This window comes from Aptenodytes forsteri, unplaced genomic scaffold, assembly GCF_000699145.1.
Source record: "Aptenodytes forsteri isolate BGI_AS27 unplaced genomic scaffold, ASM69914v1 Scaffold122, whole genome shotgun sequence".
NCBI classification, from domain to species: domain Eukaryota; kingdom Metazoa; phylum Chordata; class Aves; order Sphenisciformes; family Spheniscidae; genus Aptenodytes; species Aptenodytes forsteri.
This window is the reverse complement of record NW_008794009.1, coordinates 298,241-369,478: the sequence shown is the minus strand read 5'-3', so window position 1 is coordinate 369,478 and position 71,238 is coordinate 298,241. Positions and strand designations below refer to the sequence as shown.

The 71,238-nt window shown below is 44.3% G+C and overlaps 2 protein-coding genes across 2 annotated transcripts in view; one reads left to right on the top strand and one right to left on the bottom strand.

The window, feature by feature from the left end:
- PLG (plasminogen) overlaps nucleotides 1-18,794 on the top strand; it is a 25,779-nt gene extending 6,985 nt beyond the window's left edge. The window contains exons 4-19 of the mRNA XM_009289989.2: nucleotides 4,185-4,299; nucleotides 5,150-5,289; nucleotides 5,880-6,000; nucleotides 6,123-6,241; nucleotides 7,136-7,298; nucleotides 7,896-8,026; nucleotides 8,792-8,957; nucleotides 9,707-9,873; nucleotides 10,783-10,931; nucleotides 12,402-12,495; nucleotides 14,044-14,164; nucleotides 14,910-14,984; nucleotides 15,352-15,492; nucleotides 16,337-16,443; nucleotides 17,278-17,423; nucleotides 18,633-18,794. Of these exons, the coding sequence (XP_009288264.1) occupies nucleotides 4,185-4,299; nucleotides 5,150-5,289; nucleotides 5,880-6,000; nucleotides 6,123-6,241; nucleotides 7,136-7,298; nucleotides 7,896-8,026; nucleotides 8,792-8,957; nucleotides 9,707-9,873; nucleotides 10,783-10,931; nucleotides 12,402-12,495; nucleotides 14,044-14,164; nucleotides 14,910-14,984; nucleotides 15,352-15,492; nucleotides 16,337-16,443; nucleotides 17,278-17,423; nucleotides 18,633-18,794 (2,117 nt within the window). The remainder of the gene's footprint in view (nucleotides 1-4,184; nucleotides 4,300-5,149; nucleotides 5,290-5,879; nucleotides 6,001-6,122; nucleotides 6,242-7,135; nucleotides 7,299-7,895; nucleotides 8,027-8,791; nucleotides 8,958-9,706; nucleotides 9,874-10,782; nucleotides 10,932-12,401; nucleotides 12,496-14,043; nucleotides 14,165-14,909; nucleotides 14,985-15,351; nucleotides 15,493-16,336; nucleotides 16,444-17,277; nucleotides 17,424-18,632) is intronic.
- Nucleotides 18,795-23,574: 4,780 nt separating this feature from the next.
- Nucleotides 23,575-55,378, bottom strand: SLC22A3 (solute carrier family 22 member 3). Its single transcript, XM_009289976.2, has 11 exons — nucleotides 54,890-55,378; nucleotides 41,750-41,853; nucleotides 39,639-39,793; nucleotides 36,527-36,692; nucleotides 35,361-35,478; nucleotides 29,976-30,073; nucleotides 29,621-29,835; nucleotides 26,425-26,533; nucleotides 26,068-26,180; nucleotides 24,596-24,695; nucleotides 23,575-23,828 (listed from the first exon to the last, which is right to left on the bottom strand). Exons 1-11 carry the CDS (start codon nucleotides 55,301-55,303, stop codon nucleotides 23,771-23,773), a joined length of 1,650 nt encoding a protein of 549 aa, XP_009288251.1. The 5' UTR covers nucleotides 55,304-55,378; the 3' UTR covers nucleotides 23,575-23,770.
- Between the last annotated feature and the right edge of the window lie 15,860 nt (nucleotides 55,379-71,238).

Here is a 71,238-nt window from a genome sequence, read left to right as displayed (position 1 = left end):
ACTACCAAATAATTTCATTTGTATCACTAAAGAAAATTCATAGTTTACTTGGGTGGGACTCAAATCAACTTTCTTTTAGTTGCACACGTTGTCAGAAGTATGAGAGTATTAACTACGCTTCAGATAAAAATGAACTATTTTTATAGTATTTGTATATCGTTATACGATGTTTGTACTCTTCAATTAATGAATTCGGTGAAACTTTTACCCTAATCTATATATTTATGATATAATTAATTGACGTGGTGAATTTTTGTACTCTCCTTTTGTACATGTTTTATTTCTGATCAGTTTTGTCATAGATGAGGATTATGTGACTTAAGTGTATTTGATCTATTCTTTCTGAAAATAGGAAGTCTGTCTTTAAGAAATGGCAACTATCCAATTTTTTTATCATCTCTTTTAAAAATCTATCACCTTATGCCATATGCAGACAAACGACTGGGTTTTAAGACTATTTTTGAATTACATAATGAAGCACTGAGCTCTTTCTATATACAGGGAAGAAGGAATGTGTTTTATTTTTTAAGACTATTTTTGAATTACATAATGAAGCACTGAGCTCTTTCTATATATATACAGGGAAGAAGGAATTTTATTTTTAATGTAACATAAGTTCCATTGTGTTGTTCTCTGACTTTAGTAATACACAAGGGGAAAACAATCTTTCTATATACAGGGAAGAAGGAATGTGTTTTATTTTTAATGTAACATAAGTTCCATTGTGTTGTTCTCTGACTTTAGTAATACACAAGGGAGAAAACAATCTCCTTTCCGATCATTCAGACATGTAAGATAAAGTGGTAAACTTTGAATAGAATTACTACTGTTCTGTGTTAAATGACTTCTGAACATTACCTTTCACCATTTGCTGATTTGTAACTTTTTAAAAAACATAAATGCGTTTGAGAATACTCAGAAATTGGAAACTCTAGCAGCTACCAAGAAGTTGGTCTCCTTCAACAAAGAAAGGTGCATGAAGAGGAAAAATGAACCAGGTTCTCAGCTGCTGCAAATCATGCAGTGGTTTCAATAGGCCAGTTTCTAACCAAAAGTCAAGAATCACAATAACTAGACTGTAAATGTCAATGACCTCCAGAAAACTGCATCCTTACTCCTCTGTTGACCTACAAAGACTTGTAGGATAAGATAATGCTATGTGTATAGCATCTGCAAGAAGATTTTATGTAGTAGTTCAATAGCTTTAGCTGGATTGCAGCTGAGCATCCAAATGAGATTCAGACATTGTAGATATAAGGAAAATAATTTTTCACGGGGAGGGTGGGTAAGCACTAGACCACATTGCCCAGGGAGGCTGTGGAGCCTTCACCCTTGCAGATATTGACTTGACAAAGCACTGAGTGGCCCCATCCAGCTCAGAAGCTGTCCGTGCTTTTTAGGGGGATTTGGACCAAAGACAACTTAGAGTCCTTTTCAGGCTGATATTTTCTGAAGCCTACAGCCAGCTGCCTTTTTTTATATATACAACTGATAGGTAATTTAATGTATTGTACATAAGATATTTTTATTATATCCAGAAGCTGGTGGGAATTTCCCTGAATCATGATTAAGCAATGCTAAGAAATCTTCTGCAGTTCCTATTGTAGAAGGAAAACTGGATGGATCAATTGGCAAGTAATAAATTTTAAAGACTGAACAAATAACTTACATGTAAATAATCCGTACTGATTTTGCTTCAGTACTGTGATCAGGAGCTAGACTGTGATTCTTATTTATTTTTGAGACATGCCTGGGATTTGCTGAGGTTAGAACCTGGATGAGAGCCCTGCAATATTCAGTGAGGATTTGTTACGGCATCCTTTTAAGCCTTTTGAGGTCATAGGCATGGAGTTTAGTTTCTTGAAAACCAGAACCCCAGCAGCAAAGGTGTGAAAAACTAGTTTTACATAACTGAAATGGCCAAAAATTGCACATCTACCTACAGAAAACAAAAGATGGACCTAGGTATCGTGAACGTGAAAAACGCAGCCTATTGTGTACGGGTCAGATGGTTTCCCTTTGCTCATATCTTCATTTGCAAAGGGTCTCAAATAATTATGTGTCCATTCTAATGATAATGTCAATGTAATCTATTGTTATAGAACAGAAGGGAAAAAGTAGCTTTTATCCAGGCAGATCACATCACTGTCTCCAGCAGTTGCTGCTGTCCTGATACTTCAAGGAAATTCCTTTCATATGCCCAGACACTTCTGCAATACTATTGCTGAAACCAAAGTTATTTTTTTCAGTTGAAGCAATTACTTGATGAAGCCTCTTTATCATTGCATTCAAAGAAAAGGATGACAATTGGTGTAAAATTCACGGTTTTAAAAATTATTTTTTTCTATGGTATGTGCTATGAAAGAGAAAGTTAACATTCTCTGGCTTATAGAAAAAGTAATAAGAATTAAAGCTAGCATTTGGGAATTGTTATCCACATAGCTGTTTGTAAATAGTTAACCCAAGGGACATGGGTTGAGTTTGGGGATCAAAGTTAGTTATTTGTCATCAGACAGAAAAAAACCTAAAGGTTATATAAACGGTCAAAAGTTTATGCAAACAAAAAGAGTCAGCACTTGACTGATTCCATGTTCAGTTATTGAGGTTTTTAATGTTAATTTATTGCAAAATTGTTTGAGGAATCCAAATGGCTTCCAGCTAAGTTTCTAGAGTAAACTTGCCATATATATACATTGAAATAAAGGCATGCCTAAAAGTACATCTATAAATCCAATTCTAAACTACCTATCGGCCCACAGAAGAGCTGAACCTTATTTCAGATTCAAATATTAGTTCTTTTCACTTTTGACAAGACAGATCTATGTAAAATGGCATTATTTCTCCAGATTTATGTTAATCTTCTGCTTGTATGTCAGCTTTGGTATAACTTTGATGCTGAGAAAAGCTGATGCAAAATTTGGACACTACTTAAAGACATTGAGACAAGCCAGGTCACAACTTAAAAGACAGATTGCTTCATTGCAGCTAGAAAGGAGGAACTGTCTGATGAAATATGCCCTGTGCATAGAGAAATGTTAAATGAGTTTCCTGCTTAGTTTTCCAAGCCAGAGGACATGTTACCTGACAGTGACTATCCTTAAACTACAGATGTAGAAGCTCTGAGGGAACGTGCGAAGATCTGAGTTCCTTCAGAACTCAGAAGCCGTGAACTTGGCAGAGCTGCCCCTTGCAAGCCTACTCTCCCCTGGCAGTGACCAGCCTTTTGCTGGGAAAGGTGACTGTTCAGTCCTCCCAGGAAGATCTTAAAGGCTGCAATGGGGTTATGGTTGCTCCTTCCTCCTGGGAAAAAAATGACAAAATTGAGCTTTCCGTTCTCATTTAATTTAATGATTAATATTTAAAATAATTTAATGTTTTCAAGGCTACCAATACAAACCCCAGGCTTATTCAGCATTAAAATTCCCCTTGACTTATATAAAGACAGGATTTCATTGCTAATTCTTTCACTCTTTCTTTTTCTTTTTTTCATGAAGGTACTATGAAGTTCCAAAATCTAAGAATACAAAAGCATATATAATATGCACCTTCAACCAATAATCCATTTTATCTTGTAGAACAGAGAGTCAATGTTTTAACATATCATGAATTAATTAAATCTCATTCATGACATGGTGAACTTTAATAAAACAATGTCATCTGCATTTATATGAACTTTAAAAAAATTGCTTATTTAAACTGGTAAAATGCTATGTGTATTCATCTGTGATTCTGTCCTGTTATCTTCTTCAGCTGAATTCAGGTGGCTCTCTTTTAAGGTTTCATTTTAATTACTGTGCATAACTACGATAACACCATAGGACGCAGTGAAAAAAGAATGTTTCTATTTTGTTATAGTGCATATTTAAATGTTAAAAGCATATTTTATTATTTAAATCTACTATAGTATGTTCTTAAAAGAACCGGGTTGTGTTACACTTCTTTCTCTGGAATTCTGGTTTGGAAGTTTTTGGCTTTCACATAAATTTTTCAATGCTAATTAATTCAACTTAGACATCAGATAATTAGTAGGTTTTTACAATGTGAGTTGTCTATTTTTGATGGCATAAGAAAGTAAAAATATGACCAAATGTATTTAAAAGTATTAGCATGAAAATGGATTTTGTGTATGCTAAAATCCAATGAACATGTCACGATACTGATTAATTAAGCACATACCATTTCAGTTTATCTTCTAGAATGCAAGAAGGGAAAAGGGGTGGATTACAGAGGAACAGAAGCCAAAACTCAGAAAGGTGTGCCATGCCAGAATTGGGCTGATAATGCCCCCCATAAACCAAAGTAAGGCATTTTCGTATATGTTTATGTTTTTCTGAAATTTTGCTAAGCTATTTATATGTGCTAAGTAGTCTTACAAGCAATTTGTTCGGTGTTCAAAGTCATCTTATAAAATATTTTTCTACACTTATCTAGAATAAGATAATTCTCTAATCTGAGTTTTAACTCAAAGACCTGCAATTAGGGCTACATCATCAATAGGGACATTGTCAGTCTTGGCAGTTGCGTTTAAATTTCGTCGTCCTTACATGAGCAAAACACTTGACAGGGAAGCACTTGGTTCTGCTGAAATAAGGATTTTCCATTAATCTCACCAGGGCAAGAACTTCTCTTGGCTAAAGGTATAACATGTGGCAGATGAGACAGAGGTACATCATTTTATCAGTGAATCCATAGACAATTAACAGGGCAGTATTTCTTGTATTTAATGAAAAACACCCAACTGAGTTTATTTGGTAACCTCCTATTGAGATGGCATAGCATTCAGGTTACAGAGAACTCTCCCGTTTCAGCAAATATCTTCTCACTGCGTCTCCCAGGGAACATGTCCCAGAGGAGACTTTTCTCTACACACTGAAAAGTGTCTCAGCTGAGTAAAAATTACTGGAAACTGAACAGCTGGAGTAAATGCAAGTATTAAAGACATGACTGGCCTTAGAGGCAGCATATTTCCTGAAGTCTGTAGCTATGGCACTTCTAACTCTTCAGCAATGGCACACAGTAGCAATTAGGAGACTTCTAACGAACGACATCTACAAAATGGTCCTCAGATAAAGATTTCATTTTTAGAGTCCTCAGCTGAACAATTGGGACATTTTCCTTATTCTCTAATCCCATTTAAATTCTGTTCCAGCTACACACCTGAAAAATACCCTGATGCGGGACTGGAGGAAAACTACTGCAGAAATCCTGATAATGATGGAAAGGGACCCTGGTGTTACACAACAGATCCTGCTACCAGATTTGATTACTGTAACATCCCAGAGTGTGAAGGTCAGGATACATATACAGATTTCTTTCCCTTTTTGGAAGATGCGTTCAAGAATGTGAAGTTATTCAAATATTTTTATTTTTAATTGAGTATTCCAAACTTGAGTTTAGTTCAACCTGAAACTTTCCAAAGACATTTTCAACACCAACAAGGAAGGTATCAAAAGACCCCCAAAACAGCTGTAAAAAGTCTTGTTTTTTTCCCTAGATAAAAAAATGGTTTATGAGTGTATTCACGTATCATAATCCTAGAATTGAACCAAATGACAGTTGCTAGTGCAAAAGTCAATAAAACGTGACAGCAGCAAGGCACAGATTTTCAATTATAGCTTAGTAGTTTTAATTTAGCTCTTTTAAAAACTATGGTCTATAATGTTGGGGTTTTTTTAAATGGAATGCTATACATGTAATCAACTAGTTGAAGTCATCTTACCAAGAAAATTAAGCTTTTACTTTGCCAAAAAAAGACTGTCCTTCAGCCTTGTGCTCTGATCAGGCTCTTGAGCTTCATGTGACATGAGTGTGAGTGTTTACGGACCAGTTCCTCAGGGACTTTCTGTCTCTCTTGTCCTCATTCTGCCTTGCTCCTACAGTGGAGTGCATGCACTGCAGTGGAGAAAACTACCATGGAGTAGTTGCGACAACGGTGTCTGGGCTTAAGTGCCAGCACTGGGACTCCCAGGAACCTCACTCTCATGGATATCTCCCAGAAAAGTGAGTCAGACTCTGTGATGGGTGGTTTATCATCAAGGGTGGCCTGAAGATGACCCTATCCCAGACAGGATAATTGTTACAGCCATTAGTGACATTTTTTAAAAAATATTTTTCCTGTCCAGTTTTCCAGAGAAGGATCTGAAGATGAATTATTGCCGTAATCCCGATGGTGAACCTCGGCCCTGGTGTTTCACTACCAGCCCGACTAAACGCTGGGAATATTGCAACATTCCTCGTTGCAGTGAGTCTGATTTCTAGACTTCTAGACACAAAGACATCTAGACAGCTTCCATTCAGGGTGGTGCAAGGAGCTAGAACAAATAGAAGAGGCCCCAAAGATAAAAGAAAGAATAAAAGACTGCTGACTTTTATCTCAAAGAAAAAAATAACCTTGAAATGAACCTGTGATAGCTCTTTTGAGGCTAGACTTTTCTGTCATAGGCATTTCTAATGGTTTTGCCTAGAGCACATCTCCCTTCCTTGATGTGTTTTTCCATCACGAGGCATTTCAGTGGTTCTGCTGTTTCTTCTGATGTTCCTCTTTTGATGTCAAACAGTTTCACTCTTCCTGAAAATCTTTTGGCTTTTGTTTTGCTCTTCCAATTTGGTTCTCCACCTTTTCAATTTCCTTTTCCCCTAAAGGCCTCTTTGCCACGATACTTTTCCTTGGGGCTTCTCACCAAACCTCATCCTTGCTATCTCTAACTCTCACCAGTTAGAGTACATCTCTTTTATATCTGCATCTATACCTGTACCTATCAATGATGGGCCTGCCACTTTCACCCCAGTTTTCTTCACAGTATTACCAATTGCTCACTTTCCAGCTTTGTTCCGATGGGGCTGCTAGCGCTTGGTTGCATTGTATCCTGGCTGCTGTAAAGAGGCAGATGCAAATGCCTTTCTGACAGTCTGATTGCTTGTGAAGATGTTAAAATGGAAGAAAGAAAAGTTAAGACATTTCTAGATCTTTTCTCTAACTTTTGGACTTTCCAAACATTTTTGTCTTTAAAACTTACCTGCAAAGAAAGCTAAAAAGCCTGCTTAATTATAAGGCTCAAAGTGGTTTTCATTTTGGTTTTGTTTCTTAATATGTCTAGAAGGCACTGCTAAATTTCAGTTCCATTTTCTGCAATAGCAACACCCCCACCAGTTCCTGCACCAGGGCGTCAGTGTCTATCAGGAAGAGGAGAAGACTATCGAGGCACAATATCTGTTACTGAATCGGGAAATACCTGTCAGCACTGGAGTTCTCAATCTCCTCACAGACATGCTCGCACTCCTGAAAACTATCCCTGCAAGTAAGTGAAACCTCTCCATTATTCAGTGTCCATGAGAAGTACCACACAGAATTACTTCGTTTTTCTTCAACCATGTGGCAAAGTTCTTTGGTTACACCAGCATTCATCACCTGCTGGATTCCATCTTTTCAAATTTTTTCACATTTCTTTTTATTCACTTCTTTGTTCTTGGATACTAGTGTCTCCTCTTCTGACTTTCAAGCTCTGCTTGATTGACTTTTTCCCTCTTCAGTTCATCCTTTTACTGTATTGTTGCTCAGGTGAAGCAATGTGGAGTAAGAAAGTTGCAATTATGATATTTGCTTGGGGCTGGATTCTTTCATCCTGTGTTTCTGCTGTGCTGCTCTTGGCCTCAAAGTGCTACATGAAATACAATCTCTTAGTTCATCCATCGATCTAGCAGATGTCTGGTTTAGCACATCCAAAACACCAGTGCATTGCAATTATTCACCTAGTAAATGGCATCAGTAAATGATAGCAGAGTTACCCACCAGTAAATACAACAGTAAACTAGGCAGCAAGGTACATTCCCCTGTTGTTCATAACCTTTACTAGGTTTCCATGAGAGGCTTTTCTTAGCCACGTGTTCTGTTTCAGGAGCCTAGAGGAAAACTACTGTAGAAATCCTGATGGTGAGAAGATGCCATGGTGTTACACCACCAACAGAACCGCCCGGTGGGAATATTGCACCATCCCCTCCTGTGATGGGACAGAGCCAGAGGCCCCTGGTAAGACCAACAGGAGACATCTGGAAGTGAAGGGTCATCGTCGTTTATTTTGAAAAATCTTGGGTGACTCTGATCAGTTCTATTATTGTTGTCACTCTCAGTGTTGCTATGCATCAGTTGAACTCCTGAGCCTGGTGTGGAGCCCAGGCTGGTATGTTCAGCCTGGTGGATAAGTGCAGAAGGTTTTAAGTCACCTACTGACCCAGCTCAGGAATTACTGCAGTAACAGAGTTCTTTTCCTTTTGCCAAGTGGTGGTTCCCTCCACCTCTAAATTTTTAAATGCACCATGGAAAAGTTAATTAGCTTTACATGCCAGCTCCTGAAAAACTGAATCCAAAGCAAAACCTAAGATAATTTAAGAGCACTGAACCAAGACTCCATAAAAAGCTATCAAAAGAAAATTCTCCTTACACAAGGCAGGCTTGTTCTACTCATGCATCTGTGGCAAAGCCACAGATATTCCCCCACCATGGAGAAGTTTTGATCCATATGTGAACTATTTGGATCATTAGCTGAAATAAATCCCCATGCATGACAGTAAAATTGATGTACAAGCGCTTTAATCTAGCGTATCATGAAACTTTTACAAATATTTTTTGAAAGCTTCCTTTTGATCTACAGTCTGAGAAGGATTCTGTTACAGAGAGCGTGCTGTGGCGGTCAGTGAAATACTCTGGCGTGCTGTTTTCTGTTGGCTTTCTATGCTCATGTATAAATATCAAAGTATTATGATGCAAGGGACTGGTTTCTGTTATTCACTACAGCTGTTGATGTGCCTGAGCAGGCTCAAATTACTGAGGAGTGCTATCAAGGCAATGGTGTGACTTACCGTGGCACAGCTTCTTTTACTCTCACGGGAAAGAAATGTCAAGCCTGGAGCTCAATGTCACCACACCGACACAATAAAACGGCAGACCAGTTCCCAAATGCGTATGTGTATTTCCCTTTTCTGTGTTTCACTGGACAATGACCATTCATGAATTCGTTTTGATTTGCATGATCTTTACACAACAATGGTTTTAAAGCTGGGAAGGGAGTGTACTTGATAAAAATAATCCCTTCCTTTTTTTCTTTTTTTAATGTGGAAACATTTTCTATTAACCTCATCTTGAAACAAACCACAGTTGTCACTATTATGCTTTAGACTAATTAACTCTGTGTTTCTACATTGCTTCTAAAGGAATTAAGAGTTATCATAAATTTTCCCTTATACTGAAATGAACTGTTTCTATACATGAGCTTATTCATGAGTTTAAGTCTTTGCTTCCTAGTCTGCAGTACATTAGAGCTTTGAGGAAGGGATGGGTTATTTTCTTATTCCTAATATTTGCTATGTATTTATTCCAAAATGCAAAAAACTTATTTCTTCTTAAAAGCTATTAGTGTATTTGAAAAAGTAAAAAGAATTATATCTTTAACATACATATGTGCATTTACTTATCTGGATTTGTAAACGGTATTCTACTATAAGCATTAATCAGTGAATAAGTATTTTGCGTATTTGAATATTCTGCATACGTTTCTCAATTTCTTTATGCTGCAAAAAGGATTTCTGTCACACACAGTACATGATAAATGATATATGCTAACTCTGTAGCAGACCTGCTTTCTAAAATGTTCTTTCAAGTTCTCCTCAGAGCAGTAGCATGGATGGGAATATAATATGCTTACCTTTGTAGGGACCTGAAGCAGAATTATTGCAGAAACCCAGATGCTGATAGCCGCCCATGGTGCTACACCACTGACCCCAGTGTGAGATGGGAGTATTGCAACCTGAAGAGGTGTGATGACCATGTACCAGTGACTTTACCAAAACCTCCCCAGACAACACTAGAACTAGATCCTGGTGAGAATACTTTCTGCTTCCCCCAGAAATGCTCATAACCAGCAAGGTCTTTTTTACAGAAACGACATCAAGAATTTAATGAGGATGAAATACAGGAAACTCTAGATAATTACAGAATTTAATATAATACTGTATCCACTCTCTTAATTTTCTGAACTTTCTTGCGGAATTTTATAGCAGGATTTCTGTATTTGATTTTATATTAATATCATATCTTTTATTTACTACATCTGACAATATTGGAAACACAAGGAAACAGATGGCTAGTAGTCTCCACACTACTGCGGGAGGGCTACTATCAATGACAGCAGATACAGAGGTGCTGGCATTTTGCTGGCAAGTGTTCCAGAAAAGTCTTTTCCTGTGCCATGCAATTCACGTTTCCAGGGCTCCATTTCCCACCAGAGGACAGCTGGATTTTTTAATTCATTTCAGATGCAACTTTGTTATGCAGTAGATGGTTAGAGTGCTGCAGCTTTCATTTTTTTAATATGACATGTTCTTCTGGTTAAAAGGCTAATAGTTTTAGCTGAACACGTATTACTGCTTTTTACCTACTGTAAAATGTGGCAGTGGACAAATATCAGTGTCCATAAGGAAAGACTTTATGAGTGCATGGTCTTTGTGGTCCTGACTTCTGGAGTCATGAGGGGTCAACTGAATCTAAGCTTCTTTGATTCATGACTTTAATGATCATGAAGAAAACATTTAAAATGCAAGGAAGTTAAAATGTGATTGTTAGCCATCATTGACACTACGTTGTCCTTCTTTCCTTGTATACATATTATGTAGGATGTATAAGTCCTAGTAATATTTCCTCAAATTTATTTCTGCTTCATCACCACCGAGTATGGACGTGGCCCAATAGCTCACAGCTAACAATCATTTCCTTTTCCTCTTTCTTCACAGACTGCATTAACGGTAATGGTAAAGACTATCGCGGCACAGTAGCAAAAACTGGAAGGGGCAGGACTTGTCAAGAGTGGAGTTCTCAGAGACCTCATAGCCATGACTATTTCACTCCCATGACTCATCCAGAAGCAGGCCTGGATAAAAATGTAAGCAGCTGTTAATTTAATACTTGCTGTCATTGAGCTTTGCCCGTCTTCTTCATGGTCCCTCAGCAAGCATTTCATGCCAGGTCTTTGTAAATTAATTTATTTTCCTTGGTTCAATCCAAGAACCTGATCATGCTAATTCTTGTTGTCATGAGCAGTCTGTACTTCTGTGGGACACACAGATGCCCAGAAGCTCTATTGAAAGCTTCTGCAGCACAGCCAAGGGGCTTCAGATGGGCATTTGCTTCTCCTCACTGCTGAGGACTAACTGGAGTTGGTCTGTGGGCAGCATCTCTACGTCCTCTGCCAGAAAGAGCACCTGGGGTCATAGGTTTCAGTAGTAACAGTGATGGGTGAGATGGCGAAGGATCCAATGTTCAGTGCAAGTTCCTTGAGGTATATAGCTGATAGATTGCAGCTCCCATCTGCTACTAATTCCCCCTCCAGCCCTCCAACTTCTGCCGCAGCCCATCATACAAGGATATACATGTATCTGACCCATCCTGTAAGTCATTCCCCATCTCTAACCTCCACCTCCCTAGTCCTAACACATCACTAGTTCTCTAGACTTGTAACATTCCATATACAATACTTGCCTGGTTTGTGACAAGCTCTGTATGTGATATAAAGAGCTGGTTTGATGTTGCCAGCTTGAACTATTCTTTCTACAGGTACATGATTTTAGAGCTTGCTTTAGCCAATCCTCTGATGGCATCACATACCCTGTATTGAATTCCAGCTCAGACTGGGGAAACTCCCTCCGAAAAGCTGCCTGCCATAATTTTTTTGTTCTTGCATTTGGCAGGGACTCTCAGGGAAGGGAAGCAAACATTTTCTCCTTTTTCCTAAGACATGGATACATTTCAGAGTAGGGAAGTAGAAAAGTACCTGGTAGCATGCAGTTGTGTGAGGTGTCTGTGCTGAGCAGAGATCAGTTGGTACAGCCAGTAAGACCTACAGAGTGATTCAGCTAACCAGGCACCCCACGTCAGGGTGAACACTGCACCCCTGCCCCTGGGACTCATAGGCATCACCAAGTTGTGCAAGAGCAGCTTACAAAATGCCCACTTGCCCCGGAGTCGTGCAACCAGAGTGGGTGCGAAAAGACCCCAGGGCTGACCTTACTGCTCCTGCTAACTGCAGTGGAAGCAGGAGTAGACAGTTTGGTGCTTTAGAAAATCCCATCCTAGGTCAAGATCTACTTTTTGAGAGCTCAGAGGTCCAGGCTTGCACTAGTGAAGCTTACTGGCTGAAGACAGTTGAAGAGGTTTCATTTTTATTATCTTCTTCTAAACTCACAGAGCAAATAGAAAAATGAAACAAATTTTGACAAAAGGAATTGGAAATCACTTATCAGTAAGGAAGCAGAAAAAATATTTCCCAAATTTAATTTGATTTTATTTTGAAACATGCATTGATAGGTTTTTTTGTCCCTTGGCTAATATCTGTTGTCTTTATTCTTTGTTACAGTATTGCAGGAATCCTGATGGAGATGTGAATGGACCTTGGTGCTACACAACAGACCCAAGAAAAGCCTGGGAGTACTGTGACATTCCCAAGTGCCGTAATTATTCCTTTAAAGACTAGTGTCTCCCTTTCCTGTAACCTTTTATGACAACTGGAGGACATTCAGTGATTAATTGGAAAGACTGAACTAAGACAGTGCAATAGCTTTAGATTGGAAATTAAGGCTGTGGGGAAGTGATGCTCAAAATCTGCATCTGAAGTCTTAAGAATGGTGCTTATTACTTGGAAGCCCCAAACCCAGCACAAGATATACCTGGAGTCCACTGAAGCTCATGGGGGTTTTGCCATGTGTTTCAAAATAAGGCTGTTCCTGTGGAAATTTCCCCTGCTCCTGCCTAGTCACCTGGCATAACTGTGTGTGTGGCCAGGCTGAACAAGGGATGGTCTTATCCCAGCGAAATTTTTGCACCCCCTGCTCATGTGGCTCTGTTCTGTCCTGGATGTAAAACAGATTTTCCCTCCTCTGATATTGTACCGTATCAGATGTCTGGAAAGTGCATCTGGCCCTAAATATTTAATCAAATTCCCTTGTCTTTGTTACTAGTAATCAAGCCATTCAGTACTCTGAATGAGGTGTTGTTGGTGGTGTACAATGATAAAATTTTACAACATTTTGGTTTTAAGCCCTTTCATGTCCATCAACAACAAAAGCTATGCCAGGAAGAGAGGTAGTTCCCACTCAAAAGAAGGGTGACTTTCTTGCTGCTCTATCCTCTCAGCTGTGAGAAGCAGAAAATGTGCTCTGATCAAAACCCCAAAATGGAGTAAACAAGAAAAAGAAAGATGTTTTATAACATGCACATACTGTAACTGTAAAAATACTACTGTATTGAAAGTGTTGGGCTGGCACTCTTAGGGGGAAAAATGGCATTTTCACATGGTTATCGTATTTATTTTGAAGATCCAATTTCTTTTTAATTTTTTTTTTGTTCAGTTGTTCAGCTAAAAAACAGAGAAAACATGGCTTTTGCCTTTAATTTCATTAGGTAGTTCCTTTTGCTGACAACAAATTCTGAATTCTGTGTTGACAAGAGTCAGTTTCCCATGGCTAAATAAGAACTACATAATACATTATTTAATAACTCAGAGATATCTGAAGTACCAAAAGATCCTGAGATAAGAGTGGACAAAATTTTGTTCCGCAGAGACAGTGATTGAATTTCATGTGCTGTACCACCAAGATTAGTTTGAAAACAGCTGCCAGCACAGCTTTTGCATTGCTGGCATCTGTAAGAGTACATTTAAAGATGTTGGGGGAATTTATTTTTTTCTTGCTCTCTGTTTCCTTCTCCTTCACCTTCTGTTTTTTTCTATCTGACTGTAGATCTATTCATGTGTAATTTGCTGACCACTGAGAAGTGTATGTGAAAAAAATTTGCCAGGCATTTTTAAGTGTTCCAGATGAAGGTAACCTAACAAAATATAGTTGTGCATATACCATGGTGCATGGTATATAATTGCCTGCAGAGAATCAAAAGCTGAAGTGATAAATGTAACCGGTTCCCCTTCTAGTTTTCTGAGTGCATAGTGAATGTATAGCAAATACGTTGAAGTTCTTTATAGTGCCTTTTTTTTTTCTCTGTAGCTCCTGCTCAGTATGAGTGTGGAAAACCCAAGTTCAGACCAAAGTTGTGTGCTCAAAGGATTGTTGCTGGGTGTATTTCGCATCCACACTCCTGGCCCTGGCAAATCAGTCTCCGGACAAGGTATGGCCGTGCCCCATTACATTACACTTTACATTCAAGGAACCTTTGCCTCTCATGGGATGCTACAGTATGTGGTTGCAGCATTCTAAACTTGATTTTAATTTAAAAATAGCTCAAGGCTATACTTTATGTGTGCTAGTCAGTGAAGGTCATTTAGACAACCAAGAATGCTCTGTTTTGTGATAAATACCTATAGAATCAATACAACCACTAATTTCAAAACTACTTTAACTAAAAGGCAGAATGACTTTAAATCTGTCACTATATCCTATGGTAGAATCAGTATCCTATGAGTAGAAGCAACAGTTTGAAGTATGGCTAGTACAGATCTTGATCGGTCCTTCCATGTAAGCGTTTGATGCTACTGGCAAAGTTACTAGCAAAACTAGGAATCAAGGCCAGTTGCAGAGCTGTCTGACTGTGATCAGAGCTAGATAAAAGCCAGAATCTCTGAACAGGTATACATCACTGCACATAATGTTTTCCAGTAATAGAAATACTGGTTAGGAACAAAGATCTAGGTGTTTTCATACAAGTCCTTATGAAAATGTCCACACAACACTACTGTCATTGTACAAAATATTGTTCAAGGAAAGTAAAATATTTGATTCTTAATGCAAATGCAGAATAAGGTCTTTAGTTTGTAAAGGCATACATGTTAGAAAGATTACCTGATGAACTGCAGTAGAATTAACTTCCCCACCTTAAACCAATGCCCTTTTCATGCCTTTCTGCTCTGTTACAGTTTTGGTGAACATTTCTGTGGGGGAACTCTCATAGACCCGCAGTGGGTTCTTACTGCCGCTCACTGTTTAGAGAGGTAAGTATGTTATAACCTCCACCAGCATTTTTTTACACTAGATGATAGAAAATCAGAGGAGAAATAAAATGGGCCCAATAGCCAACATGAGCTGTCTCTCGACTCAGCTTGCAAACACTTGAGAATTGAGCCAAGTCTATTCATCATTCATTAAAGCAGAGTTTTGACTGAAGAAACAAAGAGTGAGAGTGATAACTTTTGCCAACTTGATTTCACGTGCCAAAATAAGGGATTAAGAAATTAAGTTTACGCCAAAGCTGGCTTTATTTTTCTGGCTTTGACAGAACAAGGTGCCCAACAAGATCATAAGTGGTTTACGTTCTGGGTGCGTGTTTGTCAGCTCACCATGTGCAATCATTTCCAATAGGTCCTCACGGCCATCTGCGTATAAAGTATACCTTGGAATACACAGAAAAAGAGCATTAGAGGCATCAGTGCAAAAACGAGATGTTGAGAAATTGTTCAAGGAGCCACACAGGGTGGATATTGCTCTGATAAAGCTGAGCAGGTACCCTTTCACCTGAAGCGTTCCTTCATTCTGATGGGACAAGTTTGGTTTGTCTGTATTTTAACTAAATAGTAGTTGCTGGTGTTGTGGAAATGTGTTTCTATACATGCTCTGTTCAATCAGCGATTTAAGACCCTCTCTTTCTTCCCTTTCTGCAGAAGCTCCAGTGGAAACCAAGGTGATTCAGCTGCAGGGCTTCAGAAAGGGAAAGGGCTGCTTTGGGAGGGGAGGAGGGCTAGGGGCAGTGACCCAGACTGGCAATGTGCTGGGTGACAGCTGCTGGGAGGTGAGGCAGTGGCAGCAGAGTAGGAGGAGGTAATGCCTAGAGGAGCTTTCACTCTGTGTTTCTGCCTACATGCTTCTACCTTGATAAGGTAATGAGGATTGAAAGCTCATCATTAGCATGATGTCACCCCATGCTTTTTCCATGCTGTGGTGGGGAGATATCTTCTTCCAGCAGGTCTGTCCAGTGTGCGGGCAAACAGTATGCATGTGTGATGCAATACCCAGTATGGCCCTTCTTGCATCTGTTTCCATTCACCTGAAACTCTCGCCAAGGCACTGTGCAATCAAAAGGAGTATGTCCATACAGCTGCAAGCAGATGTGAACATATAGTGCTTGTGCTTTGATTTCCATGGCTGCAATGCAGGTCCAAAACAGACGCAGGGTCAATACAACTAATGTGGCTTCCTAATTGAGCCTAGTCTTAGCTGCACCCAAAGGCAAGTCAGACTGACTTGGGCTCTGAATGTATATAAAATCTTTTTAGAAACCTGAAGGTGGTATTAAGGATAAATGTGCTAATGATTGTTCCTGTATGAGCCTTTTGTTTGTTTCTTTCAGCCCAGCAACCATCAATAATCATGTAATCCCAGTTTGTTTGCCAAAAGAAAATGCTGTGTTGGGAGGAAGAGAGGAGTGCTATGTGACGGGCTGGGGGGATACAAAAGGTGAGACAGCGTTAACACATCTGAAAGCTCTGTGTTTGGAGATTGGTATGTACTTGTATTCAAAGTGTATTTTCTCTTTGCCAAAAACACCCCACACAAGCTTGCATGCATACCTATTTCATCAAAATTCATCAGGTACTGCCATTCTTTCCACTGTCTCCCTCTGATTTAGATTCTCCTTAATCACTCAGAGCCATGTAAACTGAAACCCCCTAAACCTCTTCTGTCTCAGCCCACTCTGCTTTTCTCCAAAGTGGGCTTTTACGCAGTCAGTGGGAAAGTTTTTCTAGATTTAGGCTATTTCTTAATCACCTGAAGGTGGGTTTGCTCCTTCTTTTCAGTGATTTTACTCCCAACCAGCCTGGTTCAGATCTCACTCAGATATAAACATACTTTCATTTTTAAAACCTCCCACTCTGCCTTGGTTGAGAAGAGCATCAGTACCTTCTCTGCCTCCTTGCTTCTGCCCATCATGCCATTTTCAACTGTCTGTTTACTTCCTACCTCCTTTCTTCCACAGAGAAAACTCAGATACAGAGAAATACAATGGCTTGGGAATGACTCCCACAAATATCAGTGGGTACTGGATCCATATGGATGTACTGTGGGAGCAGGAAAGTCAATCAGCGCAGTGTGGATTTTGATGGGTGGTAGAGGGTGATAAGTACCATGATACTGATAATGCTTACTGATTTTGGTATCACTTCATATTATGCACGGAAAGTATATGCATAGTGCATAAAGACTATGCTTATTTTACTGCTTATCCATACCTCAATGTTTTCATTTACCTTTGTCATTTAGTGTGTTTTGTTTTTGGTTTTATTTGCAAAGGAACTGGTGGTGATGGCTACTTAAAGGAAACTGGTTTCCCTGTAATTGAGAATAAGATATGCAACCGCCCTGAATTTTTGAATGGTAGAGTCAAAAACCACGAGCTGTGTGCTGGGAATATTCATGGTGGCACAGATAGCTGCCAGGTAAGAAGGTCTGTGAGCATCAGAGTGGGTTGTAAGCACATTCAAATCAAATAGTGCTTTTCTTTCTGGGCTTTAGAGGCTCAGAATTAGCCTTGGGATGTTGCCACACCACGTGGCATACAAGCTGAGAAATGCACATGGATTCTGCTCTTCCCTTGCTCCCTTGTCAGCTGCTAGGAAGTGGGGCAGGTAATTTTTCAGGTAAGCCTGAACTACAGAACACATGGTAATACACGGCTGCCTGAGCCAGGTGTATGGAAGCCAGCTTAGAATGACTAACGGTCTGATTTTTTTTTCCCAGACCACTTTGCTTGCCCCGGCTAGAGTAGTGCCAATGTCCAACCTAGCTCAGTTAACAACCTGAGACATCTCAGTTAGCAGGCAAGGAACAATGCAGTGGAGTCTGCCATGCAGCCATACCAACAGCCAAAGGAACTACTAATTTCTAAATATCAGTGCCAGTGCCTGTGAAAATCACACCGGGTGAGGCAAAATGCATGCTGGACTTCCCTTTTGCTGAAAAGGAAGAATATGGTTGGCATAGCTCATCTCACAAGTGTGGTATGAAGGCTTTCTTCAGAAGTCTAGGTTTTGAAATTGAGTTCTTCAGTTTCTTTAAACACATGAAAGGGCTTAGAAAAGCTTAACATACTGAATCAAGATGGAAACTTTCCTCCCTGAAAAGCTAGAGATGACTCTGTAAAGAAGTGTGAAAACAGCAGACTGACTGCCCCAGCTGGCAGGTCAACGCCATTGCCAACACAGCACAGCTACCCTATGCACAAGCACTGTGATGGGCAAGCAGGCCATTGAGGGACGTGCACTCCTATCTTAAGATACATGGCTTGACTGCATGCATTCACTTGGTCTTGGATCATCTAGTAATAACAGGAAGCCGTGAAGACCTCAGAGAAGAGACTGAGGGAAGAAGCGCAGTTTAAGTTACTAAGGGCAATCAGATTCCTTCTCACCAAATCCCCTTACTTCAAAAATAAATGTAATACCTTACCTACGGGAAGAGATGACTGTACAAAAGTGTTCAACAACATGCACAGAGAACTCTTCTCTGGCTAGAGCTCCAGTGTTTTCTTATAGCTTATGCAGCCCTCACACGTGAGAAGTACTTCAGTTTCTGTGCCTCCTGTGAGAAGGCCACTCTTGCTCATAGGGCTGTCTGTGAAGGAATCATCCTGTTCTTTCTCTGTTTAGGGGGACAGTGGAGGACCTCTAGTCTGTCTGGACCAAGATAAATTTGTCCATCATGGAGTCACCTCTTGGGGCCTTGGCTGTGCCCGACCCATGAAACCTGGTGTTTACGTTCGAGTTTCCAATTATATTCCTTGGATTAAGAGTATAATGGAAAACAACTGATCCTGAGTGTGGACTGCTCTCTCCTGGAAAGCTGTATGCACATTAGAAATACAAGATTCCAAGTGCAATATTAAAGCTACAATCATTCATAAGAACGCAAAATAAATATGATCATCCAATTTAAATTGCTATAAATTAACAGTTATTGCCAAGAAACCCAACTGACAGTGTGTTACCTTCTTTCTATACGTTCTATGGTTTGCTATGTTTGACAATAGACTTACCCACCTCTGAAATACGTGCCAAAAATCCCAACCTCAATTGTAACTGGACTTCTGCATTTCAATCTTATATTAGGCTCTACAATGACTTTTTCTTATGAGGTTGACTTTCCCAAGATGTTGTGCTTCCAACAAATGAAGAAAGGAGAATACTTCTCATTTTCTATGAGTTGTCTGAGCCTCTTACCAATTTGATGATACAAAGCAAAGAATAATCTCACTGTACATATCTTGTATGCATGTGAAGTTTCATTAGATATATCCGATAGCATTAAATACGTGGGATGGAAAAAAAAAAGAAGCAAACACATTTGGTTTGTATTTTCGTATTTTTTATTGACATGGAAATCTGTGTGTCAGCAAAAGTACAAATGTTGCATCAAAGATATAAAACAGTGAATAAAAAATAGCCTCACCCTAAAGTTAGTCTATAGTGAAGACAGAGAAATAACTGTCAATCATTGCCGCAAGTAATGACAGTGCATTTAACGTATTATAAAATTTTGTTGTCCATAACGCCTATTTGTTTCACTATATAACTTTATCTCACTATATAACCGTTACATGTACATTTTTCTTCTCTAAAAGAAAATTATGTACACATGCCTGTGGTTATAGGAAGTGAAAGCTTAGACCTTCAGAAATGCTTCCCAGGGAAAGCTTGGCTCACACTTGCCAAAGTTAAACACTTGCTAACTATGAACCCCAGCTCCCACCCTGCACCCCTTGCATATCAGCCAGGGAGCACCCCACAGGCGCCGGGGGACCCCCGGCTCTGCATGGCATCCTTCCTGCATCCCCAGGGTGTGCTGAGTGTACTTGAAGTACCACAGCTACTTCCTGGGCTGGGGTTTGTCTAGTCCACTTTCTGCAGTGCAGAGGTCCACTCCCAGGCATTGCAAGCTGCGCATCATTTAATTTAGATTGTCTTTTTATTTTTTGTATGCATGCACATACAAAAGGGATGGGTTGCATCCTAGGAGTTCTTTTTTTCTCCCATAGACTTAAAGGGAGATGAGAGCTATAAAACAGAGTTAGGTGGCAGGGTGATTTTTAAGGCTTCTACACCTGGAGTCTGATTCTGGGAGAAGCAATGATCTCAGGGCATTGCCTTCCTGAGCAGGAACAGCTCTGATAAAGCATTCTGCACCCACCTCTCTGGTTGGGGGGATTCACTGGGCCCAAATACCCTTCTGCATATTTTCTGTATCTATTACTTTGGATCATTAAGTCAGCCAAGAAATCCGCACAGTACTTCCCTAACAACAGACATTCTGTGTTGCAGCTTGGTCTTTGATTTGTAAAGCTCTTCAAATGTGAACTCTTGCAGGCATGGTTAATACCTGGCTTGTAGGCAGCCAAACCCACTCCTGTTGTCCTTGCCAAACCCACCAGAAATACCTAGACACACCTGAGCGGCTACAGAAGTCCCACTTCATAACCTCTTAAAGCATGTAAATTGAGATCTTTTCCTTCTGTGAGAGTGTCAATGGCAATAAAAATTGTCAATTATCACTAACCACTCACACAGAAGGGATGAAGTAACGAGGCAAATTTGGTGGCAGTGGCACATTTGGACCAAACAGCACATTCAGCCATTTGTTGGTCTAGGGAACCTCTTTGCAGGCAGGAAGAACACAGCTCCTGGGTTTCTGTGGTCATTTTGAACATGTGTCTTTGGCGGCGGTAAGGTGATCCTTTGTCTGCTATGCACATCACATCTCTCACTGAGCCTCTGAAGTATAACACATGCGAGACTACTAAAGTTGGCAGTTTGGCCCCTCCTGAAGAGGTGCCTCTCACTGAGGTGCATCACAACAGCCCTTTTAGTGTCAACCCATGCAGTTTAGGAGAACACTGCTTTGCTGCCTGGGAAGTTTGTAGGACTTTCCCATAAGGCTCAATGTATTAAGTGGTTTGAGGCACATATGAATTTATAGTAACTCTTTTCAAACAAGCAGCCTGTCCAGTGGTCTGCACGACCCTAGCTGGTTTCCTCCGGGGTCCTCCCTCACTGAAGCTCTCCCTCTGCTTCCACCACCTCATCTGTCCTCTCTCACCCACAACAGTGTAACCCCACAGTCACCAAACCGCTGGTCGTACAACACGTTACTGCCCACTTCACAACCTTCATGAGGCAACCCAAAGTCTCACAGAGACAGGAGGATTTTCATCTTACAAAATCCCCCTGTTAGGGGAAAGAGCTAGCACAGAAGCCATTATCAAATACAAACTCTACCTGAAGTTGTTAAGTACTATCATATTAGAATTCAGAACACATACACAGGCTTTTTCCTGCTGTCCTCTACATAATGAATTTTTAGAAAATAAATACATTCAAACGTCAAACACTGCTCCTAGCCATTTTACATACTGAAATATTTCACTTATATTCTCTTCTGAGCAACATATGATGCTATGCAAAACAAAGAACAGTCTGAAAGGCCAGAAAAAAGTCTTCATGTCTCTCACTTCTCAGCAAATTTTAGTTGTCCACAAGCAGCAGCAGCTGGCAAATAATATTGATATTTCTTTGGCAAGATGTAGCTTTAAACAATCTCCGCAGTCCTTCTCAGACTGCTGTAGTGTTTAAGAAACTGATTTAAAAAATTTAAAATTCACAAAGAAGAAACATTAAAAGGAAGAGGGAGGCTCAGTTCACACAGCATCGCATCTGATTGCCTCACCCTGGCTCTGCGAGGGCCGTGCCTGTGGTGCAAGCTGGCTGGGTGCGAGGAAGGCTGGGCTGATCTCTGCGGCCAAGCGCCTGCACTCCCATCCTGCTCTGAGACATGGCACCCGGCCAGTGCAAGCCCACAGCTTCCAGCTCAGGGCTGGTCTCTGCCAGCCAGCCCCAGGGAGTCTACAGCTATCTGCAGAAGACCATATTGGTGTAAGAGGAGTTTTCTCCCTGCAGCAGTAGCTCCAGTTTTGCGTTGTCTTCTAGATATTGCCAATTAGCCAGCTATATTATGAGATGTTAATTTAGTTTCATATCTTTCAATCAGTACTGACTTTTGCTAAGCGTCCCATTGACTTTTAACTGTGCCTCAGAGGAAGTTAGAAACAGCCCTGAAAGACAGCCCTTCATCACTAACTGCTCAAAGCATGCAAACATTAGAGCGAGATACTAGTAAAGGTCCTGTTTTCCTCCAGCAGGGTTGGTGGTATGGGCAGTTGCTGGGAAAAGGCAGGGGGAGCTGGGAACTGTTAAAATGCACAGTATACTCCTCACCATAGGAAATCCCCCTGTGCAGGCACCTGCCCATATGCGCTCTTAAGATGGTGAGACTGGAGCAGTAGTCATTCAGCTGCACTGACTGTAATGTTAGCACTACTCATTTGTGGTATGAACCTTCAAAACTCAGTCTTATATTTGCTTATGCCAAATACGTTATTTTCTGAGCTTATAAGGCCATTACAAGAGCTCATTGGCTTTCTTTTGTTCATTTAACTCTCTGTTGGTAACAGGATGCCTTTTGAACACCACATCTTCTCGAGTCCTTCACTGTAAGGAGTGTATTGCTTACCTGTCAGTGGCCAGGACCCAATGCTTGATGAAGAAGGTCATACAGCTGAAAGGGAAGGCAGGCCGTCCCTGCTATCTGCTTGCAGAGCCACAGATTCAAGCCATTCTGCTACATGTCAGCTTGAAACAAGGACCAGTTAACACTTCCCTCCATAACAAAAGCTCTTGTCTCATCCCTCCTCATCTTCCCAAGACAACTTAACATCCCTGTCAACAACCCAAATAATTTAGCCCCAGGACAGAAAGATGACAAATAATAATAACGGACAGAAGACAGAAATTGGGGGTCACCTTGGCAGTGGTCAGGGAGAGGGAATTTTGTTTGTAGGGATGGGCAGAGAGCATGTTTTAGAAAGGAAAAGATCAGCTCTTGAAAGAGAGGGTTGGAAAAGCACCTGACAGGGGAGAGCAGACAGAGGCCCTTCCCTCAGGAGACATGGGGGTCCCTGGCCAAGGGACAGGACAATGGGGTGGCACATGAACCCCAGCTGGGTCTGGGGGGAGGTACCGATGGGCAGCAGGACGATCTGACCTGCAGAGCTAATGCCCTGTGCAGGATGTGACACCTACATAAAGCCCTGGGAAGGAGAGGAGGAGGGCTGCTGCCACATTTCAGGAAGTCCTTGAACAGGGAGGGAAGCAGGGCTTTTGTGGCAGAGGCTCGCTGGGGGAGACGAGCAGACCAGGGTGAGGGTCTCCTCATGCATGCTTCTGATTCCCTTCCCTTCTGACCAGAAAAAGGACCACCCCAATCAGCATCTTCATTCCTGAGCCATCAGATCTTCTGTTTGTCCAGATTCCCCAGAGGTAAAGGAGAACGGGTTGAAATACTCATCCTCTCTTCTCCAAAGTCATCCAAATCTTAAACAAGCAGTACTGTTTCCAACCCTCCACACCCAAAGGTATATGCTAGCACTAGAAATAAACAAATGGCTCAAATACATAAAGAAATAAATAAGACCTCACTGAGCTGGATAGTGCATCTTTTTTAAGCTGTTCTGTTCTCTACCAAGAACCACGGAGTGCTCCCTTCCTGCAAACAGCATACTCAGAAAAAATGAATTTATTCCATATTTATAGAAAAATACACTCCTTGTTTTAAACATCTTTATGCTTAGAAGAAGAACATGGAGTTTAATCCATACTCTGCAGCAAATTTTGAAGCAATGGCAGGTGGACAACAAATATGGGAACAGGGTTCTTTGTTCAGTGCCGTCCTTCAAAGGTCAAATATAAGAGTTGGTGTCCTGGTGTTTCCGTTTCTTGCCACATTTACCAAAATGACTGAAGAAGCAGAAGGGGAGAGGGGTATAAGGGTGAAGGAAACAGGAAAAGATGTAGTCCAAGTTGTAGTCCAAGCTGCAATACTGAAACATTTACTTTTTGCATAGAAAATTTTCTCTTTCTTTAGTTCATACATTGAAGCGGGCAAAAGTTATTGATGTAATATCCAAAGCCACTGTTTGAAACATTAATGTATAGCACTAGCTCCTCAAGAAATTTACTACTAAGCAAGCCAAGGCATAAATGTTCCCTGCATGCCCGCAATGCAGTGAAGAGTCTGGCTTGCCATGTGCCAGCAGTGGAAAAGCTGTGCCTGTAACTCTTCAGCTACAAATTCATCTTGTATGTGACTTTTCAATGACTTCACAAATTGTGGAAATGTTCCCATGATCAAGGGTCCTTCCTCACAGGATGCTTTGATTGAGGTAATGGCTGGTCCTCTTGAGCAGAGAGCTGCAGGCTATACTTCGCAGTCTCTCTCTTGCACACTATTACTTTCTGCTTCTAGAGGTGCACAAGATAACTTTGTGTCTCTATGAGAAAAATACAGGTTCTGTCCCCTGTTTTTTTTTAACAACCTGCCTTAGTGGTATTGAAAAGTTTACATTTCTATTGAGGAAAATACCACCTGCTCATAACATCAACCTGACTAGGAAATTTACTTTGACACTTGGAAAACATCAATAATTGATGACAGCTGACAAGGTTGGAGGAGAGCACCCTCAGGAAACCTCATCCAAGTAAACGTAAGAAAATACATATCATACCTTGAAAGCTGCTCCACATCCTCCACTGTCTCTGGTAAGGAAATTCCCTTTGTCTCTGGTAAAAGCAATACTAGGAGCCCGCAGATAACTGCAAGAATACCTACAATGGACATTGAAGAAATACAAAAGTAATAAGAAAATTGTTACTTTTCTTATTTTGGGGGTTTATCCACTGAGGAAAGTTTATTCAGATTAAGGTTAAAGTGAGATTTTTAAAGTGCAACAGCTATTTCTGATTACCTTACTCTTATCAAACACCTTTATGCTACATTAATTTAACCTTTTACAAAAAAACTTGAGGGCTACCGGTTCATTTGCAGCCTGAATTGCCCCAAAAGGGAGATCTCAGAAGTCAAAAACCTGAGATAAGTGCACATGGGCAAGCACATACAAACTTTACTGGAACCAGGATGGTATTTCTCACATAAGAAAAATCTGCCTTTGTTCAAGGGGCTCTATCACATAGATGCATCTGTGTTTTTTGAGACCACTGAGATTCTCCTGAAATACTCTCTTCGTGTATCCGTGGCCAAAGTAGATTATGTGATTCAGAATAAAAAATCATCCTTGGGAAAGAGCATTCAGATAGAGCCAATCTGAAATATTTCATCAAGAATGGTTATTTTGGAATAATTTCCTGCATAGATATAAAGAACGTAATAAGTCAAAAATAGAAGGACTGGAGCAAAAAGTAAAAGCCCTGACTGTTGCATAGTTCTCTCTGTTCCTCTCTGATTCTGTAGCTGTTTATTCAATTCAGCAGCAGCAGAATTTCAGCATTAGATAATGTGAACAGTACTTCTATATACGTCTATTCTTGGAATAATGGTAATTTTTTAAAATGTCTTTTGTCTTTCCGTTTTTGTTTTCAAGCTAAAATTTTAATTAGCACCAGTTTCCCTTCTTATTCTATCCTATCCCTTTTGCTTTTTTCCCAGTCACATGTATCTCCTGAAAGTCTGTTTTAGCCACAGACTCCCGCTTCCTTGCTAGCAGTAACTAATTTTTTCCCACAGAGTTAATCCACAGGGCTCATTTTTTCCAAAATGCAACTGAGGAAAAGTGTTTGACAGGCATAAGTAGTTACGGTTAATACCACATCCATAGTCATAATTGTATATACCAAAAAATGCAAACCAAATATTTTTTAAAGGACATTAACCTCTACTGTTGGGAGATTAAGCTTATTTCTCTGCAATTACAGAACTTAGCTGTAAGGTTTCTCAGTCTTAAAGCACCTCACATAGTTTCTTTTATGCTTCACCCAAGCAGACCGGAGGTCTTCCATAACGTGCAGTGAAAACACCCACATTTCACCCATTTGCCATTCAGCCTCTTGCTCTAGGCATGAAGGTTGAGCGGGGCTGGTCTGAGGGAGAGATGAGGCCATACAGTACACTTTTGCCCCAAAAGAAAAGCTCTGTTAGGAGGAGGATATTTAAACTAAAAGTACATTTTAAATCAAATCTTACTGAAAATAATTAGAGGTAGCTCCAACCAAATGGCTGCTAATCGGAAAAGCAGGAATGGGGCTATGATCCCACCTAGGTCACACAAACTCGAGCACAGGGAAACACCAAAGTTTCTGCAAAAGAAAAATAGTGCCAGATATTTGAGAGGCGCTAACAAACAGTTGAAACAGCAGTTTAAGGAGCAGAACGTAGACTTAGCTCCAAAATTATCTCATCAGAAAATGCCATCCACATTGAGCAGTGGCTATTCAGTTAGGAAACTCTGGAGAAAACCGCGTTTTACTAAAAAGTGGTGAAATAGGGAATGGGGAAAAGCAGAGGGAAAAGTTGAAAGATTCCTGGGAGCTTTCGATGTACCTCAGCGTCGTAGGGTACAGTTCAATGTTCACAAGATAGACGATTTCAAAAGCCATCGTGATGCCCAGTCTTCCCAGTGTGGCGACCGTCGTTTTGAGCCATGGGATATCTGTTCATTCAAAAAGAAACCCGGGTGAAGTGTCCTTTGCTGCACCAGCAGAGCGTTTCTGAGAGCCCCAGGCCCTGTCAGCAGAAGCTACGTCACAGAAACACTGGATCAGTGCAAATCAGACTGAAAGGCCACTGCTGTAGATACCAATCTATACTGGCATTTATTGCTTTCCAGCATCCTGCGAGGCTGCTTTGGAGAATCAGAAATCACTTCCAATTGATTGATTCAAGATTCCAGTGGGGCATAACAGCATGGGTGGGGGAATGAACGTTAGAAGCTCCCATGACCATGTCCAAATTGTGCTCTGGAAAGGAGTATTTATTTATATAGGGATGTTATGCTGTAAGAAACACCATTGAGTCACCTCCCAACGCCTTCTGACCACAAAGAAGCTACCTCTAAAGGTGCATCTGCAGCAACAGTAAAATAATTCTCCCTAGAGCAGGCCAAGTACATGTCATAATTTGTCTGGCCATTGCACATTAGACACGCTCCTAATAATGCTCCTGGCCATCCTCCCCCTCCCCTTCCCTGGTGCTTGTCTTTGTACCTGGCACGACCGGCCCAGGGGCCTTACGCTGCCCTGGTGGCTCTGCCTGGTTCTCCCAGCTCTGCTCAAGCTCTGGTGCCCAGCCACTGCCCTGTATATGTCAGCAGGGAGCCTTTATACATCAGCAGGGGGTGCGACGGTCACATCCGCACTGCAGGGCAGACCCATCCCATCTTGCTGTGTGTGACCCCTCAGCACTCCGACTGCCCTCTCTGGAGAGCCAGTGGCCTCTGGAGAAGCGTCACAAGGAATGCAATAAGCACTTCTGCAATGCTCTTGGAAGACGACGGTTGCCACGACCAGGCAGACGGGGAGGCAAGTGAAATAACAAGCCTGAACCTGGCACGAAGGGGAACTCTGCCACTGGAGAGGGCTCCGGCAGTGATTGTGTTTTCTCAAAACTTCAATAGGAAGAACAAGAAAACATTTCACTTTGCTCTGAACCAAAAAATGAGATGCTTGGAGTTATTTCCCTTCCAAAACAACTAAACAAACCCCCATTGAATTTCATCCCATGTTGCAAGACACTGCTTTTGCCCTGAAAAGTTATGTTTTCAAACACTTGTAAGAAAAGCAAAGGCTGGAAAGAACAAAACAAATCCACGTTGTCTCCCTGGTACCTCTTCAGTCCATCAGACCCCCGAGGTGAGGGTGACGTCTGTGTGCCTCCTCCCTCTGCCAAGGGACTCAAACTATGTGAGCACCCCAGCGTGACTGAGCGTTCACAAGCTGCTGCTGCAGCTTTTCCCATCTGTATAAACATATAAGCAGGACACGGACCTCAGGTGTCCCATCTGCAAGTATCTAATCCCCAGGCTGTCCTCTCCTCACCTGGGCAAGGTCCCCTCAGCACTTCACCACTACTGAGAGCAGGCTGGTGGCAGCATCCTGCTGGTCCCAGGCCACCGCTTTCTCCCCTCACTCAAGCCATACCAGCCCCACACGATGCTCCTGCTCTAACCCCAGACCTGCTGCACCATGCTCAGCATATGGTGTGGCCCAAAATACATGAAGGTGCTAGAGGCAGGTGTCCTGCAGGAGTAACTCCCCAGTGCCGGTCTTTGTTTCCGCCTCCTGCAACAGCCCTAACTCCAGGCGATCAATAGTCCCCAGTCCCTGCTGTCCCAGCAGGTCCTTTGTACTTTTTTAACAGGTGGAGAATGATGCTGGCAAAGTCAGCAGATGACACGGTGACCAGGCCCTCTGAGCCTGAATTGCCGTGCCCTGAATGAGGGGAGCTGCCACAGGAGCACGGGGCGGCCAGCATCTGCTCGACATGTGGCGGCTCTTCTGAGAGGCACACAGCAGTGGGGACCTGGGGGAAATCCACCAGGACAGCAGAGTTAGTCCTCACGGACTTCAGTGGGTCAAACTGATGAATGCAAACAAGTGACGACAACGTGACATCCCAGGGCATGGTGACACAGCCACCAGTGCCAGCACCAGGAACAGATCATTGATCTTCTCTCTCCATTTCCCTCTCCCGTCATTTCTGCTTCTATTAAAGCAGTGAAGCTCCTCAAGCATACGGTATTAATTTTAAGTACTTTTGGAGGAATCCCTATAAAGGGAGCTTAACTGAGACAGAGGTGAATCAACACACCTCTTTGAAGGATTTCATTTTGCACTCACCACAAACCTGCCTGTTTTCATGGGCACATCATACTCTTGAAGTGGCTTCTCATGGCTCTTCTCTAGGAAAATGATTGCCCCACAATATAACTTCGGGAACTAAAACCTCTAAGGCTGGCCAGGACTGTCCCTTACTTTGACAGGAACATCCCTGGGGAGGAATAAGCCTCTCTAACGCCAGTTCAACTGCTGGTCCCCAGCTACGCTAAGGCAAAGCATGCTGGTGTGGTAACATTTGCTTCAGAGCACCTCCAAATGCTTCCCTGGGGATAAAAAAAAATTACACAGGAGGGAAAACAATTTAAAGAAAAGATAGCAATGCTGGGAAGCCTGTGTGCAATATCAGACCTTTTACTTGTCCTTGAAACCAGATAAGAATGACTCAATCAAAAGCCATACCTTTCCTCCAACCCTTAACATTGTCCAAACCCCTGGGAGGGTGAGTGCAGGGCAACAATCTCCATGTTGTCTGCCGCAGCCCCTACATCATGTTGTGGTTTGCGTTGTTTTATTTACAAATGAGAAGACCACCAAGCTGCCTCAGCTAAATTACTGATTTCTTACACCATTAAATGTCTTCCAAGTCAGGGAATGTATTTTCTCTCTATGTTTGTGTACTTTTCCCTTGCATTTGCCTTCAAAAACAGTACAGGACCTTTATACACTTTTTTCCTAAGACTACACCCAGCTGTTACTCACCACCCATCAAAGATACAACCATTACATGTCCCAGGGCAATCTATAAGCAAATAAGATATGTTGTTCCATGACTGCAGTGCTGCTTGCATCACCAGACACTTTTTTACTTTTATCTACAGTTTTGTGTGGCTTGCTGTCCTTGCTTAAGGAGTGTCAGAGAGAAGTTGTTGACCTAAAGAGCCTGACTTCGGGAAGGAAATTACCTTCTGGCAAGAAGGCAGTAATAAGGCATGCAATTCCTGCCACAATGTTGCTTATTCCAAAGGGAAGGCGCCGGCCAATGCGATCAATTGTCACTAAAATTAGGAAAGCGGCAGGCAGCTCCACAGCTCCTGAGATGAAGAAGTCTAGGTAGAGGTTTCCTCCGACAATTCCTAGGCGCATGACAAGCCCCTGGTAGATCAGGGCACTTGTGAACCTATACAGCAAAGGGGAAAAAAAGTTGAGAGGCGAACAAATGACTACAAGCAGCTGGAAAGACCCTAAAAAGTCACAAGGGATTTTTTTTCTTCAAAACCCCCTGCCCTGGCAACAAGCTGGACTGACATGAGCACTCACCAGGCGTACATCAGGATGAGCGTGTTCCTCCTCATCCGGGGAGTCCTCACCAGGTCGAGAAAGGAGGGGTTGCTGACCTCCTCATTGCTAACAGTGATCTGAGGAGAAAAGTAAGCAGTAGAGTCAGCTGTCGGGAGTCAGGCAGGTGCTGGGGCAGAGTTTCTATGTAAACATGGTGCTCAGCAATATTCCAGTCCAGCGAGCAAAGGTGCTGATGAGCCAGCTTGCTGCTTTTAGCACTCCAGAGCAGTGTGCAGATATGGGAAATAGCTTATAACCGGACACAGCTGTGGGTTTTCCTTAATGATGATCGTGCAAAAATCAGAAAAAAAAATCCCCAATCTTGACTTGAGAGTGGAAAAATTATTTCCTCATTGTAAACTGAGAGAGGTTGACCTGGAATTTCTCGGAAGGCAATAAACAGTTGTTGTCATGTCAGGGTCACTGGGAGCAGAGCTGCCTTCTGCCAGAGGTGACAGAGAGGAGGAGACCATGGCAGGAAGGGCAAAGCGGTGGGCTGTGGGAAGCAGGGAAAGGGGGTGAGCAGCAAGCAGTGGGCTTGGAAACACGGCTGGTGGCACAGCTGGGCAGCAGGAAGAAAAAAGGAGTGAGAGAAAGAGTAGATCTGCGAAGGTGCTTGGGTGCTACAAAACATTCAACTGGTGAAATTCAGAGGGTCTTAAAATACACAAGCACTGTGCTGAACATGGATTTTACCCTGGAAGAAGAAAATCCTGCAAAGTATGAATTAATGGTCCTCGTACTGCCTACAAAGTATAGTAAATCTGTTCACAGCTTCCTCCAATACAGTCACAATGAGGCACTCAATGAAATCGTTAGTTAGAAGGTTTAACAATAACATAAAAAGGCACGATTTCACGCAGCCTGTGTTTATGTGTTGGAGCTCATTGCCATAGGATATCGCGGAGCCAGAATATTAGCAGGGCCAAAAAGGGATTACGCACCTTGATGGAGACTGTTTTTAACTGTAGCCAGCAGTTTTTAACTGTCATGTCCAAGCCAGGTGGCAGCCCTTTTGTTTGTATATTCATTTAGCAGGTGAGGAAGACAAGGAAGAGAAGGCAGAGGTGGTTTTAGGCAGGGACAAACCATGAGACCGCCCAAGAACTGGCAGCCTTGGCTGGGATTGCCATCAGCTCTCAAAGCAGCTGTGGGAAACATGGGGTTAAACCTGCTGGGCCCTTTTTAGGAGGATTTCAGGCAGTCTGGTTGCTTTGACTCTCAGTTATTGTCCCCCTCCTGAGAGGAGGCCTAAGAGAGCAAAGAGAGGAGTAAACCCCTCTCTACAACTGCAGCATCCGCTGCCCACGCGAGTGCAGGAGCCCAAGAAAATGATCCCGGCTGGCGGGGAGACGTGGGTGAAAGGATGGAGAAGCACGTGGGAACATGCAGATCCATGAGAACACAGGTAAAGCCAAAGTCATTGCCCGAGGGTCTTGTCGAATCAGCCAGGGCTATGCGCAAAGTTTTCACCCTGTATTTGTTTTTCGTATCATAAGGTAGCACAGATGTTTTTCAGTGAGATTTGGCTGGATGTATTTACACATGGCTTTTTCATAACTGAGCAACACAAAACTTTGTAAGTGGACAGAGAAACTTCACATTTGTTTGAACTTCCTTTCTACTCCCCCTTGCTTTTCTTCTGTAACCAGAGCCAGAAGTTTTCTTTAAAGCGCTGCCACTTCTGTTGCGTGCCAGAGCCCTTTGTGGGGCAGGCGAAGGTTGCTGCGTTTCTGCACTCGTCTTGGACTCTCATATTATGGTTATAAAGCTGCCGTGACTTTGTTTATAAGAGCAGGCTGCCAGTCATCCGTTGTGACTTTGTGCAAATATGGGTTTAGTTTTCCAAAGGACTAAAGATAAATTCAGCACGGCTGCTACCATATATTTTTATGTCTTAATAAAGTCATAATAACCCCAAACATGACTGAGCATTTTTTTAATGGATGTAGAAAAAAAATCACTGTGGAAAGTCAATTCTGTGGGGAAAATACTCCTCTTTTTGTTCTTTGAAGTAAGGAGAGCTTTGCTATTCACAGCAGTGCAGTCAGGAATTCAATGACAGGGCCCAAGTTTCCAAAGATACACTATCTGAAAACTGTGGAGGAAGTTTTATAAACAACTTCCCTGGCACTTTTATATCCCACCAAATTACATATCAGTTTTTCTGCAATAATTTTTAAAGATTCCTCATAGAACGGACATATAGTTTTGCATGTGCTTAATTCTGCAAGGGACAGTACACCCATGTATGTCTACAATACATGTGTATGTAAGTTAATATATACTAGAAATATGTATGTCTTCACATGTCTATATTGTAGAAATATATATATAAAGGGAGAGGGGTTTTTGATACACGATTCTCTCAAGAAGCAGCTCTTACTCAGCTGGTTGCAGTCCATTCTGCTTTTGGACAGAGACCAAGAATAAAAAAATTAGCTTGAAAAAAAAACATGCTAGGATAATTACGAGCAACTGGAAAAAGAGAATTTATAATTTACAATTAATTTAATGAGTTCTGGATGCAGCTGAACTGTGCCAGTGTCGTAACTCTCAGAGAAAAAGAAGCAAATGTTTATCTGTTTTCATACAAAGGTCATCTGTGGTTTCTGCATGCCAATAAAAATGCAAGGCTGCTACATCCAGAGCCATGTGAGGGACTTGGCCAATGAAATTATTACAGACATATCGGCAAATCTTAGCCAAAATGCATTGATGGATAATGCCTCTCTCTTCTCCCTGTCCCTCCACACCTGCACCACTTTGCCTGAAATTCTGGAGTTGCTATGTGAAAGCGAATTCTGACATGAGTTAATGTAAGAAATACACTTGATCCGCGACTAATACGCTTCCTGGAGACGCTCTCTCTCCCTTCTGGGCACAGCACCAAGGATGACAGACATTGTATATTAAAAAGGTCCCAGGAACAGATCCAGCACGAATCTGGATGTGTGGAGGTTAATCTGCTGCAGCTGTGAGTGGTTTAGGGTCATGAACAGGGACACTTAAGAAAAAAAATTAATATAACTTAAAACAAGAAGCAGGGAAAGACATACATCTCCATTCTGACATGATGCTTTGAAAATGCTGATGTTTAGAGAGGGGAAGTGGGTGTAGGAACACAGGGCTGAACGTGGAGGGGCAGCTGCAGCAGCACAACCTTCCTGCTATGTGTCTCAGGCCGCACTAGGCACTGGGTAATGCTGACCAGGACAGGGGAATCTCACCTGTGTATATGCCCCAGCCAAGAACAATAAATGGATTTACCCTTTTCTCTCTCCTTACTCAGTCTTTTCAGTTTGTTTCTCTCCCACTGGTTTCAGTCTGCAGTCCTCCAGTTGTGTAAGATGCTACTCCAACGTGACTAGCAAAGCTCATTCTGCATTGTGGGACAGCTGAGGGTGATTTCCTGACCTTGGCTGGTATCACAGAGATGCCTTGGCTTCCATCGGAAAAATGGTTCACTAATTGCTGGTCTAGCTTGTTACTGCTCATCAAAACTCCTTCTGTCATGTTGCTTCACTAATGTACAACAGTCTTATCCAGTATATCCCGTTTCTTGGCCAAGGAAGTTATATATAACTTTTTCCCCTGACAAACCTCCCTCCCCATCACTAACCTTTGTGTGCTCCCCTGAGCAACAGAACATCCATAGAAATGCTATTATAGCAATGTTATGGCACTTGAACAAGTTGCTTATGAATAAAGCAGCTGGCTGTGGAAATGTATGTTTCAGCATACGCATCTCTGCTGCTAGTTTTGACTAGTCATTAGTCCAGAGTCATATATCCTAAGGGCACGGTATATGTTAGGGCCCAGCTTCTCTGTGGAACCTGTTGTGTGAACTTTACCTTGCCAGAACTGTCATTAACGTGCACTTAACCAAGTGGAAAGATAATGGAATATTGGTATAAATCAGCTGGCCATTTCTATACTCCTTCTGTTGCCACATACCTCTTCCTGTGCGCACTTCATGCAAGGTCTATATTTATAGCAGGAATGGCCCTGAATAAGCAGAGCTGCTTAGGCTGGCTGGATGATTTATGAAGCCTGTTTCCCACTGGGTAAATAAAATCCTATGGATTTGGGAACAGCTGGTGTTTCAGAAGAGTGCCAATAATTATAGCTTGGGTTTCATTTAGAATTATACTCTAAGAGTTTGGTGAAGCAACCCCACTTTTTTGGATAAACTGGGCTAAATTCTCAGGTTCTCCCTTGTTTAAGAAGAGCGACAAGAAGACCTAGGTAAGATACCAAGCTGTGGGAACCCAAGTTGCCAACTACCTGTTACAAAGCACACACATCATGATGTCCCTTCCTTACAGGATGGGACACATCAGTCCCCTCCAAACACTGCCATCCCAAAGTCTTTGCCTTTAGTCTCAGCGAAAATTTAGTTAAAAGTCACACGTGATAATTTTGTATACGTATATGTATAAAAATGAATGTATAAGCATATGCATGTATGTAGGCATAAAGGATACTACTGTGTAGTGTCTGAAATACTTGTAGTGTATTCAGCATGCCACCTCTGGGCTGCTGCGTGCTAACAATTTGCAGGTTTTCTCCTTAGTTCAAATAACGATTTCTAACATTACAATAGCTAGCATTTAGGCTCCAGACCTGGTTTGTTAGAGAACAGGAAACTTGTCCACATCTGTTGTCGTCACTGAACCATAAGGCCAATGCCACGGTAAACATGGTCAGAGATCCAGGCAATGCTACCCAGCACAGAACAAGGCAAATGCTGCAATGACACAATAGTGTAATTTGAAATGCATCAGTCCTTTCAGTTCCATCAAGACCACTTGTCAAAGGACTGTAATTCTAACATATATTGTCCTATTTTGTAAATAGTGATCTCAGACAGTGCTTCCCCTATTTTGAATTTTGGGGCATATTTTCCCCCTATTGGGATGGAAGCAAATTTATACTTAAATTCCAATTTTCTACATCATCTTCTCTTTGAGTTGTAAAAGGAAGTTCTAGCAAAGGAGCCAGGCAAGTGGATCCTGCTGTCTCCACTCACTCTGTCAGCTAAAATGGCAGCTGCTGTGAAATACCATTGGCCCTCAGGCTAGTTTCTGATATTTCCCACAAGTTTTTAAAGTAGGAGTGTTGCAGATGAATGACCTGATTCATTGTCTTGCAAACTATTTTCAGCCCATGTCTTTCCAGCCAGTTCACTTTTAACCTCTTGCAATTAACAAAGTAGATATGGGATTGACAATCTTGTTCTGGTGTGACACTTCAAGAGTGTTGCCCATCACATAAAGCGAATGCATTTTAGCACAACTGAACCTTCAAAAGATTAAGAAAGTTTAGAAAAAAAAACCCTCTAGCTCAAACAGATGACAGTACCTCTGAGTAATGTGGTGAGAGATATTTCCCATTGTGTTTTGCAATGTTGTGCATGATTTTTAATGCCTTCTCTCCCTTTCTGCGTGTCAGGAGCCAACGTGGAGATTCAGGAACCACCCTGTAAGAACACAGAAGTCATAAATAGGGGTTTTGCCCTTTAACATCGTAAGTAAACCAAAGTCGTTTGCCTTTTGCCTGTGTTAATACACAACACACTGATTTTTCAGTCTTTGGGATACAGAACCTCTTTTGTAGAGTGCTCTTCCAATCAGTCTCCTGTAAAATATCTGATCCTTGCGGGTAAGAAGGAAGAAAATAGACTATATCAATTCTCTGCAAAGCTGAAAAATAAGAAACCTAACTATTGTATTTGCACAATAGATGTCAAAAGTACGATAACCAACAAGCAAACAAGGTGCCTGTAGAACAGCAAAGAACAATGAAAGTCAACACTAAACACATGTAGTACCAAGTACAGGCAGACCAGGAAACTTCTAGCTGTATCATCATAAGATAGACACACGCACGCTCAAATGTATGCATATTTTATGAACTGAACACAAAGCAATATCACTGATTGGTGTTTCAGTTTCTGCTAGCCTAGGGTTAAGATGATTCACAATTTAAAAGTTCACGACAGGCAACGTTTAAGGAAACGATGTGCAGGAAGAGGGTATGTGGATTAGTTTCTTTGGATCCAGCCCAGCGGATGGCTGCACGCCACTGGGACAGATACTCACCACAGTATAGTGCTCTGCTTTCTCATTAACTGTACTGCCCAACTCATGGGATCTGTAGGGCAAGTTCAGGCTTGAACTGAGTACGTAATTAGAGGTAAAGGTGGGGTCCCATGGCTGATGGGAAAAGCAGACTTTGGTCAAGTTAACCAGATGAACAGCCAGCCCCAGGCTAAGCAGGAGCAGAGCAGGGTTCTGTGAAGGGCCAGCTGTGGCTGACGAGAGAGGCAAACCCTGGGCAGAAAAAGGAAAGTAATGTATGTCTGCAATTCACTAAAAGGAATTAAGAATGCCCAAATCAACAATATACAAATATCTTCTTCCTGACCTACAACATCTTGCACACAGGAGATTTGGGACCACAGCGGGGGTCTCAAGCTGCTCGAATAGCAATAGCAATAATGACAAGAGCAATGACTGCAATGTTACCAGTAGTAGAGCAGGAAGAGGAAGTTGGGCAGTGAAATGGCCAGCTGGATCCCCTGCCAGGTGGGAATCAAGTACGCAATTCCAGGGAGAATCATAATTCCCAGGGTGAAGAATATCTGAATCGCAATCCCAATGATCCGCTGGTCAGAACCAACGATCTCCGTCACTGAGCAGAGAGAAAGCCAAAATAAACAACACAGAAACAAACCTAACTTGAAAGAAAAATAGTAGTGGTGGAACATAAGGAAGGATAGTACTGTATCAGGTCACAAGTCTGTCTAGCCCAGAATCTTGCCTTCAGCCGTGTAAGCATGTCACCGAGGCCGTCCAGGGCAAGCATGGGTAATACCTCATCAATTCACCCACCGTTCTTCAGCTAGAGGGGTTTCTGACTGCGTATTTACTAATGAATTAAATAGGGCCAGAACAGGGGTTTGAGACTGCACCATGATCATGTTTAGTGGTAAATTGTTAGCACTCTTCCTGGCACAGTTTCGGCCCATGCCCCAGACTAGAGGATCCTTCAGGCAGGGGCTGCTCCCAGCAGGTAATATGGACAAGGCATCTGTGGGGAAGAGAGTTTAGCCATACCATGCTGGTTGCTCTGAGCGATAAGGTATGGTATGGTCCACAGCTTGTTTTATTTATTAGAACAAACATAGCCTTTGTTGTTTTGGTTTTTTTCAATCCTTTGGTGGATTTTTTATTCTGTGAATGTGTCTAATCACTTCTGAAACCCGTGTAAGCCCATATTTCAGGCCATGAGATCCATGGTTGAGATGAGCAATGCATGAAGTGTCTCTTGTTTGTTTCAAAACTGTCACCACTACCTAGCCTTCAGAGTAAAAGCAGAGGGTTTTACTTGGTTTATAATACACAGAAAACACTTCTTTTTAAAAAAAATTTACTAAAGAACACACAATTTTACAAGTAACAGTGATTTGTTTCAGCTGGCAATGCAGGGTGATATGACACCGTTACTATTTTTATTGACTGTTCATCACGTCTGCACGGCTCAGGGGCAACTGTATTGCCTAAAGGTAGCTGCTCAGCACTGGCCCAGGAAGAGCTGGGTTGTATGTAAAAGCAAAGTGACGTTCCTGAGGCAGCCTGTTGTGATTCTGAAGCCCAGATCAGTAGCTTGGGAGATGTATTAATGGCAACCATCCTCCCGGTGATCTGTATGTGCCTTTTAAAAGGTGTTAAGTTCGTAAATACTCTGAGTGATCCCGGGACGTAAGAGTAGATCCCTGAAGGGATTTAGATGGAATCACTCTTTCCAAGAATTAAGCACCTTGCTTAGGGCTGTGGTAATAGACTGTCCCCTATGATGTCATATCTCTGAACCTTTCCCTAAAGTCAGACAGCCTGCTCTGAGCATTGCAAAACATTCCTTTCTGTTAAAACTTGGCCATTTTAAGGAAGCCATGAGTCTGTCATAAAACATTTTGCTGCTTAGAGCACTTGCCAAAGTTTTAGGATAAGATCTCAGTTTAAAATTAGGCTATGTGTTTGGAAGTGAGGGGAAAAGCAGCTTCTGGCCCTTTCACTGGATCTTGGACCTGAGCTGCTCAGCAGTGTAACTTTGCCCAGAAAACTTTGGTGCTTCTGGGCTTTATTTAGATGCTGAGAGGGCTAGACAGGGGGTTGGAAGAAGCATGTTTGCACCTATGTCACCACGGTGTTCCCAGGTCTCACTGTAACCGTTTATGTCTGGCTGCAATTCTGCTCTCACTCATCTAAATTCCACCAGGAATTTTAAAAAAAATGTCACAGGCCTCACAGACTACAGTGATGTTACAAATTTTTGCACTATATAATGATGTTATCACTGTGTTTTGGATTATCACAGTAGATTACTGAACAGCTGATTTTCTTTTTAAGTAAATTTGATGTCTCGTCTCTAGTAGGATGCTTTCCTTAATGCCATGCTATTTCATGCTCTAGACAGGAGTTTCCTTTTCTGAACCTGGCAGTCATTCAAGATGCCACAACAATACCCTTTTCTCATTAAAAGTAAGCTTGCTATGTGAGGAGCTTCATTGCTGGGCCATGACTATAACCTATCAAAAAGTCTGGATCCCTGCTGTTTTGATGCTATTTATAAAAAAGCTTCCCTTCCTTTTCCCTTTTCAGGAAATAATAAACCTAATATAGACTCTGGTGTCCAGTCTGGCACTAAGCAAAGCCTCCCAGCTAAAGAATGAAGAGCAGCCATCCAAGTGTCTGTCCTCCCAGTGAGGAAAAGCAGTTAACTCCTCAGAGCATCTGTGGAAGATGTTCAGACTCTGCCAAAATTAACCATGTCGCTGTTTGTGTATCCTGTTTGATTTGAGGCTTGCTTTGCATATTTTTATTATCCTGGTGATCTTCTGTGTAATAAGAAAACCTTTATATGTACACATTCTACTCCTCCACCTCTTAATTATTTATGTTAATCCCTTCCCGTCGGAGTCCATAGATTAGATAGCCATAAAAGTCCTCAGATAACATCAGCAGAAGGTGTTGCATTGCTACTGAATTGCCTATGGCCAGCTGCACACAGGCATATTCAGATACCACAGTGATGGGTACAAAAGGAGAGCCTGGACAGTTCTGAAGGACACATCACTCTTGTTAGTCTGCCCTAATGCATTACTTCTTCCTCGCTCTTCTCCATGGGATCCTATGAGGTCAGGCAGGCATGTACACTGCTACTCATTTCCATCTCATATCAGTGCTGAGTAACAGAAAGAGTCTGCACTTGCTGCCATTCTCAGAGGCCACCTCTGTACCAGCAAATTAGCAGATGTTGCCAAGCAAGGCAACTCTAGACTGTTTAGCTGCTAGGAGGGTCCCCAGCGTGGTCTGGACACAGGCCAATAACTGCTTCCACAAAAATTCAGTTCAGGCATGAGCCTAGACCAAGTTACAATTTGCATGCAGCCACCTTATCTTGGAGGACAAATGCATTAACTAGGATGGTCTTGAGTTATTCCTTGTCTGCTGACCTCAGGGCCAGTGTTTTGTTCCCAGGAAAATTGTTATCAAGAGCAGATGTAGCTGGACTCCTTGTCCTCCAAAAATCCCTCACTTTTCCTAACCAGAAGAGAAAGAAGATAACAGCTCTCACCGATCACGTAGCATGTCATCCATGTTCCCTTGCCAAACACACCTTGGAGAAAACGGAAGATCAAAAATACAGTAAAGTTTGGCGCGAATGCCACTATGATACCGCATATCCCAACCCCAAGACAGGAGAGCAGGTAGATGAGGATTCTGCCATATCTGTTGAAAAGGGAAAAGAAAGTGAAAATCATGAAAAGCCACAAAGATTTTTTTTCCCGGTATCTCATTTTAATGCTAGATATGAAAGCGCCTTTTCAAGACTGGCCTTGTTCAAAGAGAGGCTGCCTGAAACTTTGTAGTGTTGGCCCTTGGGAGATGGGACTCTTCCCTGCAGTAGTTATCACTGTCTTTATATCACTAATTTTAAAACTAGTGGTGTCCTCACCAGTCCCCCTTTTATTTTAGAAAACAGTTTACCTTTTGGTAGCTAAACTATGGCCTATGTGTTACAGTTCAGATTTTTAATCCAGTTGAAATAAAGGCAACTTTTGTTGGGGATATCTGTTTTCACAAATTAGTCTCCTAATAGTAATTACAGCCAGCTCTGTGAAAGTAAGTAATTTATTCTTTAATTACTTTATGTGATTTTCCAGTGTTTTGTTTAAGTTTAAGACCGCTTGTTTTCAAAGTCTGCCTAATGTATTCAGGAGTCTCATTTTCCAGCAAAAAACATCATTATTGATAGGTGTGCTCAAGGTAAGCCATAATTCAAAAAAAAAAAAATACCCAACAAAACCTTCCTGTGCAACTGTGTCCTTGGAACACAACTAGAATATCCATTTTGATCTCTTCTGCATTGTTATTGTTGCTGTTTTAAGAAGAAACTGTGAAAACTGATGTAGCTGTTTATCTTACCAAAAACTATTTGCAAGACTATTTGTTTGTTCATTTTGTTCAAAACGTTTCATGAGAAGAATTTATATGGCACAAAAATCAGGGTATTTTCAACCAGATCCGTTCTTTTGAGTGCTGTCAAGGAGACAAGAGTCCACTGGTCTGGCTGCAGCACATTCCCTAGTGCTATCAATGTGCAACATTCATAGTTGTACTGTAGTTACATTATGATTGATACACAAGTACTCCTAGACATATTATTTTATTTTAATAATTAGCTGTAACTCTTACACAGTCCTAAGGTGCTAATATCATAACTTTGCCGCCAGACACTGAGCAGAGATATCTTAAGTTAGCCAGTGCCGGGGCATCTTTTCTACCTTAATCACTTATTACTATATTCCTTGGAAAGATCAGGTTTTCCTTAAAAGTATTTTTGTTTGCTAGTTCAAAATTTGTTATCTGAGATGACATTCCAGATAATTCTGTAAGTATTCCTGCCTACAAAGAAATCATACATTAAGTTATTATTACTATTATTACAGATACCAAAGAAAAATAAAACAGGCAGAAAGAATGTATTTTATGACCTGAAGAAATATTTCTGCCAGTGAAATCGTTAGTGGTGCTCTCAGCCAACACATAGGTTGACTACCATTAATTATCAGCACAAAGCACAAACCAGGCTCCCTCTTTTAAGAGCAAGGAAGAGCTTATGAGAGCTCCCCATTCCGGGGTAGGTCAGCTGCTCAAGCCTGCACATCACCCACATCTTCTCCTTGGTATTCATCCAGCTCTAACACAGTTGAGGACCGGCTGGAGGGAGCTATGACCTCGGTGGTAAGTGTATGAGTCCAGCCTGTGAATGGAGAGAATTACCATACTAAGCCCCTTCCTTCTTTCCTCAAGTAGCTGCTTTCTTCATCAGTGGTGCCTATTAAACATCCTCCAGTAAACACCACTCCAGAAAACTCCTCTGAATGCTTCCTTTTCATTTCTGTGTCCTTCTGCCCTTCCTGGGTCCAGATGTGCACAGAAAACATCGGAAACCACAAGAAAGGGTCTTTTCATGACATTTTAATGTCCAAACAGGATCAGTAAGTACAATTGCATGAAGTTTCCAGCCCAAAAGGAAGCAAAGATTATATTGGCTGGGTTTTGTCAAGCCAGGCTGGGGATGTTTATCCAAAGTGAATTAAACCTCCAAAGTGTTGACGCATGCTCATTGCAGGTGATTTCACCTCCAAAAAAAATCAAAGGACAGCAGCGCTTATACAGTACCTGTCTGCAGCGTAGCCCAGGGTGAACGCGCCGGCCAGAAACCCCAGATTGAGGATAGCCTGTGAGAGATCCAGCATCCAGGCATTGCCGCACACAAGGTTATACTAAGGGAACAAGGGAGAGGCATAAACACCCCTGGTGGGTCATTCATCATCCTCAGGGCAAAACGTTATAGAAACTGCATAGGGCCAGGCAGGGAGGGGAAGGGAAAGGGGAAGGGGAAAGGGAAGGGGAAAGGGAAAGGGAAGAGGAAGGAGAAGGGGAAGGGGAAGTTCAAATGTGCTTGTTCAACAGCAAGCACCAGTGGGCCAGGGAAGCACAGCCATAGCAAGCACTTTTCAAACTATAATGAAGATAGAAGGAGAGCTCCTCCTTGCTAAAAGGATGCTGTGTTTCATACATCAGTTGTCCAGATATGGAAAGCAAATTGCTCTTTTGCAAACCAAACACAATGCTGTTAAATATGTTGCCAAGGCAAAGCCATGACTTTGTTTAGTGCAGAATAAGAGTGCGCAGCTATAGCCAATGAAAACATCAGCTTATAGAAATTGTTTAATTCTTTTTCTTAGTGCCTTCTAGATAAAAGCAAAAACATGGTCTCTGAGGAAACTGAAAACAGATCTTAGATCTATTTCAGACACATTGAATATGTATTTTCTTGGTGTAGCTTTCCCAGACTTTTCTATTCCTTATACTGCAGTAGCCATAACTCCCTAACATGACGTTACACTGGTGCATATCTGAAGAATTCATTAACAGGGATGGGGATGGGGATGGGGATGGGTGGGGTGAAGGGAAGAGGGAAGTGGGTGAGAGGAAGGAAGACAAAGAGGAAGACAAAGTAGTCATCCAGACAGCATGTCATTGGAAATTACTTCAGAGGTTCTTTGATAATAAAGAAATACCAACCGCTGCCTGCCAAGTTCTGCATACCTTATGAGAGTCGGGAGGTTTTGGTTCATACCTGGGGTAACCTTAGGACCAGCACGGCTTCAGGACCAAGGGGAGCCACAGACAATAGCAGCTGCCACCGTTTACCCTAGAGAGACCCTTTTGCTTTCAGGCATGAGCTGTAAGAAATCTTTTTATCGCTAACAAGGTGCTGGTTGCTGAAGCGCATACAGCGTGTCACGTTTGTGCTCACCAGCATGCGTACCACAATACCAGAGCTCAAACACTGTGCTTGGATGGGGTGGCCACAGGGTGGGTTAAAGCGATGATTAACAGCCTCTTTTGCCACTCACAATCCTCCAGACTCTGAAATGTAATGCCGTGAGCCTGAGCTCTGTCTTAGCCCATTTACCTGCTGTAATGCCCAGCGAGTATTGCCTGGGCCTGGGATTTCAGAGGTGCCTATGCAGGAGATACAGAGGGCACCCAGACTTGGATTTCATTGAGCCTGAATCTGGACCCAAAAATCTAAAGTAATATTCTTAAATGTTTATTTATGTACCTAAATAAGAAACCATTTCTTTTAAAATTCTGAACTCCACACAGGTGTCATTCACACTCATTTCTATGGGCTATTCTTCACTTTTTAAAATGAAACTCCTCAGTTTTGGTTCCAAATGTACTATTAGCACTGTCACTGACAGTAACTACAGCAGAATCGTTGTTGTTAGTTATGATGATTTTACTGGAAGTCCAGGATTTGGGTTTGTTTGTGGCTTTTTGTTTTTCTTGAAGCTGCAGGCCTGGGAATGTGACTGAGAACTGCACTTTCCAGCTCTCACAACTGTGAAGAAAAACTTGGCTAGTAATGTCATAGGTCCCCAACCCGATAGATATCCCACCCCCACTGACTTCAAACAAAGTCATGGTTTTGATGTCAACCCCATTTCTCCGGGGAGCCTGACTGGCCACCTTTCAGCCAAGCCAGGCCATCAGCATCTGGCTTCCACTTCTGTAAATCTTGAGCAGGAGATGCAGAAACCTCAGCTTCCTCCGAGAAGAATAAAACCTGCTCTCAGCTGTCATACTCAAGGGCTATTGCAATGCTTTCCTAAAACAGCCTGAACATGGAGCAGCGCTTTCAGACTTCAAATGCTGCTTAACCTCTTGTTTCTTGAAACTATGACAACCCTGGCAAATAGTATCAAAAGAACCAGCTTTGGAAAGCAGAGTGTTTTCATGAGAATGACCACTAAAAGAAGATTTTAGAAGGCAAGGCAATTGACTCTGCTGATGGCAGAGGTTGGGGCTCTCAGAGGAGCATCTGCAGCCACCTATACAGGACCATACAGCTTACCAGAGGGCTAAAAACCAGCTACAAGAAAATATCGGCTTCAAAAGTGTGCTGCTGAAGTGTAACAGAAAAGGAAATAATCATATGAAGAGATAGGCAGAGAGGGCAAGCAGGAGGAGTGGCTTCACGTGAGCTCAAGGAAACCTCTCTGAATTAACTAGAGCTGTACTCAGCTAGACACCTCACAGGCACATGTCTGGTGCAGGTCCCCCAGCCAGGGCCCATGCTGGACACGCTGGCACTGCCATGTATGCACCACAGGGACCATCTGGACAGCTGCTGGACTGGTATATGCACAGAGGCATATATACATTGCCTGGTCGGTGGGTCACTGGCACGGCTCCTCTGGCCAGCTTGGCCTGAATTTCAGGTGCAGGTGATACATTCAGGTGCTGAATGTCGCTGCTCAGCTGAGCTTTCGCACCACGCAGCAACAGCTCTCCTGGGACCTCAAAGCACAGCACAGGTCTTTCACTCTCCTTGCCTGTCTCACCACGTAGCTGCACTCTTCCCTGTGGGTTTTTGGTCAGACCAGTGCCAGCAGGAGAGACACCATGCTCTGCTGGGCAGGTGACAGCTCTAGCGAGAGCTCAGAGCCCAATACCATGGGCTATTTTACAAAATGCTCTGTTTTTTCATGCCATTTCCTACTGGTGGCTTCAGAGCTGGCTGTGGTGCACTGGCTTTTCCCGGCCACCTTTCCGGGCTCTCTGAGGGGGGCTGTGCTGTGCTGGCTACAGTCTGTTCTGTGCTATAAAAACCCTCTTGTGTTTTCCTGTGGGAGATGCTGGGGGCTGACCACAGCCTGGGTGGAAAAACAGCATTAAGGAGCTGCTCCAATGACTTCAGTCAGTGCTTGCAAATACAGAGTGAGCTGTTGCTTAGGGTTGCTCCTGCTGTTGCCCACATCTCCTGGAATAATAAAATATTTTCTGAAAGAAGGGACCTCTGGAGCCCTCTCATCCAAACCCCCACTCACAGCAGGACCTGCTTTGAGCTTACATCCAAATTCACATCAAAGCTGATTGCTCCAGGCCTTGTCCAGTCAGGCATTCAGGCTGGCCCGGCACCCTCAGCACCCTCAGAGTGGAGGCTCCACAGCATCCCTGGGCATCACTGACCTTCCAGAGTCTCATCTCTGGTGGGGTTTTTAACTGTCCTCTGCTCTTACCAGGCTGAGGGCATTTCCCTGCTCATCTTACTCCAGGTGCCACCTCTTTCTCAAAACTTGTTTACAGTAATGGAGCATGACAGAGGCTAGCTTCAACCTGCATCTGTGCTCCAGCTCCGAACACTGTTTAACATGAACCTTTGCACCATTATATTCTGCTTCCAGCAGATGCTTGTGGAGTCACCCTGGGAGCACCATTCCCCAGAGGTGCAGAGAGGAGCCCTCACACCTCTCTCCTAGCAGTCCCCAGGAATAACAGAGAGATCTGAGCCTGTACTCTTCAGAGCAAGTTGTCTCCCAGTGAAGGTTAAGATGGCTCAGCACCTCACGAGCAGCTCAGCTCCTTGAAAAATCAAAACCTTGGAGAGAAATACCAGGCTGATAGATCAGCAGGGAGGGCTTCATACAGGACCAGGTTTAAAAGCCTTTCACAGAATTGCCCGAGTCAGAGAGCAAAACGTCCTCTGACACTTGCAATTGCTCCTGATGAAGATGGCCATGAGAGAGGACTCCCCCTCATAAGCCAGAACAGCCGAGAGAATGGGGAAGGGAGTAAGAGCATTATTGCCTCTCCAGAAACAGCAATAAATTAGTCTGAGAACAAAATTAAAAGGTGCATGTAATAACAAAACCATTAAAGCAACGACAAAATGAGATGATGTTTACACAGACATAAAAACATTGTAGATCACTTAAGATCTGCTTGCCCCTAATTTCAGTTGCCGATTTCAGAGACCAAGCCCCAGATTTCTAACACCTATAAACTGCATTGGGACTACAGCTCTCCCCAAGCCAACACACCAGGTTTCCCAATACCCAGGAGGCTATCCCGGCAGCCCAAGTGACGGCAAAGGGAGCGCTGTCATCAGCAGTGTCGGGCGGACAGCTGACCCCCAGGAGGAGAGGTGTGCTTCCCGCCCTGCCACAAGACGGTGCTGGCCTGGCACCCTCAGCACACTGCAGATCCACTCTCCCAGGAAGGGCACCTGCCTTTCGAGGAGCAGAGGGAAAGCTACAAAGCTACAAAGGTAGCTGAGGATCTCAGCTCCCAGGGTGGTGGTGGGCGGCTGTGCCCAGCAGCGCTGGAGCCATGCCCAGGCAAGCAGCCAGCCTGCACAGAGCTGCCAGGAGGGACCAGCCCCAGCGCCTGCTGCAGGCACTGGCTTTCAGGGTTTATACTTTTGATACTTTTTCAAAGGGTATATTTATTTTTTAAATAATTTGATCCCTCTTCACTGCAAACAGGCAATGAATAAGCTGTCATGAAAGAGGGCAGAAGAATGAAAATGTGCCAGAAAGAGAGAGGGAAAAATATCTTTAATGCAGAGGACTCTTTCATCTGAACAGCAATTTCAGATTATTTAGGTGGCAGCTGAAACTAGCTCTTGGCTAACAATATAGTCAAATATTTTAAATATTCTGGGAAACAGGAAAACACAGAAAACTTCTAAGAAACTATGAGCTCTTTCTGAAGAGATTAGTGACAATACACTAACTGTAGTCTCCTAAGTTAGTCCTGCATTTTGTTATTTTCTAAGTATTTAAGTAACTTCTGGTACAGATAAGCATTCTCAGACCTTTTCTGTTTGCTTGACATAGCACCTAGCATTTAAGTCATCACCCTGCTAATGTCTTGCTTTTCGTCTGCAAACATAACCTTTAGAGGGGAATGTAACCTTTAAAAGAGAATTGCACACCCTGCAGAGATCTTTTTTTGATCCAAGCCGCCTGCCAGACCCACATCACCACTTCAACTGTGACCTGGTTTGGTTGTGCCTGATAGTTATCCCCATCCGCATCACTTGGAGGAAAAGCATCTGCATCTGTTTACCCAGGATTTCAGCCTGTCTCCAGTTAGCCAGTAGTCCTCCTATATAACACTCCCCCAAAACAACTCTCACATCCCTTGCTAGCAGCCTCCATAAAAGGGAGCAGAGTGGAGCCTCCTCTCTGTTTCTGAACGGTCATATCCCTGTCCACGCATGGGCTGATGTTTACACTCCTACTACACAGGCTGCTCCTATGCCCAGGCAGATGCAGTCCACGTTGTGAGGAGCTCATCGACCAGGAGCACTTCCATGCAAATATCTGGTGGCATGAAGGAGCAGAAGAGCTATCCCTGTCAGTAACCATCTCCCACTGTGAGTAATAGGAAGATCCCATTCCCTGAAAGTACACGTTCTTCTCATAACATACCAAAAAAATCCCAGCATATGGTCTTTAAATGTCACAGACTACCCTCTTGTGATGCCACTCGGTTTCCAAAAATGGTAACTTTGAGAATCAAAAACTCTAGGGCTCTCTATCTGTCTAGACCACAGCTGTCTGACTTTGGTTTTCTTCATTTTCTTCCTGAACGTTCTGGTTTGGCACTTCCAGGGAAGAAGAGCTATAGTTCACAACAGTTGAAAATAAGCTGCAGAAGAGATGTAAGACCAGTGGCTCATTGCTGAGCATCACGCACCCCTTGGCAAGCTGGGACTCAGCTGAGGTTTCCCTTCAGAAGCGTCACCTCTACGGCTGCAACAGCACACCCCTGCTGCTGCAAAATTTGGGACATATTCTGGAGACACATCTGGGAGACGTTGGAGTGAGGAGAGCTTACCGTCCTGTCCTCCCTGTGCATTTGTAGGTATCTCTGTCCACAAACAGTGTCATCGCAGTGCGTGTCTATGCCGTGAAGTAAACACTTCTGCTTTCACTTGAATAAGCTCACCCAAGACAACACAGAAGAAAGATAATGTCATCATGTCCTGTGTTCAGTCCCCTTTCCTCCATGAACTTGAAATTTAATTGCAAGAACATTTACTACAGTGTCGGGGGAAGGATATGGAGAAGGAAAGGAAAGCCTTAGGGTTTTTTGCCCCTGATCTTAAGCCTATTTGTTGACCTGTATAGCACTGGCTACACCTAGACCCTGTTAAAACCTAGCTAGCCAGTTCCTCACTGCAATCATCAAGTGGGTGAACTAGCTCAGCTGGCCAGCTCCAGCTAAGGGCACATCCTCTTCCTCAGCATTGCCATGTTCCCTGCTAAGCCCCTCACTGCACAAATGCATGCACCCAGCACAACCCTGCAACCCATCTCTACATTCAGTGCCATGCTCACCTGCACAATTTCTATCCACTGTATGACAAAAAGCATTGTGTGCCTGAACACAGCCTCCTTCCCTTTAGGGAGTTGACTAAAAAAGGTTGCGCTGCCCAAATTGATAAACAATCCACATCTGCACTCCTTTCCTCTTAGCCTTGGCAATGAGCTGCCATCCTGAGCAGAAATGAGGTGCTGCCAACAGAGACAGGCAGCAGAAACCAGCTCCTTCAGGACACCCCCTTCTACAGTGTCCTTCACAGAGTGGGGAAAATCAGTCCCTTCCACCCCAATGGCCTTGCACTACAGGCAGCCATACACTCCTGCTTAGAAATACATCCCTGTGATGACTGTTTTCCCACCCGCTAGAGGCTTGAACATCAACATGAAATCCCAGTGCAGATTTACAGTAGCAGTGGTGTGGCTGGAAGGAACTACGCTGGTGCACTTTACTGATCTCTAAAGCAGCAGCAAACCACCGGAGTGAGATCTCCCTGGGAGAAGGAAGAGGTTTTGCACTGGGCCTCTGTAGTTCATCAGTGGAGTAATCTCTACAGAAAGGAGTGGGAACTGGCTGAGATGGGAACAGAAGAAATGCTCATACATGACTAACGACTGGGAAACACAAGGGCTGTGACAGCTTCTCATTTCTTCATAGCTTTGGCAGAAGGCAAACATTTTCCATTTTAGTTTGACATGCAGACTAACCGCAGACTTGTAATTCCTGGTACTTGAGAGGCCTTTATGCACCGAGCGAGTGCCAAAACACTTCAGCACGCCTATCCCTGTAGAAATGCATTGCTTTAAATGACAATATGTCATTAAAAGCTCCTCAAAATGTAGCAGCTTTGAGTAGGAGTTTGGAAGCACTTGCCTGTTACAATTACATTTCAAAATGATGGATGAAACTTTTTGGTCAATAAAGAGATCTACAGTGATTCCTCAGCCCAATTACAACAACATATTGAAAGCCCACACATTTTAAGTGGCATTCATAAAAGTGGCCAAACAGAGGCTGGTTTACCTTTCCACTCCCAGTGACAAAACGGCTTAGGGCAATATTCATCATTTAAGGAAACCTGGGGAGATGCAGGCTGTTGCTGCATGTTCCTCATTTGTTTCTGGGCAGCTCTTCTCCATCTCTCTTGTCCTCTGGGCTGTCAAACTGCTACCTTTCACACATCCTTACTGCAACAAAACACCCTGCAAGCGCATGCAGTGGAAAGGGAGAAATTACCTTTTTTTCCTCTTTCTGGCAAAGCTTCTGTCAGAGTGTTAAGGGACTAAGCAAGGACACTGTCCTTCTCCATATCTTGTTTCAAGCTGAGCACTTAATAGGACAAATGGAGTCAGCCTGTACCCTGCTCCCAGGGCACTGTGGCTCAAGGCCTGAGGAACAGCTTAACTTCGAAAGCTTTGGAGGTTTCTTTCCTGCGCATAGCCCAAGGCCCGGCTGGTACCTTCACGTCCCTGCCACTCAGATCACCTGGATTCATTGAGCCTCCTAGGACAGAAGGCCTGTTCTGTCCTCCTTTTTTCTTATGTCTATCCATGGCCAAAGCAAGAGGGAGGCAGAGAAACTTACCATCTCCTAAAGGGGAGAAAACAGCAGATGTCCTAAAAACAGTAAGAAAAACCAAGGCCCAAACTCTCAGCCAGTACCAGCTGGCTCGACGGCAGTGACAGAACCGTAGCCCCGCTGGCGTAACTCGTGCAATGAACTGCTTCAGCTGCTCTCATATGGGGAAAGCTTAGTTAGAGCTTCATAAGAATTTCAGCAATTGCTGCTCCCTCTGCTCCTCTGTCTGCCCTTTTTCCCTTTCCCTCCACTGCTTAATATTAATCCCACCATGACGGTGGAAATAAGACAGGGTACTGCCATGCCAATGACAATAATCACACTAGATCAACACTTTGAGGGTGAATTGCATTGTTTGTTGCCTTGGAGGACAGCAAAAGGACAAGCTGTGCCTTCTCCACCCTGAGCTTGACTGCCATGTTATGTCCTGCTCTGAGGGACTGTAAAAACTGAGACAAACATTATTGCTTTGCTTACAGGCTTCTCTGCAAATGCTGGCTGACTGTTATTTTCTGAGACAGCTGGCAAGCAGAGGAGTAAGAAGATTTATTCCCAGCAGGTGCAATAGGATATGTTCAGATGATCATTTGTCCACCTCAGACTTCACATTTTGGCAATAAATTGTTGCCAGGTCTCGAAATGACATCATCTACGGCGTGAAGACTTGCTGCAGACAGGGCATATTGGAATCGGTCCCTTCTGCTGAACTCCTGCCAACAAAGGCTGCTAATAAGCCTAAAATATGCCAGCTGTGCTGTAGCTGCTGATAACCATGTAGACTTCCCTCTTCCTTTCATCCACCACCACAGGCCATTCAACCTGCAGATGCGACTGTAATTCATGCACATGCCTCTAGGAGTCATTGCCGCCAAAAATGTCTGAATAAAACAGCTATCGCTTTGCAAACTATCGCCAGCCACCCTTTTGTAGAGTGCTAGACTTTCTCCACTGGGACAAAAGTACATAGTGCCAAAGCCCAGCAGTATTAAAGGTCAGTGACTCAGTGTTCAGCCGAGTTTCCTGGGGAAATTAGGTTTATTGACTTCTGTATGTCCTGGGTACGTGCGTACCAGGCTCACCTGGCAGGAGATGGCAGGCAACATGCTTCCTACTTCAAGTGTTACGGAGTGCAGGGGGTGACCTGGACTCCCTTCCAGATCCCCAGGCTAAAGCATGAGGCTGCGGCACCCCCGGTCGATCGCAGCACCCCAGCACCCCTGCTCTTCTGCCTGCTCCATCTGCTGCACAGAAAGGCCGTCCTTTCCTGTCCTCCTCCCCCTGTGAGAGGTGCTGCTGTCACCAGCCTTCCCTCCCGAGCAGCGCCAGCCACCTGCTACTACCAGCATCGTTTCAGATGGCATCAGCTGGCATGAGCCACGCATGGATTTAGCTTGATAATTACCCCCTCAGCCTCCCTCTCCAAGCAAAATCTGAGAAGCCATTGGGTTCCTGTCCTGCCGCTGACGCATGCAGCCATGTCTTCCAGTTTCACAGGGAGCTGTGCAAGACTCGTTCAATTAAACGGGGGCAGATTGCACCAGGCCAAGGTCCTCTGCGCAGATCCACCACCTGTGACAACATTGCGTCGGAGGGGTTGCTGCCAAGTTTTACGCATAGCGGAGGACTTTGCTGATATCTTCAAACTTTTACATCATCCGAGCTCTGGTTTGCTTGACTCTAATTCAGGCACCGTGGTGCTGGGCTGTATGTGGAGCACCAGTGGACAACTCCTTCTCTGATCTGGATTACCCTCATGGAAAAGCCTGACCTAAAGCAATGGAGCACAGAGACCCTTAGGCATGTCACTGCAGAAGTAGGGACCATTAGACATCAAAAGGAAGATTTTAAAAGGGAACCTTTAGCAGTGCTCTGTCTCCTGTCACTAGACCAAGCTAACTGGCTTTGCCATGTGTTGTTCCTGTGATGATTTCTTAATGGATTTTGCTCTTCTCCTCAAATCCTGAAGGAGGAAAGCCCTGGTATGTTCTCCCAGCACCCCGCTGTACCCCAGCACTGGGACTCAGGAGTCCCGCAGCAGCAGCAGGTGATGCAGCAAGCAACTCAGGTACTGCTTACAAAGCAGTGGGTGCTTTCTATCAGTCCACATTCCCCCTTTTTCCCCTGCTTCCATTCTGCTGATGCTACTGTGAACACCTTTGCAGAAGATAGCTATCCAAGATGAGAGTGGCCAGCGAGCAGTACGCTCCAGTCATGCACAAATCAGAGCAATGAAGTCAGGTACTGCAATACCATTCATTTCACAACTCCTCATAAGTCAGTCCCTCCAGCCATATGATTCTTCAGGGTGCTCAGAACTGATTGTCAGTTCAGAAAAGATGTCATATCACTGCTCCATGATATGACATCTTTTCCCAGCGAAAGCTTTGCATGCCTGCATTTGCCCTCTGCCTCCCCTGCCACGCTGCAAATCCACACCAGGTCTGCAGTTGCCATAAGCCTGGAGGGACTCCTTCAGTATCCTGACTTTTTTTTTCTCTCTCTCCCTGAACATATGTCCTTCAGATTGTCATGTAACTCATCCTTTTAACTTTGTCTCCCTGGTCACTTCCACTGTTGATTCAGCTGGACATAAAGTGCCAGAAATCTTAAGATAGTTGAAAGAAACAGAAACATTTCTGCACACATGGACAAAATGAAGCATTTACAAGTAGACACATGAGAAAAGACATGTTTGGTGATCTGATTAAACAGAACACAGATCTGTTTAAATTGAGTCATGATTTGTTAGAGCTTCAGCTGAGCGAAAGGAGACTAAATTAAGTCTGGGATTTAAATTGTCTTTACTGGATGTGTAACACATTAATAGATATCAAGCTCCTTTTAATAGCTGATCTCAAAGCAATTGAGCCAGGACGTGCATGCCACAAGTTTCCTTTTTAGATGAAGAAACAGAGCCTCGTGGGATGTGATATATCCGGCAAATGTTGCAAAACTGGGAACAGGACACAAGTGCCACAGGTCACAGCCCAGCGCCCTCCAGCCGAGGTGCCCCTGGTCAGCAAGAGTCCCTCTAAGAGCAGCAGTGACACTGATGATGGGACCTGCTCCCCGGCACAGGGGACAGACAGTCCCAGCCTGTTGCTACTTGCAGACTGTTGCTCGCTGGCTTTCCCAGTGTGTGCCTTTGGGAGCACAGGTGGGGAGCGTTTCCACAAGCATCCCTTCATCCCTCCTCTCCCCTGGCCCTGGAGTGTCTCCCCAGGAGAAGGGGGGAAGAAGGTGCAGATGGACGAGGTGTTTGCCAGAGAACATTAAACCTTTCACTCCCATTTATTGCTGCAACACAAACACTGGTTTCATTTTCTCTTAGCTGTACTCAGTGGCTCAGTGCTGCTGGAAAATCACAGTGGCTTTGCTAGATACACAAACTGCTGCCATACATGAACTCTGAGCACAATCTTATGGACACAACTTACATGCGTTCACCTACAGCAAGGTTGAAGAGAAAAAACAAGGAACAACAAAAGAAAAGAATTCTCTATATTTTTATTTTTAAGCTCTAAGGGGAACGCCTAGGACAGACTGCCCAGGTAAAAGACACCGTGACCTAACCCCTCGCAGTCCCCCAGCAGAGGTACCTCGGAGGCAGCAGCATAACCTTCCCACCACAGCTGCCTCCCGCGGTTCGCTCCGGAGCCAGGCTGTGGCTCCCGGGCAGCATTTGTCCTACTGCACACCCAGCCCTGGCTGCCACTGCCAACATGGGCAGAGATACGTCATTCCCAGGGACACCAGCTCCCTGCGTGTCACTTGCGGCCTTCCAAGCAGCCTTGATTTCGGCAATCGCACACAAAAGCCAGTTCTGAAGCTTTGCTCTAGGACCAGCCAGGTGCTCTGATTTATCTTCTCCTGAGCGTAGATCCTGGCTAAAGCTGCTCAGGTCAGATGCAGAGCTCAGAGCACAAAGCTCCTGCTCTGAAGAGCCTGAATCCTGCAAGCAGATCCAGCGGTCCCAGCTGGATGGGGGAAGGATGGTGAATTGAAAGGTCGGGATAGGCACTGCTTTTCAGTTCAGTGTTTGCTCAGGGCTTCGCCTGCTGTGCCCTGCTCCATGTTTCAGAGGGCACAGCTCCAGTGCAAGCACCGTTAAAAACCGCAGCGGGAGGCTTATGAGACTGGCAGGAGCCAGAGCCCATGGCTGTGTTGACACATTTTGTGGTGCACCTTGATGATTTCCTAGCCAACCCCTCTAAGCACACTTCGTATTTTTCGTCACTGTGTTGGTGACAGTTACTGTCAGGATGACCTTAAAATACACAATCCTAGTGTGCAGCCTGTGTACTGGAGCCAGACCACAGCACATCCATGGCACGATCACAGATTACACAGAGGATCTCCTAGGAAAGCATCTTAAATGGCCTTACGCAGCCTTATTAAAAAGCCACTACATTTACCAGCCCTTAACACTAGTGGTAACAGTCTGCGGTTCTCTGACTGACATTTCAGGAAAAGCTGAATGATAGCTTTGGGCAAAAATGTGTATTCGTGTTTTTTTTCTTTCGTAAGCGTAATCATTTCTGCTGACTTCTGTTAGATCTCAGAAGGGCAGTCTGCCACCAGCTTTTTTTATTACCTGCAGACATAAATGTTCAGTACTGGAAATACAGAGAACGGATAACATACAGTGATCCAGATCAGCAAGTGGTATCAGTCAGCTACACTTCAGGTTTACACCACCAAAGTTGCTGGCCTAAAATTGAGCACCAGAAGCCTCAGCTGCAAGGACTTAACTCTTTATTTTAATCTGACATTCCTCTAGCAACAAAGCAATCTCTGTGTGGGGTGTTTTGGCTTTGCACGGGGTGCTTGGCTTTGGAGAGCCACCCTTCAGATCAGCTCACCTTTCCCTAAAAGTTTGACGCTGACACTTGATCATAGTCATTGTCCCGATTTGCTTGTGACTCGGAACGAAACAAATCCGGAAAGGAAAACCAGCCACCAAAGCAACAACCCTTGCAGCGGCAATCTCATTTTACTGCCACAATCCCGCACCGGGACGGAAGACGCTGATTAGAGGACGAGGATTTTCCTTACCTCGCTGGTGATGGATGAGTGGGGCTGTTTATACACCCAGTTATCGTGGCATGTGGCAAGCAGCAGGTTGCGTGCACTGAGATTGCCGTAGTGGGAGAGCGGGCTGGCGCAGCTGGTGGAGGTGTCCCACACAACGTCCAGCCTCTCGCACTCTCCGCTGGAGGACCCGTTCCCCAGGTGCAGGGGCAGTACTGTGAAGTATCGTTCCTCTTCCAGCGTCCAGCCACATCGTTCACTTAATTCAGCTGCCCCAGGGATCCTGCACCAGTAGTTGTCCGGTGCCTGCCCAAGGAAAACGACGCTGGCAAACAGGAAAGAAAAAGTTATGCCCGTCTGGCAAAGGAGGAAAAAGACCCTCTTTTGAAATCTTCCAAATTCCCCAGCTTCCTTCAAAACCTCATCGAAAGATGGCATTATGTGAGGCCGTCTGTCCACTCGGAGCAGTCCAAGAGATGGCAGAGTTTGCTTTCACACTTTGCAGTGACTGCTGGCACTTCCTATAAATGTGACCGTCTCGTCTCCCCACGCTCCTCTCTTCTCATGTGCACGCACACACACACAGAGACACGTGGGTGTGCAACGCCGGTAGCATGAGCGGAGCTGGAACGGGGCAAAGCTGCAGGCAGGCATGCAAGCGCGCACCCAAGCACACACGCGGAGACTCAGGGCATGTCAAGTGGCGTGGGGCTTACACACAGCTGGGGAGGAGTGCGATTTAAAGCGCACAAACATATTCTAGGAGAGGAGGGGCGTGCATTTCCTATTCATCCCGAATGTTAAACAGATTATGTAATAAACCCAGTTAACTCCTTCGGGGCAGGCGAGCTGCAAATGCCAACTCCCACCACGGCCATGATAAGTTAATAGGTGCAAGGATAAAGCAGAGAGTTAAACGGGAAAGAGCACAGAAACTATTGCAAAAAGCAGCAGTGAGTGATGCAGCCTCTCTGCGGGATGGCAGGGGCAGAAAGAAAGTTGTTTCAAAGAGAGCCATAAAGTCTTTCCTTCAGCAAATAGAAATGAACACTGCGGCAAAGTTTAATTACTTCTCCAAAGCACTTCTTCGCCATCTGTACAGATTTAATTTGCAAGAGTCTTTCCTTTCTGTAGTGTAAAGCGAGGCTCACAAACTGCGCCAGTCCAAAATCCAGGATTTTTTTTTAAAGTTGGATCTACCTGTTCAAGAAGGCTTTTATATGACCTTGTTAATTTTAATTTCACAAAGTCTTCCAAATATTTAAAGGATAAATGACCAGTTTTTCTTCCTCAAAAATGAATGGAAAGCAAGTTATTTCACTTTTCTGTTCAGCTGTTTGTTTGAGTGGGGGGAGAAGGGAAGGGGGAGCGAGGACTGGGGTGCATTTTGTGTGCACGTGAGCACATCTTGTGCAGAGCTCCCTGAATCAAATCAGACATGCAACGGCAGGTGTTTTGCACTTTATTCAGGATCATGAGGTCCATGGCCACTCTCTTCTCTTGCGAGAAGGAGCAGAGGGACAGCACCTATCAAAGATGTCTCCTGCAATCCCTTGTCTCTGGTTACCTACAGCTTTGACCATGGGTGTCTATGGTTTTGAAGTGAAGTACAAAACAGTTAGATCCAGATCAAGGAAGGCTTTGATTACTATACAGACTATCTGACATGGACTTTGTAACAGACATGAGGACTGGTGCTGTGGTGTGAGCTCGGCAAAGATGCACATTGCTAGGTAGATGTGCTGCTGTGCTTGCAACAGAAGATGCTTTTGAGGGAATTTTGTTTGACTCCCGGTAACACTGTTTTGCAGTAATCAAGCTTAGAGGCCACGAACACATCACCTTTGGGCCCAGGTCTGTGTCTGAGGAGATGGGGCACTGTCTGATGGCTGGTTTCAAAAGAGAAGCTCTTTTATCCCAACAGGGTTAATTGGGGGGTCAATCATGCTGAAATGTCAAAGGTGAGATGGTTTATCCTGACAGCTTCCAGCGACTGGGGAGGAGATAGTCTCTGTAGGGACCATCACAAAGACAAACAAATGGGGACAGAGGGACAGAGCCTGATACTCAGCCTGTGTGCTGCTCTCACAGCTCTGCTCGAGGGTGTATTAAACCTCCACTGCTCCTCAAGCCTTACCCCAATAAAAAATGCTGCTTTTATCCCTGTTGGGTATTAGCTCAATTCTGACTCATAAGGGTTAGTCCCCTGTAAGCCATGTACCAATGTAGCTGTGCTCAGCATTTTACCTGTTTCAGAAACCCATTGGTGCAACCAACTGCCATGCCTTAGCTAATCAGTGGAGCTAGACTAGATTTGGTTGAGTGAGAATTCAGTCCACTATTGCAACATTGCTTCTGGAACTACTTTCTTTCGCAAAAGAAAGCATGGTCTAGTAGCTGGTTGTCAAAATTTCACACATCTCATCCATTATGCTCTTTCATGCACAGCATGTGCATCGCAGCCTGCCAGACCTGAAGCCAGAAAACCTGGCAGCTGAGAGAGATCAGCGCTAATGTCACGGCAGCAGACATCTGGGAGTCTTCCTAACATTCCCCACAGTTACACTGCTGGTCATACACGTGAAGATTCATTCAGTAAAATCAGTTCAACTGTCTGGCATAGATGATGTCAAAGTGACCTTGGTTCCTCAGTGTTCACCCATGTTTTTATTTCTCTGTCCAAAAATGGCTTATGAGTATTTGCCACCATATCAATGAGATGCAAGACTCCAGTTTGTCAAAGAAATCTAAAATATGCCAGTGACAGATGCATGAGAGTGTGCATTAGTGCATTTATTCTACAGCATGCAATTCCCAGCTTCCCCAAGGTTTTCCTGGAACTTCAGCTCCGCGTACTGTGAGAGCCGAACACATCTAAGGACAGGAAGATGATGGGTTTGTATACAAAGCCTGTAACTGTAACCTCTTGAAAGAATGCCTTTAAATCTTTGAGGACAAATCTCAGGGTCAAACCAGCATTTTAAACATTTTATCCTATATACACAGTAAAAAATTATGCTCTTTGATACTGGGAAAGAAGCAAGGGAAGAAAGAAACAAGGAAGATGTTGACTGATGAAGAAGACAGAAGCAGTAAAAATAGATGCGGAGAAGAGAACAGAAAGAGGGAGGGGGAAGAGTGGGAAGGCAGCAAGCCAGCGAAAGAGCAGAGGCAGAAGCAGTGGGTGATGAAAGGGGAGCAGAGGAGAAAGAGATATAGAAGTACAACTAAATCACAATCATGAGCATCTTCCGTTGGAGCTCTGTTTAGAGGCCCAAATGTCACAGCTATTTCGGAAGCAGAATGAAAACTATGCAGTCTAGAGGGGAAAGCACATACACTCACTGTACACTCATGACACTAGACTACTGTTTATACATGTCTGGATGACAGCATGAGATATTTGGATCAATAGCTACCCTGACTGAATCCTGGAAAGTTACATCTTCACTGTAACGCCCTGGATAACCTTTGCCAGTGCTTCAGAGAAACACTTAAAAACCTCAAAGTCCTTCTCTGGGGCACTATAAGCAGTAGGGCAGTGACTTCAGCCAGTCTGCAGACAGCTGAGGGCACCATCCTACATAACAGCACCATTTCCATGATAAAGTTACACAGAAAAGCATGACCTAGGTTTATGATCTCCTACAGACGCATGCCTCTTGCTAAATAAAAGAGGGCCTGTGAACAAGCTTGGGCAGCGATCATCCACCCTGCCTGTTATCTCACCGCTTGACACTGCTTCATATTGCACCAAATATTCATCCCCCAGACAAATCTGCTATAGACTAGACAGCCCTAAGCAGCAGGGGTGCAAACCAGTCAGCATCACACTATCCTAGGGCCAGCAGACTGCCTACACCAGTCTTTTCTTCAGCTTTCCATGCCAGAAGAAGGGGCAGGGATCTCCACAGCCCTGCATTTGGGGAATATCTGTACCTCCGCTACCTGGTGACCCCACAGCAGAGACTGCCACAAGGAACCCAGCAGTAGTAGCTCAAAGTACGTTGCGCAGACCTTAATGGCAAAGCTTGGTTCACAGCGGAAGATGGCAGAACCCTTTGTCATTCTTCACTGCTCACTTCACCTTTCACGCACCTTCCAGCTGCATCCTGCGGGTTTGGCTCTCCCATGCAAAAATCATTGCTCTTCCATGCTGCAGTGCAGAAGCCTGCCGCCAGCCCCAGAAACACCGCATGTTCATAGAGCTCACGCTGTTACAACATATCTCGTTAAGAAGCCAGGCTGGAAAGAGTATAGGAGCTCAGTTTTGGAGATTAAATAAATAGTGGATTGTTTGAGATCAGAGCGAGACCTCTTTGTGGGGCAATTAGAGATGTTTACGCTCCCCGCTCCCACACATGGTACAGTCGCATTCCAAGTCCGGACACTAAATTACATGCAACTTTTTCTCTGACAGTTCTTGTGCTTTGGTTTTTGTTGCTGCTGTTGGGTTTTTCCCTTCACTTTACTAATCTTTCTTCTTCCTCCCACCACCCACTTTCATCTTCTTTTATCTCCTCCTTCTTTTTCTTCCAGATTTCCTCTTTTTCTTTCCAAAAGGTGGCAACTATACTCAATGGAGTATGTCCTTTCCCAGGCCTCCAGATCAACTTAGTGAGCTACAGGCTAACTTTGAGACATGGGAAAAGTCAATTCCAATCAACAGGGTTTCCACCTTTTGGCAATCCATGAAAGCAATGCACAATGCATTATACTCCCCTCCCTCACTATTTCCATGGCCTTTAGGCTATTTTTACCATCTTGGTTCTAAGAACAAATATAAATAAATGTAGTTCTAGGAACTGTAGAGTACAACAACCAGAAGGATCTGTACTCATCACTAGGACAGCAGCTGAAACAGCAGAGGAAAATAGGGACACAGGGAGAGAAGGGAAAATCCAAACAAGGAAGAAAAAAAGCAGAGAGTGAAAGGAAAAGCAAAACAGGATCAAAGAGGCTCCTGTTTCTCTCCTCGCAGGAGAGAAAAAATAAACCCAAACCAGTAGTGACCACACCTGAGACAGCCCGTAGTCTGTCATTTTGAGCAAATGCAGGTAAAAAACTTACAGCAGGGGAGGAAGCCATCCTCCACCCGCAGCCTGTGCTCGTTCTCACACCCTTAGCTTTTTCTCCTGCTGCCTGGGTGCAGAGGGTAGGAGGCACACGAGGTTTAGGTGCTCGCAGCCCCTGGGGCTCCCGCAGGCTCATCCCCACCACAGCCAGCAGCAAGAGCTCCCTCCCCGCCGCCTCTTGCCCAAACAGCAGAGGAAAATAGGGACACAGGGAGAGAAGGGAAAATCCAAACAAGGAAGAAAAAAAGCAGAGAGTGAAAGGAAAAGCAAAACAGGATCAAAGAGGCTCCTGTTTCTCTCCTCGCAGGAGAGAAAAAATAAACCCAAACCAGTAGTGACCACACCTGAGACAGCCCGTAGTCTGTCATTTTGAGCAAATGCAGGTAAAAAACTTACAGCAGGGGAGGAAGCCATCCTCCACCCGCAGCCTGTGCTCGTTCTCACACCCTTAGCTTTTTCTCCTGCTGCCTGGGTGCAGAGGGTAGAAGGCACACGAGGTTTAGGTGCTCGCAGCCCCTGGGGCTCCCGCAGGCTCATCCCCACCACAGCCAGCAGCAAGAGCTCCCTCCCCGCTGCCCTCTTGCCCCACACCTCTCCTAGCACACACTCTTTCTGGGGTCAAAGTATCTTCTGCCGCAAGGCAAATGGGCTCCTGGTGGGTCTGTGTTTTCTTACCCAAACCCAGTGCTGTTTCGCCACTATGGCGCTTGCATGCTGTTCCTCTTTGCCTGTTGGAGGAGACCAGGTGCCACACATTTGGGTGCCCATAGATAGCCAGTGTCTGTTCCCCACTGACTTTAATCCTACGTAGGGAAAGCAGCAGAAACCTATGGCTCTCCAAGCACGTCTGGGAACACCTGCTTGTCAGGATCTCAGCACAGTATGAGACAGACGGAGGAACTGAAAGGGCTCATCAGCTTCTCCAAGGCCAGCTGAAGGAAGGGCAGCCAGAGGAAAAGGGGGTCCTATACACATATTTCTGTAGTCTATATGTGGCTTCCCTCACCCTTTTCCTCTTCACCCGGTCACTCTGGAGGCCAGCAGAGGGGCTGCACCAGGCTCTGCCTTCCTGTTCAGATAAATATGCCATAATCCCACAGCACGTTTGTCAGGACCCTTGCTAATGACTTCGAATAACCGAGCATTTTGGCCATGAGATAAGACAAACTGAGTTCACCAAAGGCTATTTTACACAACAGAATGAACAAGGGATATTTCCAGAGATGGGTGTAAAGGCCTGATAAAACAAAAACATCCTCCCGTGTTATCAGACAGCTGTGAATCACAAGCTTGCTTTCGCTCTCAGCCACACCTGCCTCAAGTCCTGCCTGGAAGAACGGGGGAAATCACATCAGTTTTGTTTGTGATTTCTCATGGTTGCACATCCCTCTCCTGTGACTCAGTTTGCATCAAGTTTGGAAGCAAACATTTCTAAATATTAAGAAAAGGGCTTTGCGCGAAATTTTCCAGCCCTGTTTTGTGAGAATAAAGGTGAAACATTTAAACCATATCAAGGACGGTATCACTGCAATGAAGACTTCTGGGGGGTGCCACTCACTAGCTGCCTGCTTCCTTAGCTGGTTCTGAAGTGGGACTTTCATTAAAAAAAGAAAAAAACCCACAAAAAAACCTTGCAGAGTTTCTAACATTAGTCTTTTTTATCTACTTTCATACCATTTCTCAGTTTGCTGTTATATCAAATATTCCCAACAAGCCTTTTTTGTGGCCTTTCTATTGCATCATTTCTGTTTCTGAGAACTCTTAGGATCTTTGAAGACCACTAAGCTGGTCAGTGTAACAAAAATGCTAGCATTCATACATATGAGAAGACGGTAATAGAGCAATTCTCACAGACCACCACTGCCCATCTTATGGACAGCTTTGGGTAGAAGCAGCATGACTCGGTATAGGAGACAATTCAGGTTCAAAATACCCCATGAGCCTGAATAGCTAGCTGATCAAACTTCACATGGGAGAATTAATATAATATTTATGTGAAAAATTATTTAGTTTCAGCAAATTCCTGTTTCTGGCTTTCCAAGATAATAATATTTTTACCACCACTGAAAAAGAAGCGAGATACAGCTCTGCAGAAAATAAAAAAGGCTGCAGGAGATGGGTGAATTCAGAGCAGCATCAGAGACTGAGCACAGTCCAAATGCACCAGCAAAAATTTGAGTCATTCTGGAAGGATGGATGGGAACTAGTAATTCCTCAGTGCCTTTCTCTAATCTCCCTGTAGTTGTTTTTGGAAGCCCTTAGTGGTAACAATCTATTTATAGTTGACTCTGTTTTTGTAGTTTATCTCCGCTATAACATTGTGTCCTTTGTCCTAACTGCATAATACCAACCCAAAGGAATTCTTTACAGCTGGGTTCTCACCTCTTGCTTGATTAGCATGCTTTATTAATAGGAAGAGGGACCAGACCACTTTCATAAGGCCATTTAGCTGCACGTACATGCTTGCTGTTCACGATCCAGCACCTAGCACACTACTTAAAACGGGCATTTTTTTGATATGTGGACCTACCACAGGGTACTTCAATTGCTCAGTACTTTCAGTTGTTTTAACGCTTATTTGCTTTTAAATGTCAGTATATTTATTACACAGGATTTGTTATATTTTCCCTTCCCTAGTAATGTTCCTGAGTGTATTTAAGAAAAAAATGTATCTATTTACAAAGATGTAAATATCTGATGTGGAGACGCAAAGCAAGAATGATTCAACAAACATTTGAAAATCAAGGAATTGTTTCCATTGGTCTGAGATCCCGAAATCCTGAGCAACCAGATGAGCTGAAACAAAGGCCAGTTCAAGCTGAGTGTTTCTGAAAAGGTTGCATCATTTATATCCATTTTCCTATGAAACAATCCTGCAGTGACTGGATGGAAAGTCTAACAACTGCATCTTGGGAAGGTGGACCAGACAAAATAATGCAGATGGCAGAGGGAGTCCCTGAGATGGTTGCTGTATTTCCAGGCTGGCCTTTCAATCGTCAGGGTCTACAGACCAAACCCATACCTTAACAGAGGACCCTATGTAAGGGTAGTGCAGTGATCAGGAAACTCGGACAGGTGGACCCTGGCAGTGTCACCATGATGCAAAGTATGGCAGCAGGTGGAAAGCTCTGGGCACCAGGAAATGGAAGGCATCATCTGCAAAAGACTGTTCTTCCTACCGTGAGGTTGTTTCCCTTGGCAGCCGGTCTCAGCAGAAGGTGTGCAACCCTTGACTCAGCCTGTGTAGCCGTGCAGTAGCCAAGAGCTGGGACTACCGAATAATGAAGGGACATCAACCACAGACAAGGGATGGGACCGCAGCTCCCCCCCCCGCAGCTCCGTGCTGGCCAGCTGCAGTGGAATAGAGGAGGTCTTGGAAAGTCTGGGGCAGTGCCATCCACTGCTATGGTGGGTGGCCTTCCCTGGGGGCAGGCCCACCATCAGTCCTCTGGGGCAGCCAGTCCTTCCAGTCCCACCTATCTGCTCCTCCGCGATGAGATGAGGAGACGGGGAATGGACCAGTTACAGTGAACAAACAGTTACTGGACTAACTACCAGCTCCTTGAAACTTAGATTTAGGAGGCTAATCCAAAGATGAGCTTTATGAAAAGGTTATTTAGAGGACTAGTTCATATGGTATTTTTAGCAAAATGATAGCTGAAGAAAAGCAAAAGGGATTTACTTTGACGTTGTTTAATAAATGAAAAAGCAACATTACCATATCATTTCCATATATGCATCAGCACAGCTGCTGGCACAGTCCTGACCCCTCAAATAACTACCCCCTTCCAGCACTGTGTACAACAACAGACCGTGCCTGGGCCAGCAGAGCCAAGGAGACTTTTATGCTCCTGCACAGCGAGAAGGCATGAGCATGGACTTCACCTTCTCCTCATCTTCAGCAGGGCTGCAGGCCTCACCGCCTTCCCACGGGGGCAAGGAGGAGCGGAGCCCACCCAAGCCCCGCTGCCCATCCATCACAGGCTGGCATAGCAGGGGTGCAAGGTGATGCACATGTTGGAGAGGTTTGTGCACCTGAGGAAGGCTGTCTGTCACACACCTCATGCTTTGCAGGTCCTGGCTTTCACCCTCCTAGCCCTCATCCCAGCTTGGTAGGGAATTAAAGGCATCTTCACCAACCTCCGTCCTCTTCACAATCATTTTCCAAAGGGTTGGCTGACAATTTTGTATCAGATAGATAGAGTACAACTTGGCACAACTAACATGGGAAAAACTGTCTCTCTCTCGTCCTTTCTTTCAGCAATATGATTAAAATGGTAATTTATTCTAAAGTACCAGGAACACCTCATTCACATTTTTCCTGGTAACAGCTTTTGCTCAGAGAGGTGGCACTAGCTAAGCAATATGTCAGCTTCCAGCAAGGAAGCCTTTTGTTTATCTTCTGGAAGTCCATGGTCTTCCCAGCTAATCCTTCACTGATTTTTCTATATTCAGGGAAGTTTATTCCTTGGTTTTCCCATCACGTCATGCTTTATTCTCATTTTATTCTGCTCCACCTCAATTTTCCCTCCTCTGGGGATGAACCTTTCAGGCAATTCCAGTCTTCTCCAAATCAAATAAACTGGAAAAACACTGTGTACAGTATGAGAAATCCCTCCTCCTGTTATTCTCCTTTTCCATAAAGCAGTCAGTCCAGGGGGAAACATTGGCCTTGTGACCTACATAAGGAGGCCTAGGACCTTGCAACTACAGTCCCAGCTGTGATCCCTGTTAGTTCATACTGTGCCAAGATTTTTTGAGAGATTCATTGATTCAGGCCCTGTTCAGCCTTCTGTGCACAGAGGCTGCAGATTTTTTTGCCAGGAGGGTTTTAAAGCACGTTCTTAAGAAGCATGTTTTAAGAGGCAGTGGGCACAAACTGAAACACAGGAGGTTCCCTCTGAACATCAGGAAACACTTGCTTCCTGTGAGGGTGACCGAGCACTGGCACAGGTTACCCAGAGAGGCTGTGGAGTCTCCATCCTTGGAGGTATTCAAAAGCCATCTGGGCATGGTCCTGGGCAACCAGATCCAGGTGACCCTGCTTGAGCAGAGGATTTGGACTAGATGACCTCCAGAGGTCCCTTCCAACCTCAACCAGTCTGTGACAATTCTGTTTCCTTTCAAGCTCCAAGCAAGCGCAGCTACCTTATCTGTGCTAAGCCATTCCCCTCACTGCTCCTGGGAAATAAAGTCAAGCTGAATTTGTGTAACTTCAGCTCTGCTTTCTTACGCCTTTGTCAGAAAACACTGTGTGTGTGCAAAAAACTACTAGCGCCAAATAACAAAATTATTCCTGTCAATTGCATGCTGTGGTAGTACCAAGCCAGTTTTGTTCACCAGGCTTTGGGTCTAACCCCCACACTGCCCATAGAGATGGTTACGCTAACAATACCTGAGCTAGACTAACCCACGCTCACCTCCAGGCTGTCACGGCTAGCTTGCTCTGTTGAGGCAGGCAGACAAAAGGCCAACCCTGACCTGTACCTATACAAACAAAATAACTGCATGAGAAATTATAAGGTAACAACATGAGAAATGGCAGAAAAGAGAAGCATTAAATACACGATGAAAGGGAAGCAACGGCTTAAAGGAATTGCTGACCCAGGTAGAAAACATGGAGGCTATCACACCACAGATACCAGATACCAGTGTAAAACCAGCAAAACTGGGGGCAGGGGTTAGAGCAAACAGGGCAGTCTGTTTGGGAGGGGATGAGGATTGTAATGGGAAAGAGCTTGGGAGGGGAACGGCGTTGTCTGCTGCTGGTTTGCTCTAGTGCGGGCTGGCTGGCTGGCTCCGCTCACCCTCACCAGCTCTCCTCGGTTCCTTCTTGTCCGAGGCTGGCATTTGCTGCTGCCTCTGCCTCTCTCCCTGCCTGCTGGCGGGTTTGGCTGTCGGACGCCTTGCTGAGAGCAGAGACTCATTTCTCATGACGTACCCTGAAATCATTCCCTGGTGACAGCTCAGAAGGCAGCTCTGACTGTCAGTGTTGTGGTGCCAAGCCATGACCCTAGGGTAGCAAAAGTCTGTCTTCACCACAGCCATGAGTGTCCACGGGGTGTCTCCAGCACTGTCACTGCAGGCAATGCTTTGGAAGAAGCTGGCCTCCCATGCAGGGAAAAATGATATCAGAGACACGGCAGGGAAGCTGCTGTCCCAGATAGCACCCAGCATCTTACCATCTGCTGCTGTGGTGTCTGTGACACAGTGACTGAGGTCAGGCATGCAGCTGATTCTCTCCTGGTGGAAGTGGGTTTCCCTTTACCACTCAATTTTCTCAGAGGAATAAACTAACACTCTGTGTGTATATGTGTACGTGTGTGTGTGTGCACGCGCGCCCTTGGCTGAGCCTGGGTGAGGTTCAGTGGTGTCACACCGTTGGCTGGTGGTGGCAGCAGGCAGCGGCCAGGCACAGGCTGCTCCCGAGGGGCAGCAGAGGTGATGGTTTGCGCGCAGAGGCCTGATGCAAGGCGAGGCCTGAGGCAAAGGTCCCTGGCTAGAAAAATTCAATCATGAGGAGTGTTTGCAGAAGAAGCAGGAACGCAAGGCACTGAGCTTGAATGGGGACACGACACATGGGCAGTGTGACCCCAGGACCAAGGAGCAAAACGAGGACACGCAGGGATGGCCAGAAAGCCCTGCGAGGGGTCCTGCGCACATGGGCGTCAGCCCAGCTGGGACCAAGTCACGCCTTTCTAACAGCAAAACTTTCACCACATCACACTCTGAACTCACAGGGAGCTGCAAGGGCAAGAGCTGGGGTTTGCATCACTGGGTATTATCACAGTGCTGTGGGTACTGCCTGGGCACAGGCTCCTGCCGGCTGCCATGCTGTGGAAGCAGGGAGGTCTTGTCCCCAGGAGGGAACCAGAAGATGTCACAGGAGTGAGGAGAAGCACAACTGCTTGTCCAGGCTGTCACTCTCAGGTACGGATTAGCAATGCTGAAAATTAGCATCGTTGACTGTTAATACAGAACTAATACTGCCACCACGTCCATAGGGCATCCATGGGGACGTGGCATTCCCATGCCCTCACACTCAGCCTGCGTCACTGATCACTCCCAGCGCCTGCTCAGAAAACCTTGGCTCATTTCTTTGGAGCTTCTGAAATTTTTGAGACATTTTTCAGCTTCTCGCTTGCTATGCGGCAGTTTTATTTAGCAGATCTAGAGGCTATTTTATTAAGATTATTTTTTCAAGATTATTTTTTCATAGAGTTCACTGTGCCTGGAAACCCCAAGATAACCACAGCGCAGACAGAAGTTTAAACAAAGCTCTTGCATGCTATCATCTGACTTACTTAAAAGCTTTTCTCTTAACTGTTGCCACCTGTAATTATCTAAGAGCACACACAAGTGTTACAGGATGTTCTTGATGAGATCAGAGTTTGGGAGTCTGCAGTGTACTTTTTCCCTGCTTGGTAACTGTCAGATTTGTTTTGCATTGGGCATGGCTTTGCGGTCTGTTGGCAGGACGGATCAGCCCGGCAGAGCACCTGTGTGTGAACCACCGCAGAGTACATCCGCTCCAGGACCAGCCTGGAAAGGAGCCTCTGCTGAAGTCTACATACCCAGCTGGACCTACCCTGCCCAAACTCATTGAAGCAGATGCTCTCTCCTGCTTGGTATCATCCTCAATAGCTGTATTTCTACCTGATATCCTCCTTGTGCCTGTGGAGTTCAAGAAAACAATGTTTCTCCAGAAGTGAAGCCACACATATCCCAGACACCAGACGTGCCTGATGCACAGAAGTGTCCATGCACTACCAGGAGCAATGGCAAGCACGGAGGCTCCGGTCAGTGTGGCTGTAAGGTTCCTACTGCTGGGTTAAAAATGATGCAAAACACTGAGCTGGCATAAACTTTCTCAGCTGATTATGGTTTGTCCAGAAAGTATTGAAGAGACCTTCTGGCAGCATCTGTGCTGGATGAGGTCCCTCACTGTCGGCTGTCTTGGGTATCACCTGCCATCCTGCGGCTGGCCTTGAAACCGATGTAAAAGCATAAAGTTGGCAGAGACCCTATGTCATGTGCACTAATTCAACAGAAACATATGTTTGCCTGCAGGTGATTCAGGTCAGCTTTGTGTGCTGTGTGACCTGGGAACAGCACTGGTGTTACTGGAATGGGACAATCCTGCTGCAGGTCGCAGCGGAGACGTACCCTGAAATCAGGTGGAACAGCTAAGATCTCCACATCTTCTGCTGTAACCGAGGGGCAGATGCAGTTAAATATTAACGTTGCTGTGATGTAGCTACAGCCTGGCCCCAAAATGTATGTAACAGCACATACTTTATCGCACATATGACTAAGAATAGTCACTCACCTGAATGCTCCCCACAGGTATGACTAACCACCCTGCTCACCCACTTCCACTCTTAGGGACTCATGGAGATATACTTAATGATGATTTAGGCTCACAATTTCCTGGTACACTCATAGTCCACATACTCATGTATTTATGGGAGCAGCCCAATAACTCAAGAGTTATTGGGAACCTCTTGTACTGAATGGACAGCTTGCTCCATAGGAGAGTCAGGGCATACATTTTACAAGGTCACTCAGTCCGAAATACCTCCCTGGAGAACAGCCTGTGCACTGTAAAACTGCCCGTGCTGCCGGCTCTGCCGCCTCAGTCTCAGGAAACCAGAGTGGGACCACCGCTGTTTGCACAGCTGGCCACGCAGGTTGCGGGGCGGCTGTTTGTCCATCACCTGCTGAGTAACACAAGACCCTCCCTGCACACACACTGCCCCCACATACACACACACAGGGACACGCTGCTGTTCCCGTACTTGAATTTGTGGCTCCTTCTGTGAATGCTTCCTGCACTTTGTCCTTGTTTTTATCTTTATTTGACTTAGAGGCTGAGCTTCGACAGTCACTTAATTAACATGCTTGACTCAATGTCTTAGTTTCAGTCCACCGAGAAGGGCTCTTCTGCAGGGAGTTCCCCTGCCTTCACTTAGCCAATTCCTCCCAACTCGAGAGTGAACCCGCTCCAGCCTGAGAGTGTCCCTGCGCTGGATTTATGGTTCATCCGTACAAAGTGACAAGTCCAATGATCTTGTTCCAGCCACTCCCTTAGCTGTAAAGTGGCTAGGCTTTCCCAAGGCTATTTCACATCAAAAGCTGCTAGTTCAAGAGGCGACCAACCCTACGGACGCTCAAGGGTAACAGCATGATCTCACTGAAGCATGTGGGCAACTTCTTCTCACCTACCACTGCCCCAGACAGGATATCTAATGGTGACCATCACTGTCTCATTGCTTCTTCCACCGCCGATACCCACCCACTGCTTCATTTCTTACACTGGAGGCAGTTATCAAGGCACTTACTGCAGTGGGGAGGGGAGCACCGAAGCCTGCTGCGCAGCACAGCAGGACAATTAGCCACTGCGGGGGAAGGCTTAACCAGAAAACATTGATCTCTATTTCCTAAGTCCTATTCCACATGGTATATGTTTGGCTTTAACCTCACCTGCTAGCTAGTTTCCTCGCCCTTGAATCTGACTCCCCTTACTTCTGTGACCAGTCTCTTTCAGTTTAGTTAGTCCCACTGAAATTTCAGCAGTCCTGGGGATAAAGTGAGGCAGGGCTGCCTGCATTCATGATGGGTCTGTAGCGTTCAGCCCCAATTCTCTACCAAAGACCATCTGCTTGCCCATGAATGTTGGGTCTGTATGTTCCCTTTGGACTTAAGCTACTGATGCCTTCTTGCCATTGCTCCTTGGCAGCTTTCTTTATCCTTGCAGGCCCTGGGAGATTGTGTTTGCATTATCTCATTTGTAGCTGCAACTGGATTTGTGCCATCAGTATGTTTCATTATCTCTCAGAAGTGTAGACAGATGCCCAAATGTTCATAAAACCAAATTACAAGATATCAAAACCCAAAAATTTACAACACAAGCTAAGATATGGAAATAAAACTTAAGAGCAGGAGCTCTCAGCTTCTCCAGAAGGGAAAACGTAAGAGCACCTACCACAACAAGTAGTGTCGGATACCTCCTCCTTTACTGGGGCAGCAGCTCGGTTGCACCTGTACGGTGTCAGAAGCAGCAGACCTGAACACGGAAGCTCACAGACAAATGTGCCATTTCTCAGCTACAAAAGGGCTGGTTTTACAAGCAAATTGAACAGAAGCAATAGCTTTATCCCCCGCTGAGCAAAAAGCCCTTTTAGAAGCATAAATATCAGGGCTAATAACACTGACAAACTGCATCACAGCTGTGTGCATATGATACTTAACTCCCCAAAGATTCCAGCTTGCAGAATAGATTTGAACTCCTTTTGCATCAGGAAAAAATATACTCAAACTCAGAGGCAAAAAGTCTTTCACTAAATCTGTTGCACTGATTGATCCCCAATTACCATTTTTCTAGGTCAGTTTTAACTGCTTCACTGTGCTTTTTAATAAGTGCTGTGTGTCTGATTCCTGGCCTTCTGTCATGTGAAAAGCAATTTATAACCAGGCCAGAAGAGATGGGTGGATATACTCATTTCACAGAAGTGCTAAAGTGGTGCTTTAACTGAGGACCTTATAGAAAATCCAAGAATAATCTGCATAATGACACTGAAGCTGAAGTCTTCTGGCATGGTGTAGGTGGGGGATTCTGTAATTGCCTGTCTCTCATTAGACTGCATTCACACCAGCAATCCTTACAGCTGCATGGTGATACACAAGGAGCAGGCTGTCAGAAATTCAGAAAACCACGTCCCACAACATTATACCACTTTTTATTCTATTAGGGCTGGCTTGAGACAGCCCAGTGCTCCAGGTATTTTGCTGCCTCAAGGATCGAATGGGATTTCAGCAGGGGTCAGGCCAAGGACAGGGGCTGCAGGAGTAGTCAGGGGGTTCTGCTGCAGGTTGAAGCAGGGCAGAGAGGTGAGTTTGTGGTCTTTGAAGAGCACCAATTGGTCTTGAAGGACAAGAGCAGTCTTTCCCTATGCCCTCCTGCTCCTCTCCATCTTCCCGGGGTCAGGACACTTTGCCCCAGTGCAGTCTTGTCTGACAAGACAGAGGGTCACTCTCCCCTCCACGCAGCCACCCATCCCTCAGAGAAGCACCCCTTTCTCCTCCTCCCAGTGGGACCCCGCTGGGTAGGTGCTGTCCCCACCGTGTAGAGGTAGAAAAAGGCACGGTCCAGGGCAGAGCTCCAGAAAGCAGGGATCTAGGGCCTCCTGACGCTGGAAATAGTGGTGGGATGTGCAGCTCCCTTGTCACCTTTCCTCTCCTCCCAGGCTGCCCAGGGCAGCAGCGCTGGGAGCAGAGCCCTGCAGAGGTGGGAAGGGG

Excerpts from the sequence above, each read along its gene's own strand:
- SLC22A3 (XM_009289976.2), bottom strand. The coding sequence starts at position 55,303 with ATGCCATCTTTCGATGAGGTTTTGAAGGAAGCTGGGGAATTTGGAAGA. Across the intron at positions 41,854-54,889 it reads ACTCATCCATCACCAGCGAG|TATAACCTTGTGTGCGGCAA; the intron begins GTAAGGAAAATC and ends TTGTTCCCTTAG. Across the intron at positions 30,074-35,360 it reads TCTCACCACATTACTCAGAG|ATCACTGTTAGCAATGAGGA; the intron begins GTACTGTCATCT and ends TTTTCTCCTCAG.